Raw genomic sequence first — 72,089 nt, forward strand, 5'->3', positions numbered from 1 at the left:
GACACAGAGAAATACAGAAAGCAGAATGCAGCATGTGAACAGCTCATTCTTATGATAATATCTCAGACAAGACATACAAGCCTCACATCTGTGAATGTAAAAGAGTACCACATCCGTGTTTTCATTCCTGAAAACATGAATATCTTTTACCTGCATCATGAAGTCAGACAACAGATGTCAGAGAATAGACTGATACAGATCTATCATTCTGAAGAAATTTATCAGAGCAGATGTTCTCATAATATTGAACTTTACAGTTGTAAAAAGTTTCTTGATATCTGTGAATATCATGACTTCATACACAGTAAAACTCATAATGATTTCCTCTAAGAACAGAAAAATCAGTGTTAGAAAGAAAAGATGAAAAAGAAAAAGACTTATGATCTTGACACTGTTGAAGAGAAGAATAATTCTCTGAAATGAATGAATGATTGTCTCATCACAAATATTTAAAATGAATGTAATAATTGATGTTTATGACTGAACTTTAGATAGTCATATTGTACACTGTCTTTATATAATAAATTGTTCTAGAGATTAGTAAGAAGAGCAGAAGTATATGCACTGAAAAATGTGATTCACTGAGTCTATGCAACATCTTCTTGAAATGAGAAGAGCTAGTAACAAAGACAGAGATGGTAAAACAAGAAGTAGTGAGAGTAGGGATTGCGGGAACAGGGGTAGCAGGAGTGGGAGAACCAGACACAGAGACAAGTGTAGAAGATTGAGAAGTGACAGAGAAAGAGACAGAGAAAGAAGCAGCAGAGAAAGAAGCAGCAGAAGAGATAAGAGAAGACATAGAAGACTCAGTCACACATGATATGAACAATTTCTTCATTATCATATTCTTCAGATTCTTGATCAATGATTCAATATTGAGTTTACTATCATTGATAAATATGAATCTGTCAATATATGAAGATTCTATATGAATAAAAACAAACATCAGCATCTGCATTCATGCAAAATTGTGCCAGAAAACATGATCAGAAACCTGCTGAAGAAAATGATTGAGAGTATATAAGAAGATAAAGAAGATATGTCATTCATAATAATATGTTATTCTGATAATTGTTAGAAGATAAACAAGTTCTGATCATATTTCACAATGTGTTACACTTACTGCTGATGAACTGCTCAGTATGAGCACTATGATGATGCTTGTTGTAAGAACAGAGAGTCATTATCAGAAATGTGTATAATGTGATAGATGAATAGATAGAAAGAGTTGAACAGAAGAAGAAGTAGAAATCTGAGATGATGATGACATTCAATGATAATGATGATGAAGATGATGATTGAAGAATGAGAAAAGTTAGTGAATGAGTGATATAATATAGTGAAAGTTTTTTTATGAGAGTGTATACAGAATGCTAGCTGAATTAGAAATAGATCATATAATTGTGAAACACTAGTGATGAGCTAATCTGCATGAAGCTAGGATGTACAACATAGTCATGTGAGTGTGACTGAATCTGGTGAGAGAGAATGTGATTTAAAAGAATGTATGACTGTTGAATAATAACACAGCTGCTTCTGAACTACTAGTATACAGACTCAACAACCGCTCCACCACGAACTCGCTCGATTTTTCGAATAAGAACCCGCCGATAGATCCATCGAAAAGCCCTCGATCATACGAGCATTTTGACCCCATCGCCGACCGCATACCCCGTGTGGTGGTGGAGTTATCCAGCCAAATGTGAACCGGACGTTGTTCGAAGCTTCTGTGTGGGATTATCCCCCGTTCTCCCCTACCACACCACAACCCCGGGCCAGAGTGCCATACAAATTGTAAGGTGAAGTGACCTAGCCATATGCATCAATCTTCTCGATTTTGGAAGATCCCCGACCTGTAGTTGTGGAGATATCCGAGGAGCGACCTCCGCGAAAACCCTGTCCATCTTTGATGTTTCAAAACACCAACGCCAAGTCTCACCCTCGTATCGCCCTTCCCAATCTGGCCCATCCCCGGCAGAAAAATACAAAAAGATACCTCAGCGATAATATCAAGCACATAATCAACAGACTCTTCTGAAGTGCAATCTCCACAGTCCACCACCAGTGTATCTAGACTTTAACACCAAGTCTCACCCCTGTACTACCCCTCTCAATCTGGCTCATCCCCAGCAGAACAATACAAAAAGATACCTCAGCAACAGCATTCAATACATAATCAGTGAACAATGAGTCAACAGCACATCAACAACTATAAAATCAGTATACTTCAAGATCTGACTGAGCCTTTGATCCCTGCACAGTGAGATATATTAAATCTAGTTTTAATATCTCAATATTCAATAGATTCTGCAAGGAATTGAGAACAGCAACACTAGATTTCTATTGAATTTGAGAATTAACTCTATATTGATATAATCATTGACAAAGTCTTCTATTTTGAGATATAAATAACCAGTTCCTCTACATCTCACTGACAATATTTATATTATCATATAGAAACAGACTTATATTCTCTATAATATCAAGACTCTGAAGAGAGAAAGTCTTGATAGAAGGTATACAGTAGTGCATATCTTAGCAGTTTCTATCTCATTCTTCTGCAGCAGTTAATGCAAAAAAAAAGATCTTAGAAATAGTTTTTTACTTCTCTTGAAAAAGTAAGGTGTTTTTCTCTGGATTTTATACAATATTCTTACAAAGAATTAAAAACAGAGTTGTTTTCTGTCATAATTTCATATTCTTTTAAGTAAGAATTACTTTTTCAGTGGCTGAAGAGCTTTCATTAATACTTAATTCTTTTTTACACTCTTTATTAACTGATTTGAGTTGCACACTTGTTGTGTGAGAAGAATTGAATGATTTAGAATAAAATTGAATAGTTTTAATCAATTTCTCTACAAAAAATTGATTTATTTTTTGTCAGTTTTTCTCTTAAAAACTGTCATATCATCTGATTTATTATCAATTGATATCATACTTTTCCTCACTGTATCTCAAGAAAGAGATTGTAAAGATTTTATTGATTTATCTTAAAAATCAATTTTAGTTTATTAGATTCTCTTCAAAAATCTAATCTAGTTACTGAACTAGTGTGAAAAAAATCAGGTGTTTTATACACAAAAGTCTTTTATTCTTCTTTTGAAACAGTCTGACCAACTTTTCAATTGAAAACAGACTTAGAAATATCTCAATTGAAACAGTCTGATCAACTTTTCATTGAGTGAAAACAATGAGTTCAAAAATACACTCAGTTGATGTGGAAAAAGATGCTTTCTCAAATGCTATTTCTGAGATTGAAATTCTGAAGAGAAGAAAGAAAGAAGAAATAGAGAAACAACAAGTTCTTGAAATACAGAAACTTGAAAAAGTAAGCAAGATTCTTGGAAAGCAGTGTCTGAGTGAGATGAATGAAGAAGTTCTGTTAATTCTTCATACTCAGGCTAGACAACTACAGAAGATGATCAAGTTCAAACTTGGAATCTCAAACACAGTTCAAAAAATCTTGAAAATTCCTAGTACAATCACTGACTCTTTATCTTGCTCTTCTTCTTTCTTTCTTTCTACTTCTTCTTCTTCTTTGAATTAGAAGAAAACATATACTCAAGCAGCTGAATCTGCTATCTCTAAACCTGCTGTCTCAAAACCTGCTCAAAATCCTGAGAAAACTGAGAAGAATACTGCTCATGCCTCTATTCATAGAAAAGTGAAAAAGAAAATGCAAAAAGAGAAAAACTTTCAAATCTTCAGAAATAGAAGACTTATTCTCAAAGTCTCAAATCAGAACATTCTGCAAAGAAACAAGCTAAACTCAAATCTCATTTTCAGAATCAGAAATGAAATTAATCAGCAGTTCTTTTCTCAGTTGATGACTGATATTGAAGTTCAAAAATCAGTTATAGCTTCAATTGAGCTATCATTCTTTGAAAACTTCATCATTCTGACTACAATGCCTGAATTCAGTGCTGAATTCCTTATTCAGAATGAGAATCTCTGAAAGTCAGCAGTAGAATCTTTGCTAAATATAACAATTCTATCTGAAAGAGATGAAAAGTAAGACAAATTCATTCTTCATGATATTTCAGTTGAAATTTTTGACTGTGAAGAAGAAATGCTACTTCTTAAAAATGAATTGAAAGAATACAACTTCATTCAACTGAGAAAGAAGTCTGTATGACTAAATTCAATTAAGTTCAGACAAAGTAGGAGAAATGCCTCTGTTCTAATATATATAAAAACACTTGAACAGTCAAAGATCTCTGAAGTAAGAGTAGCAGGTTTGAAAATGAGAGTTCATGAATACAAAGACTTGAGAATGAATCTCAAAGCTCAAACACAGTGTTCAAACTGTCAAAGATATGAATACTTTGCAATCTCATGTTTTAGAGACTCAAAATGTGCATTCTGTACCAGAGATCATAAAACTAGTGAGCATAAATGTGAAACATGCTCAAAAAGAGGTGAAATTTGTCAATATACTCTGCTTAAGTGCTCTAATTGCAAAGAAAAACATGCATCTAGCTTAAAAGAATGTATGTTTGCTTCTAGAACTCAAAAGAACTGGAGAAAAGATGAAGCTCAAAGTCAATCTAGAACTGAAGAGAAGAGTCAAGCCAGTAAACTCACAACTGCAAGCTTAAAAAGAAGAAACTCTCAATTATCTAAGTCTTCAAACTTCAATTCTTCAGCAAAATGTAAACAGAATTTGAATTCTCAAACTTCTGTTAAGATTAGAGAATTGAGAAATGACTCTGATGATAAACTAGATATAATGTAAGCAGTTGAGATTCCTACTTTTCAGAACAGTTATAATCTACTATCTGATGATAGTGATTAGATTCTTCTCTACTCTCTTTTAGTATGAATATACAACAAAAACAACAAAAAAAGTTTAAAAACTCTTTAAAAATCACATTTATTCAAAATAATGTGAATAGAAACTCAAATTGCATTTATTCTTGTCTTCAAATTGCATTTGAATAAAAAGTTGATTTTGTACTGCTTCAGGAGCTGAATTTTGATGCTGAGCAAAAATATGTCATTTCTCATTCAAGCTACTACTGCTTTTTACCTCAAAAGTCTGAGATAAAGTCAAGAGTAGTGATCTATGAAAGAAAGAGATCAAGATATCAATTTAATCTAAGATTTGATATCATGTCTGACCCTGATATTCTGATGGGTGATATTATAGATAAAGAAAATGAGTTTAATACTATACAGCTCATAAATATCTATAATGAAAAGTCATTGAAGGAAAATAACAATATCTGGACAATTGATAGAGGATTTCTGAACATAACTCTATCAAGAAACTCTATAATTGCAGGAGATTTGAATGCACATCATCCCTGATAAAATTCAGAATGCAAGAGAGCAGTGAGAGCTGATAATCTGATTGAATGAACCTTTGAGCATTTAATAGATTTGGTTAATAAGTCTGATCAACAAACATTCTTTAGAAAAGGCATGAAACAGAAGTCTATTATAGATCTAATCTTCATGTCACAAAATCTAATGAAAAGAAGACTTGTAAACTGATTTATTGATTCAAATGAGACATCAGAATCAGATCATGAGATTATTCAATTTGATATTGAACTGAGTGAAAAACAAATGAGTGAAAATCCTCTTCTCTCTAATCAGTATAACTTTGAAAAAGCTGATTGAAAAGCAGTTGAAGAAAGCATAAAACTGTTAAAATCTGAAAGACAGAATAAGCTATATTGGAATTCTGGTCAAGATATCTCAAATGAAATGCTTGAGAATAGAGTGAAGCTTATTACATCTATTATTCTAACAAGTGTTAGAGATAATATTTCAAAAAGAAAATCTTCTGAGTATTCAAAATCTTGATGAAATGAGAATATCTCATCTAAAAGAAAAGAATTAGCTACTGCTAGAAGAGATTGAAAGAATGATGTAATATCTGATGAAGAGTTCAAAGCTGTCAGAAATGAGTATTTTTCAGATATTAAAAGAGCTAAAACAGAGTGCTGGAATAAATTTCTTGAAGAAGCACAAGAGAAGGAAGTTTTTAAAGCTTTTAACTATACTAAAACAAGAAGTGTAGCAAAACTTCCAGCTCTAGAATATGAGTTTCAGAATGAATCATATACAGCAAACTCTTTTGAGAAAAAATGTCAAGCTTTCATGAGAATTCTCTTTCAGAACTCACCAGATTCAGATTCAGATTCAGAGAAAGAGAATATATCACTTCTCAACTACATTGATGAAAATGACTGAGAATGGCCTGATCTTACACAAGATGAATTAGAGTCAGCTATCTTCTCAAGTTCTGTTAAAACTGCTGCAGGTCCTGATTCAATTAATCACTTGATTATTTAAAATACATATTCCTACATAATGAATGAATATTTTAAGCTCTTTTTCAATCTCTTGAAAAATGAATATCATTCTGAATGCTGAAGAGAAGCCACTGGAGTGATTCTTGCAAAACCTAATAGAAAAACTTCAATTCCTAAGTTATATAGAGTAATATCTCTATTGAACTGTCTAGGAAAGGTTTTAGAAAAGATAATAGCTACTTGACTATCTTTTATAAGCTCTATAGATGATTCTCTTTTATTCAGTGAACAAATGAGAGATAGAAAACAGTGTTCTGCAATTAATACTGTTCTCTCAGTTATTCATGATATTCAAAGAGCAAAGCATGAGAATCTGGTCTCAACTGCAGTTTTTATTGATATAAAAGAAGCATTTAATCATGTTTCAAAGTCAAAGTTAATTCAGACATTGAAGATATTAAAACTGCCACTTTCTCTAATAAAATGAGTTAACTGTTTTATGTCTAAAAGAATTATACAACTCTTCTTTGATGGAATGAAATAAGACAAGACTGAGATAAAAATAGGAGTATCACAGAGGTCTTCAATCTCACTCATTTTATTTGCAATATACACTGCATATCTATTCAAGAATAGAAATATAAGAATAGTGCAATCTCCAAGTTATGTGAATGATATTGGTCTAGTCTACAGCTCAAAAACTATCAAAGAGAATTTGAAAGTAATTGAAGAAGCTGCAAAGGAAATCTTTGTTAGAGCAGATATCAATCAAATTCAATTTGATATGAATAAAACTGAGTTAATTCATTTCTTTTCTAGATTCAATGAGAAAGAACTATCTCTAACTCTTTTAAATAGAGAGATTAAACCCAGTGTAAATGTCAAATGATTAGGAGTATGATTAAACTCTAAGTTGAATTTTAAATATCACATTCAACAAAGAACTGTCAAGGCAGAAAGACTATTGAACAACATAATCAGACTATCAAATACAGAGAGGGGTCTATTCTTCCAGGCTATGAGACAGTTATATATAGCCTGTATTACATCAGTAGCTCATTATAGAGTTCAAGTTTGATGAAATAATCAAGGGAATTTCACTGAACTCTTTCAAAGTCTGCAAAACAGAGCCTTGAGAAGAATTCTGAAAGCATTCAAATCATCTTCTATTAAAGTAATGAAAATTGAAGCTTCAATTCCTTCTCCTGCTATTAGATTTGAAAAGGCCTGTATGAACTATGCTCTGAGAGTTGTAAAGATGAGCTCAAATCATATAATCAGAGAAAGAGTCTCTTCTTCATTTCTATCAATTAACTCTGGAAATGAACTGGATTGAAATAGATTTCTTGATTGAAATGAAAATAATTCTTCAAAGAAAATGTCTTCTCAACTGTACAGACTATGCTCTCTGATTAAAAATCAATTTTCTTCTTTAAATGTTGAAAAAGTTGATCATGAGAAGTTATCTCTCTGAAGAAAAAAGCTTGAATCTCTTATAGACTTACAAATAAGTGAACTATCAAAAGAGAAAGAATATGAACAGCATTTGAAGAGAATTTCTACAATCAATATAAAAGACTCTATTCTGATTTATTCAGATGACTCAAAAAATGAGAACTTGAATAGATTAGGCGCAGGCATTGCTTATACTGAAGATAATATTAATTTTATCTCAGATTTCTGGAATCTAGGCTCTGAATGTGAAGTCTTTGATGCTGAACTATTTGTAATAGTGAAAGCTTTCAAACTTATTGAAATAAAATCTCATAAAAGAGGAAATTATTTGAAAGAGACATATATATTCTCTGATAGTCAAGCTGCTTTAAAAAGACTTAGAAATAGTCAGATTCATAATGATCAAATGAATCTTGAACTGATCTTAAACTCTGTTTTAAAAATTCAAAAGAGAAGAACATCAAAGCTGAGAATTCATCTGCACTGGGTTCCTGCTCATATGAATATTCATGGCAATGAATTGGCTGATTCAGCTGCAAAAAAGGGTGCAGAATTAAGCAGATCTATTTAAAAAATTATGTCCTGATCTTTTATAAAGAGAAGAATAAAAGAATCTTGTTTAGACAAGTGAAATGAAAGCTGGCAGAAATAAAAGAAGAGTATACATTATTCAAGATTTGAAACAAAACCCAAGTGGAAATCTTGTTCAATTAAATGTAAAAAGAAAATATTCTCATCTATAATACAGCTGAAACTAGGACATGGCTATTTCAAATCTTATATACAAAGATTTGATGATAGATTTGACTCAATAGAATGCTCATTCTGCAATACAAATGAGAACCCTGAGCATATTATAATGCACTGTGCATTATACAATAGTCTCAGAGTCAGATTGAAAGAGAAGTATGATCTAAATCAATTAAATATAAGATTCTTATTCTCAACTGAGACAGGAATTAAATACTTAATAGACTTTCTATCAGAAACTCAAGCAGCTACAAGAAAATGGCTAAATTCAGAATTATCTGAATATGAAGAGAAGGAAATCAATCAGATATAGTCTGTTAAAACAGCTATACACTCTCTTTTAATAATTTGTTTTGTTATAGTCTCTCTTTACTTTATCTTTTTCTGTATCTTTTCCTTTCAATTTCTTTCTATCTATCTATTTAATGTGTCTATCTTTGAGACTGTGTTCTTTCTCTCTTTTCTTTTGTCATGATATTGTCAAATGGTTTCAAAGTATCAAAAGATGTTAAAACACTGCAATTTGTAAACAGTTTTTGTATTCTGAGCTGGAATTTTCTGATTTTGTATATCTGAAATTGATGAATGTACAATAGTTAACTTTACAGACATAGAAAAAACCCTGAGAACTAAAGTTCTCAGGTAGATGTCATAGTCTCTGACTGCATACATCTATAATTGAAGAATAATAATAATAATAATGAACTACTAGCATACAAATGTAAAGAGGGGCCTAGCGGCCACTAATTAATTTAGCATACGAGATTTAATATATAAGAAGCCGGCGTACGCCTGTAATCGTACGCTGGCTTAAGCAACCTTTGAATCACAAATTTCAGATATGCAAAATCAGAAAATTCCAGCTCAGAATACAAAAACTGTTTACAAATTACAGTATTTTAACATCTTCTGATACTTTGAAACTATTTGACAATATCATGACAAAAGAAAAGAGAACACAGTCTTAAAGATAGACACATTAAATAGATAGATAGAAAAGAATAGAAAGGAAAAAGTAAAGTAAAATAAAGAGAGACTGTAATGAAACAAATTATCAAAAGATAGTATATAGCTGTTTTAACAGACTATATCTGATTAATTTTCTTCTCTTCATATTCAGATGTTTCTGAATTCAGTCATTTTCTTATAGCTGCTTGAGTTTCTGATAGAAAGTCTATTAAGTATTTAATTCCTGTCTCAGTTGAGAATAAGAATCTCATATTTAATTAATTTAGATTATACTTCTCTTTCAATCTGACTCTGAGACTATTGTATAATGCACAGTGTATTACAATATACTCAGAATTCTCATTTGCATTGCAGAATGAGTATTCTATTAAATCAAATCTATCATCAAATCTTTATATATAAGATTTGAAATAGCCATGTTCTAATTTCAGCTGTATTATAGATGAGAATATTTTCTTTTCACATTTAATTGAACAAGATTTTCACTTGGGTTTTGTTTCAAATCTTGAATAATATATACTCTTCTTTTGTTTCTACCAGCTTTTATTTCACTTGTCTAAACAAGATTCTTTTATTTTTCTCTTTATAAAAGGCCAGAACATAATTTTTTGAATAGATCTGCTTAATTCTGAACCTTTTTTTACAGCTGAATCAGTCAATTCATTGCCATGAATATTCATATAAGTAGGAACTTAGTGCAGATGAATTATCAGCTTTGATATTCTTCTCTTTTGAATTTTTAAAATGAAGTTTAAGATCAGTTCAAGATTCATTTGATCATGATAAATCTGACTATTTCTAAGTCCTTTTAAAGCAGCTTGACTATCAGAGAATATTCATACCTCTTTCAAACTATTTTCTCTTTTGTGATTCGGAAGAATGTACAACCGCCGGATAATAACGCGGCCGCTTCTGAACATGCCTCTCAACATGCTTACAAATGTAAAGGGGCTCTAGCAGCCACTAATTAATTTAGATAATATATATAAGAAGCTGGCGTACACCTGTAATCATACACTGACTCAAGCAACCTTTGAATCACATCTGATAGCATGTCTAAAAATCAGTGAGAAGTACAGACTTCTTCAGAGCATGATAATTTCATCTATGAAGTGATTTATAGTTATCATATCAGTGTGATTCTAAAAACATCTCAAAAGATAGTGTATGAAGAGCAGTGAGTGAAAGAACATTTGATTAATACTGCTTCACTTATTAAGAGAAAACTTCATACTCAGATGAATATCATGTATTGTATACAAATAAATAAGATATGAGAAAGAGAATGAGAGTGATGAACCAGATTCAAAGAAGTCTACTCTCTATCTAAAAGAAGAATAAAAAGAGAGATGATTATCACTGAAGTTGTGTAATAATAACAGAAATTATATAATAATATAGTAATATAATGATAGACATTGTATAATCAATAAGAAATCACAGAAATGAATATCTTTTCTAGTTAATATAAACACTATTCTCTGCTATCTGAACTGAAACATATGCAGAATCTCTCAGAGAGTTTACTTAAAGTAGTAAGAAAAGTAGCTAAGATCACTGAATCAGAATCAAAGCTCTATATATGTATGAGAATTCTAAATAAAATCAAGACCTTGTGTATGCAGTGACAGACTGAGACAGAAGTTAAATAACAATTGACATTCACTGTGAATTAAGCATTCACTATGAAGAGCTTCACTGATGCAATTACTATTATCAATAAGAATAGAGAAAATCAGATCTTAGACCTGCAGTGAGAGATTGAATGTTTACACAGATAGATAACTATATCAAATCTGAAGATCTTACTATAATTATTCACAATCTCTTCAGAAGTGTATATATTATCTGAGACTGCTACACAGAATGAGAATCTGAACATGAGATATATCAAGCTAAGATATCTGTCAGAGTCATTAAGTTTTAATAGTAACTGAACAAATAATGCTGCAATCAGCTGACTAAGTCAGATGTAATTATATTATCAGATTAAATATAGACTTACAGATAGACAGTTAATGGAATTTTAACAAGTCTTAAGATCTGTTATATTTCTATGTAGAAAAGTGAAGTTATTATAAGTAACTGATGAAAAGATAAATCTTACAGATCTGAAATAATACTCATTCTTATAAATATGAAATAAGTTTTTCAAATGAATCTTACACAACTTTGAGAAAGTGAATATATAAGATAAGTATTATAAATAGTTCACTGAGTGTAGATAAGTGAGTAATCTTATATTATACTTCACACTCTTCAGCTTATACTATCTCACATTGAATGAAGAGCTTTCAATATCTTTCTGTTTACAGATCTTCATTCATAATCTTACATCTGAGTTGAGAGTGAAATGAAAATACTTAATCTCATAGTCAGACATAGTGAAGAAAGTATATGATATTCTTATTATACAGAAACAAGTGAGTCAACTGCAACAGAAAATACTGTAATCAAGTATATGTCAATGAAGAATGAGTAATCAGACTTCTATAACATAAGTCACATATCTGAATGCAATGAATCTAGATCTGAATGTCATCACTAAAGTGCTGAATTCTCTGAAAAAGAGATTCTCTAAGTGAAAATGTTGATATTATGAGTATTGAGTGTGCTTCAACTATGAATGTCAGAATCATGATATAAAGAATTATACACAGCATGCACAGTCAAGAGAAGTAAGAGAGTTAAAAAACTAGCAGAATCAGTGAGCTCAGAGACACTTACTGATATTCTATAAAAAGTCTTCAAAGTGAAAGAGATATCTGTGTTAGATAACTCTCTGAATTCTGTAAATATCAAGAGAAAGCAGGCTTCTGAATGAGATGTAAGTGAGAATGAAGCAGATACTCATCTCAATATCTTGAGACCTGAAATATTAATGTATAAGAGACACTTGAGTAAGAATTGAGAGATGACTGTAAAAGTATTAGCAGACACAGAAGCTTCTACATAATATATTAATAATTATATAATTCAAAAACTGAAAGAGGTTCACTGAGTGAAGAATTTCTGATATATAAGATTATCTAATAATTAATATTTGATATCATCTGTAAGAGTAAGAGTTCTCTTACACTTCAGAGAATAATCTTACTATATTTAAGTATGAGAGCTGCAGAATGTGAAATACAATCTTATTCTTGAACTCAATTAATTTCAAAGATTCAATCTGTAGATTCAATAACATACATATTATATACAGTAAACTGATAAGAAGAAAACAGTTCATATGATTCTATCAACTGGTATGAGAAGAACATTTCACATCTCTGATATAGAAGAATTAAATATAGTTATATATCAATAAGTAAAGAGAATGATTCACAAGATCTCATCTGAAAGCATTCTGTATATCATACAGAACTTAGAAGTGAAGAAAACTAAGATAAAGAATATGTAGAAGAATAAGTATATAAAGAAGCTTCTAAAAAAGTATGAGAAGATCTTCTAAACAGATCTTTCATCAGAATTGCTGCTGAAATGAGGATTTATACATGAGATTGATATGAGAGACATGAAACCAGTCAATCAGAATATGGATTCTCTGTTATAAACACATCTCAAAGAACAGAAGCATCAGATCACAGACCTTCTAGAATATAGTCTCATACAATTCTTATCAAGTATGTGAGACTTTGCAGTTCTATTGATGAAAAAGACAAATGAAGAGTGATGAATGTGTATCAATTATCAAGCACTTAACAAGCTTATAATCAAGAATGAATATTCACTGTCATAGATTCAGTAACAGTTAAATATGATTGAAAACATCTGATATCTATCAAAGATTGATCTTCTTCCAGAATACTGACAGATCTGTATAGATGAACTGTCAGTTCTGTGAACTGTATTTAGTATATAATGAGAGAAGTTTGAATTCCTGATAATATTATTCAGTCTGATAAATGCACTCATTATCTTTCAAATAATAATGAATATAATTCTTCATAAATAGAATGAAATCTTATATCTTGTATATCTCAATGATATTCTAGTCCTTTCAAACTCATACAATGAATATCTGAAGTATCTTGATAAAGTGTTTACAACTCTGACAGAGTATAAGCTCTATATTAAATCAACAAAGTATGTGTTTGAAATGAAAGAGTTAGAGTTCATAGAACATGTAGTGAGTGATGACTGTATATATCTCATTCTGAAGAAATTGAATGTCATAGTGAACTGACTGTAGCTGAGAAACATATATTAAGTATAACAGTTTCTTGAATTAATCTCATATTACTGTAGATTTATCAAGGATTTTATATGAATATCTGCATCACTCTCAGATCTCTTAAGAGAAATAGATATAAATCTGTGAAAGAAGAAGTTTTAATCAATTATCTGAAATACTGTGTGTGAAGAGGCTTTTGTCACACTGAGAGTGTAATTTAAAGATTGCTTAAGCCAGCGTACAATTACAGACATACGCCGGCTTCTTATATATTGTAATATTGTACACTAACTTAATTAGTGACCGCTATGGCTCTCTTTACATTTGTATGCTAGCAGTTCAGAAGCAGCTGTGTTATTATTCAATGATTATACATTCTTTCAAATCACATTCTCTCTCACCAGATTCAGTCATGCTCATATAACTATGTCATATACTCTAGCTTCATACAGATTAGCTCATCACTAGTGTTTCATAATCATGTAATCTATTTCTGATTTGACTAGTGTTCTGTGTACACTCTCACAAAGAAACTTTCACTATATTACATCACTCATTCACTAACTTTTCTCATTCTTCAATTATCATCTTCATCATCATCATCATTGAATGTTATCATCTTATTCAAGATTTCTATTTCTTCTTCTGTTCAACTCTTTTCATCTGTCTCTCTATCATATTATATGTGTTTCTGGCAATGACTCTCTATTCTCACAACAAGTGTCATTGTAGTGCTTATACTGAGCAGTTCATTAGCAGTAAGTGTAACACATTGTGAAACATGATCAGAACTTGTTTATCTTCTAACAATCACCAGAATGTATTATCATGAATGACATACCTTTTTTATCTTCTCATACATCTCTGACTGTTTCCTTCCACGGGTTTCTGATCATGTTTTCTGACACGATTTTATATGAACACAGATGCTGATATGTTTGTTTTTATTCATGTAGAATCTTCACACATTGACAGATCTGCATCTGCTGATGATAGTGAACCTGATGTTAAATCATTGATTGAGAACTTGAAGAATGTGATAATGAAGAAATTGTCTGTGTTATGTATAACTGAGTCTCTCATATCTCTTCTTATCTCTTCTGCTGCTTCTTTCTCTACTGCTTCTCTCTCTGTCTCTTTCTCTGCTACTTCTCAATCTTCTATACTTGTCTCTATGTCTGGTTCTCCTGCTTCTGCTATCTCTGTTCCTGTGACTCTCACTTCTGTTACTTCTGATTTTGTCATCTCTGCTTTCATTACCAGCTCTCCTCATTTTCAGGAGATATTGTGTAGACTTAATGAACTATGTTTATCAGTATGTACACTTCTGTCTTTCTTACTGACTTCTAGAATAATTTATTGTACAAAGACTGTGTATGACATGACTATCTAAAGCTCAGTCACAGACACTGATTATTATATTTATTTTAAATATTTATGATGAGAAAATCATTCATTTATATCAGAGAATTGTTCTTCTTCTTAACAGTGTTAAAATCATAAGTCTTTTTCTTTTCATCTTTTCTTTCTGACACTGATTTTCCTGTTCTTAGAGAAAATTGTTATGAGTTTTACTGTGTATGAAGTCATGATATTCACAGATATCAAGAAACTTTTCATGACTGTTAAATTCAATATTGCAGATACACCTGCTCTGATAAATATCTTTGAAATGATTAATCTGTATCAGTCTATTCTCTGACATTTATCATCTGACTTTGTGATGCAGGTGAAGAATATTCATATTTTTGAGAACAGAAATGCAGATGTCATACTCTTTTACATCTGTGAGTGTGAGGCTCATACATCTTATCTGAGATATTGTTATGAGAATGAGCTGTTCACACACTGCATTCTGCTTTCTGTATTTCTATGTGTCTCTCTCTCTCTTTCTGAGAAGCCTTGTACATGTTGTAATTACACATACAATTCTAAGACCAGTGAGTGTTCATTCAGTAATTGTTATCCCTACTTTTACAATTTTCATATATTAACAATGATTCTTAGTTGCTCTGATGTCAGAGATTATTCTTATCAAAGATAATAACATTACTGAGACTATTTCCTTCTACTCTTAAGCTTCTTCTGTCACTTTCTCTTTCTTCTCTGCAGAGAAGATTGTATACACACTGAGTTATAAGCATTCAGCACTGAGTGACTCTCACTGTTGTTTATTCAGTTCTGTTTCTCTCTCTTCTGTTTCTTCTGCCTCTGCTTCTTCTGCTCTGACTTCTGGTTCTATGAGTTCTGCACTCTTCTTCAATTTCTCTATGTGTACACGTACACATTTCTATATTAGCATTTCAGCAAATCTTGTGATAAATGACATTAATGTTATACACAGAGCAGTAGAGGAATCAGAGACATGTGTGACATTATTATAAGAGCAGCTTATAGCTCTCAAATCTCTTGCAGACCTTGAGTTTTGAGATTTCCTTTGTTTTGATATTTTTCAGATGATATGATATTGAAAATAGATTAAATATATGATGTATGAAAATAAATGAGATATGTATAATAATATTTGTCTTTTACAGCTGACTTTTACAGTTGATGATCAATTCATTATCTCTTTTCTTATACTTTTTCTTTATCTGCTAGTCACTACTCTTATACAACCTCTATATAATACAGTATTCAGTGACTAGATTCAGCAGCTTTCATCTTTTATAATTCTATCTCATACATTATACTGTCTCTCTTCACCTGCTTAGATCACTACTGTGAACAGTTCATCAAAACTAATCTCATCTGATCTCTGAGCATTCTCAGAGGTTGAGATGACTTAATCTCACACATCTGCAGATGTTTCAGATAGTTCATCCTCTGTAATCTTCATAATTAAACTGATATAAATAGTCAAATTTAACTCTGAATTTCTTTTTCTTTTGTGATCTGACTCATGTGCAAGTCTGCTGCTCTGAGACTGCTCTTTATCACATTGTGTCTGCTGTCTGCAGTGTGTTATCATACAACTGGCTACAGTTTTATTACTTATTAAAGTATGATATTTATCTGATTTCTTCATTGCTTCTCATTCTTTTCTTATAATTATGAAAAGATCAGAATAAGTGAGATTATCTGATTTGTAAGCATCTATGATTTCTCTTACTTCATGAGACTTTTTAATTATAAGTCTCTTCTTTTTCAATGCTGATGATAGTGCTGTGAATAATCATAATCTGCTTAAGTCTTACATCTTTGCTTTCATAAGTTATAAATCATTGATTAAGTTGTATAAGATCTGTTTCTCTGATTCTTTCAATGCATACATTCTCAGAGAATGTGATTTAAGTATTTTATATGACTTAAATCATCTAGATTGAAACTTCTCAGAACTCTTATTATGTATAAGAACTCACATTTCTATCTTAAGACTTGATTTCTTAACTAGTGAGTCTCATATTCTTTTTGATTGAATTGCTTGATTCAGAAGTAACTTGTTAGCTTTTGCATGTGTGTGGCTGATCTCTTTCAATCTTAGTTCTGTGTCTGTGACTGTTGCATCTGCAACTGCTGTTCCTGCTGTGTCTGTAACTGCTGTTCCTGCTGTGTCCGCAACTGCTCTCTTTCTCACCTTTTTCAAAGCATTCTTCAGAATGCGCGGATGCAATTCATACAACAGGTAGAATGGTGAATACTTGAAGACTGCATGCTGTTGAATTCATGTGACTAATAGCACCTGCCTGAGATATTCATCTCATAGTCTCATAGGCTTGCTCACTAGATATTTTATCAGCATGTTGCCTAAGATTTTATTCAAGTGTTTCATCTTCTCATTTGTCTGTGAATGATATGGCATTGTTCTACAATGTCTTGTCTGTAACTGGCTCACAAAATGCCTCATCACTTCTTCTATGAGGTTCACACTGTTATCAGTTAGAATCTCATGCAGTATTTCATAGTTGATATAGATCTCATCATGTAGAAACTTCATCATTATCTTCTCTGTTATCTCTGAAACTGCTTTTATAACTGGTCAGTCAGTAGTGTAATCAATAGCAGTGATTATTCATTAATTTTCATTTAACATTTACAGTAATATGTCTATGAGGTTCATCTCTCATCATTTAAATGATTGTATTATATACTTCACCTGATGTTACACTTTCTTGTGTTCTAATTCTTTCTTAGATTCTTTTACAACCTGATAATTCAGGCACTTGTGAGTATATATCTGAATGTTCTCAGTCATGCTTAGTCAGTATACTCTTGATTTGAGTACACTCATGAGTTCAGAACTTTCTAAGTGACTGAATTCTTTGTGCATGTGTGTTATTAAGTCATATCTAAATAAAGATTCTAGATAGAGAGATTCTGCATATTCTAGATCATGATAAAGCATAATATTGTTTTTCAATTTTCTCAGTTTAAAGTTTAGAAGTATCTCTTCTACTACTCTTATGAGATGCTTGTTATCTGACATCTTGCTATTTTTCAAGTTAGAGATTATAGTGTTTACTCATTCTGATTTCTTGCATTCTCTCAGCATGTTTAATATAAATGTCTCTTTTATCTGATTCACAGAACCCTTACTTATGAAATTGAGTCTGTGACTGATTGTATCAGATATCACAGTGTTCAATCTCTTTCAGTATTTAATATAAAGATTGTATACTTGAAACTTCAAGATTCAATATACTAAGTATTTAGAAGATTTTATCATCAATTGTAGATAGATAAGACTTTCATGATCTGTGATCACTGTTATCATATATCTGTTATCAATATATCTATTTCATAACACTAGCACATGCTTGATCACTAGCAATTTCTTCTTATATACTGAATAATTGAGCTTAGCATCTGATAGTTTTCTATCATCATACATCATCAGATGCAGCTTGCTGTTCTTACTCATCTGTAGAAGAGTGTCTTCAATAGCTCATTTAAATGCATCTGTCTCAATGTAGAAAGGTTTATCATGATATGATTAAATAAGCACTGAGAATGTTGTTACACATTCTCTCAGTATGAGAAAAGCCTCTTTATATACAGTATTTCAGATAATTGAATGAAACTTCTTCTTTCACAGATTTACATCTGTTTCTTCTAAGAGATCTGAGAGTGATGCAGATATTTGTGTGAAATCCTTGATAAACCTGCAGTAGTATGAGATCAACTCAAGAAACTGTTGTATATAATGTACATTTCTCAGCTGCAGTTAATTCACTATGACATTCAATTTCTCTGAGATGAGATGTATACAGTCATCACTTACTATATGTTCTATAAACTTCAACTCTTCTATTTTAAACACACACTTGATTGATTTAATGTAGAGCTTATGCTCTGTCAGAGTTATAAGTACTTTATCAAGATACTTCAGATGTTCATTATATGAGTTTGAAAAGACTAGAATATTATCAAGATATACAAGACATGAGATTTCATTCTGTTTATGAAGAATTGTATTCATCATTGTTTGAAAGATAATAGACACATTTATCAGACTGAATAATATTATCAGGAATTCAAACTTCTCTCATTATATATTAAACACAGTTCACAGAACTAATAGTTCATCTATATAAATCTGTCAGTATTCTGAGAGAAGATAAATCTTTGATAGATATCAGATGTCTTCAACTGTATTCAACTGTTATTGAATCTGTGACAGTGAATATTCATTCTTGATTATAAGCTTATTGAGTGCTCAATAATTAATACACATTTATCACTTCTCACTTATCTTTTTCATGAATAGAACTGAAAAGCCTCACACACTTGATGAGAGTTATATAAGACCATGTTCTAGAAGATCAGTGATCTGATGCTTCTGTTCTTTGAAATGTGTTTGTGACAGAGAGTATACATTCTGATTGACTGGTTTTATATTCTCTGTGTCAATCTCATGTACAAATCCTCATTTCAGCAGTAATTTCAGTGAAAGATCTGTTTAAAAGATGTTCTCATACTTCTTCAGAAGCTTCTTCATACACTTATTCTTCTGTATATTCTTTATCTTAGTTTTCTTCACTTCTGAGTTCTGTATGACATACAGAATACTTTCAGATGAGGTCTTGTGAATCATTCTCTTTACTTGTTAATATGTAAGCTGATTTAATTCTTCTATATCAGAGATGTGAAATGTCCTTCTCATATCAGTTGATAGAATTATATGAATCATTTTCTTCCTATCAGTCAATTATATATAACATGTACATCATTGAATCTGTGAATTGAACCTTTAAAATCAATTAAGTCTGAGAATAAGGTTGTATTTCATGTTCTGCAGCTCTCATACTCAAATATAGCAAGATCATTCTCTGAAGTGTAAGAAAACTCTTACTTTTGCAGATAATATCAAATATCAGTTATCAGATAATATTATATATCAGAGATTCTTTACTCAGCAGACCTCTTTCAATGTTCAGATTATATAATTATTAATATATTGTGTAGAAGCTTCTGTGTCTGCTAATACTTTTACAGTCATCTTTTAATTCTTACTCAAGTGCTCTCTATACATTAACATTTCAGGCCTCAAGGTATTGAGATGAGTGTTTACTTTATCATTCTCACTCACACTTCATCTGAGAGTCTGCTTCTTCTTTACATTTGCATGATTCAGAGAATCATCTAACACAGACATCTCTTTCACTTTGAAGACTTTTCATAGAATATCAGTGAGTGTCTCTGAGCTCACTGATTCTGCTAGTTTTTTAACTCTCTTGCTTCTCTTGACTATGCATGCTGAGTGTAATCTTTCACATTATGATTTTAACATCTGCAGTTGAAGCAAGCTCAATGCTCATGATATCAAGATTTTCATTCAGAGAATCACTTTTTCAGAGAATTCAGTACTTTAGTAATAGCATTCAGATCTAGATTCATTACATTCAGATATATGACTTATGCTATAGAAGTCTGATTACTCATTCTCTGCTGAGGCATACTTAATTGCAGTATTTTCTATTGCAATTGACTCACTTATTTCTATATAATAAGAATATTGTATACTTCCTTCACTGTATCTGACTGTGAGATTAAGCATTTTCATTTCACTCTTAACTCAGATGTAAGATTATGAATAAAGATCTATAAATAGAAAGATGTTAAAAGCTCTTCATTTAATGTGAGATAGTGTAAGCTGAAGTGTGTGAAGTATAATGTAAGATCACTCACTTATCTACACTCAGTGAAGTATTTGTAACACTTGTCTCATATATTCACTTTCTCAAAGTTGTGTAAGATTCATTTGAAAAACTCATTTCATGTTTATAAGAATGAATATCACTCTGAGTCTGTGAGATTCATCTTTTCATCAGTCATTTATAATGACTTTGCTTTTCTGTGTAGAAACATGACAGATCTTAAGACTTGTTAAAATTCTGTTAACTGTCTGTCTGTGAGTTTATATTCAATCTGATAATATAATTGCATCTGACTTAGCCAGCTGATTACAGCATCATTTTTCAGTCATTATTAAAGCTTGATGACTCTGACAGATCTCTTAGCTTGATATATTTCATGTTTGAATTCTTATTCTGTACAGTGATCTTTGATGATGTATACACTTCTGAAGAGATTGTGAACAATTGTGATAAAATCTTCAAATTCAGTGTAGTTATCTATCTGTGTAAACATGTCACGCTCCCGGCCGCGCCAAGGCCCCGTTGCAGTTCCACACAGCCCATCACTTCCATGCGGATGATTCCATCCTGTCTGAACCAGTTTCCAACCACTCTATGACATCATTCAGATATATCATAGAAAGATCTGATTGATGAATATGAGAACCTCACTTCTATACAAGGTCAGCAGATTACTCTTTCTTGACAATGAGACGCTGCTGAGGTATTGCTCCAGCTATTCTCACTCATGGAATGAGAGGAGGGTATTCACCCATTGTCTATATAGAATAGCTAGATGCTGACTCCTCATAAAAGAAGTCAGTGATTCATTTTGCTGCTACTGAAATATACACAAGAGTTACTGTGTGTCTCATACAATCTTCTTAGTATACTAAGTATCATATCTGTGATATCCTTGCAATAACCCTGTAGCCTACAAGCTTGCTATTCAAGCAAGATAGTCAAGCTCACTCATACAGCTTCTCAAACAACTATCTCTACATATTGCTGCTGACTAGTCACTGCTTCAGTTCTATCATGTTACAATTCAAATTGCTTGATCTGATTACACATTTGAATCAGTCAAGCTCTAACAGACTGATATGATCTCATACACTCATACTGGGACTGATCTAATCCCACTCTCTGAAGAAAATACTACATCATTCTCTAGAGTGTGTACACCTCTACCTCAGCAGAAATCCGAGATTCCTGAAATCACTGCACATTTTGGCATGGGCCCTTCAACCACCCTGTCACCGCCGCGGCCTCTACACACCTACATCTATTATGAAGATAGAGAGATTAAGGTTGAAGATTCACTGAGATATAAGGAAAACACCTTGTCTGAATTCCACAGCTTTATCTGTATTCTTGAACAGAAATTCCACCTTAACCTGAGCCAGTATAATACTCATGAGGTATGAGTAATATATGTCATCAACCTCCTTGAAGGCATCTCTGCAACTACTTGAGTCATCAAGGAGAGAGAGCTTGAGCATATCAATGCTGTCATGACTTGAGAAGAATTCAAGAACTTTCTACTGAACTAAATCAAAGATCACTGTAATCACAGCTTCACAACAGCACAGCAGTTCAACTCATTATATCAATAAGATGATGAGAATCCTTTCAATTTCAATGTAAGATTTGAAGAATATTGAGAGAAATTGACTGATAATTTGAATCAATTAAAAATACAGCTTTATCTCACAAAGCTGACTCACAAGGTGTGAACAACAATATCACAATATCAGAGTTCATCAATCAATCACACTGAGCTTGTCAATCTGGCTTCCCAGATCTATTTGAATAATCAATTCTTTGAGAAAAAGATCAACAAGATCTCTTCTAAGCAATCAATAACAGAATCTAAACAGCATTATAATAACTCCAGTGTGAAGAAAGTAAAGAAGAATTCCAAGTATTCTGATTCTTCACTCACTGTGAAGAAACACTAAAAAAGATTTGACAAAGATCTCTGTTTCAACTGTGAAGCTGGTGATCACTATGTCAGTGATTGCAAGAAGCTGAAGAAGAGAAGGAACTGAGAAGACATCTTCTCAAAGTTGACTCCTCTTCTGACAAACATATCCGCGGAAGATAAAGAAGAGAAAGAAAAGGATTGACAATTCTCATGTCTTCAAGTTCATGTTACAATCACAATGCATACCCCGAATAGAGAGATATCAGTGAGATGCCTACTCAACTTCAGAGTGAATATCAACTTCATATCCTATTTCTTTTCTTTGATGAAGAATTGAAAGAAGATAGGTTCATCAGATCATGTGAAATTTACTGATGAAATGAAATGTCACCATTTTAACATAATTCAGACAAAGTGTGTGATCACAGACTCAGAAGAAATCTTCAAGAAGAGCAGTCTGCTCCTTCATACAGTCAACATCATAGATGAGAACATCATTCTAGGTCTTCTGTGATTGAGAGAAAACAATCCTCTCATTGACTGGGTCATCCAGGCATGGCAGTATCACCTCACTGATGAAGAGACAGTGATAGAGGAATCTGAAGAGTTTCATTGAAGAAATCTTGAAGAAAGAATTGAGTCAATATACTGTGTAGCAGATGATTGAGACTTGGAGACAGATGAAGAAGCCATCATCCTTGCTGCAAGATTAGCAGCAGTATCTGTCATTGAAGGCAGATATATACAATGTCTCTTTACAGATTTTAAGAATGTCTTTTCAGAAAGAGAAGCAGCGAAGTTTCCTGATATCAAGATGTGATATAAGATTTATCTTGAAGATGATGCAACAGTGCTGTACAGGCCTCTTTACAACTTATCTGTAAAGAAGTTGAATGTTCTGTACAAATATCTTGAAGAAGCATAATCAAAGAACTGAATATATTCATCAAAGAGTCCGGCAGGGGCGCCTATACTCTTTGTGCTCAAGAAGAATGATAGACTACACCTATGTGTAGACTACAGAGGCCTCAATAAGATGACAGTTAAGAATTGCTATTCATTACTATTAATCAATGAGATGATCAATTGATTATCTGAAGCAAAGATGTTCTCAAAGATTGATATACAGAATGCCTATCATAGAATCAGAGTTAATGAAGATGATGTTTAAAAAACAGCTTTTTATATCAAGTATAACAATTTTGAATATCTTGTTTTGTCTTTTAATCTTTGTAACACTTCAGTCATCTTTCAGGCCTATATAAATGAGACACTGCAGGGCCTTGTTGATGTCTCCTGCATAGTATATCTGAATGACATTTTAATCTTCTCAAAAATGAAGAAAGAACATGATATTCATGTTCAAGAAGTGTTGAATCACTTGAGACAGTATTAACTCTATACAAACACTGAAAAATGCTTGTTCTACATGCAGGAGATTGATTTCTTAGGTTATATTGTTGAGATGAATGGCATTTCAATGAACAGGAGCTGAGTCTCTGTCATTGAGAACTGACCAGCACCGCAGATGTACCGCGAGGTGCAGGTGTTCCTAGGATTTGCAAATTTCTATAGATGATTCATCTATGTATATTCACAGATTACTGTCTCTCTTACAGATCTGTTGAAGGGAAGTGTGAAAGACAGAAAAATGAAACTATTTATTCTCACTCAAGACACTGTGCAGGTGTTTGCAGAATTGAAACAAGCTTTCACAGATATCACAATGCTGAATCACTTTAACCCTGACTTATTCAGTCAGTGTGAGACTGACATATCTGAGAATGAGATCTGTGGAATCTTTTCACAGTTGACACTGAAGACCTTTCAACATTGAAAGAATCAGAGAATAATTACTTCTGAGAAAACAGACAATGAATTGTCTGTGAGAGAAGACTTTTTCACAGAGTCTACAAGACACTGTGAATGAAGATTAGTAATCTTCTTCTTCAAGAAGTTATCACTCACATAGAGAAGATATGATACTCATGATCAGAAGATGTTAGTAATTATCAAATCCTTTAAGATCTGATAACATTATCTTCAGAGTAGTAAGTACTCAGTGCAAGTTCTCACTGATCATACAAATCTGTGTTACTTCTTGACAACAAAGAGCTTAACAGAATGTCAAGTCAGATGAGCAGAGCTGCTTTCAGAGTATGATTTCTATATTCAATATTATTCAGGTCAGCTTAACCTCACTGACATGCTGTCTAGACAGCCTGATTATAATATTATTAATGCAGAGAAGGATTCTACAAAAGAACCTCTGTTATCACTGCAGAAGAAGCTGGCTGCAGGGGATTGAGATTCTCTAAAGCTCAGGAACAGCGCCGGAGAGGCAGCTGCGCGACTTAGTATAGAAGGTGGAAGAGAATCTGAGTTCTCACAGAGGACTGACACTGAAGATCATGAGCTTCTCATGTCATATCTTGCAATCATTGAATTGACAAAGAACAAAACAGTCTACAATCTTTCAATCTGACTACTTTTGAAATTCATTGATAAGTTACAGAAGAGGGACATCTCTACTATAGCTTGAATTCAGAAGTTGAAGAAGAAAGAGTCTGATTTGAACTTGAAAGAGACAGACTCTGAGTGAGATGATGCTGCTAAGAAATCAAGTCACTGATAACTAGAAGAATGTGAACTTCTACTGCTGAATGATTCAGTCTTCATCTCTTATAGTAGAGTGATGTGCCAGGAGTTATTGAGAATTCATCATAATGATTCCCATGCAGAGCACTTCAGATTAGAGAAGACTGAGAAGCTTCTAAAATGTAAATACACTTAAGACAAGCTCTGAGCAGATATCAAAGAGTATGTTGAAACTTGCAATATCTGTTAAAGAATAAAGATCCTGCAGCATAAGTAATACAGTGAGTTGATATCACTGTCTGTTTCAAAGAACTCATGATAGAATCTATTGATGAATTTCATAGTTGACCTGCTGAAGTTAACAAGAGTCAAAGAATATGACTTAATTTTAGTCATTATTGATCACTTCATGAAGATGACCAGATATATCTCTACTCACAAAAAGATTAAAGCCTCTGAATTGACTGATCTGTTTTTAGATATCATCATTTGTAATCACAATGCTCTGAAATCATTGATAACAGATTGAGAATCCCTCTTCATCAGCAAATACTGATTGACTTTTTACTATCATCTTATAATAAGATGTCTTCTCAGTACTGCATTTCATTCACAGACTGATGATCAGACTGAATATCAGAATCAGACACTAGAACAGCATCTTTAAGCATTCTATTTATATTATCAGAATAATTAGCTCAAACATCTTCTGATCACTGAATTCACATATAACAATGTAAAGAATACAATCTTAAAGATATCTTCTTTCTATGCTTGTTATGAATATAATTCTTCATTATTCAGTGACATCACAGATGACATTTCAAAGAGAGGAATAGACAGTCAAAATGTCAGACAGATACAGAGAATGAAGTATTCCTCAGTATCAGAAGTAAAAGTGAGATTGAAACTTTTAAACAAAATTCATGAGAAGATGATGAAAAGCATTCATCACACTCAGAAGTGATAGATGAAATACTACAATTGAAAACATCTTTCAATGAAGTTCTTGATAGAGAATCAAGTGCTACTTTCAGCAAAGAATATCAAGACAATAAGATTATATAAGAAGCTCAGTGAGCAGTGACTAGAATCTTTCCTAATAATAAGAGTGATGAATAAGCAGATATATGAGTTGAAATTACTCACAGAATTGAAATCAATTCATTCTGTTTTTCACATTTTCTATTTGAAGCTCTATAAGCAACATCTCAGAGTGAAGCTGCCTCAGCTGAATAATATTGAGATTGAGAGTGATACTGAATATCTTATAAAGAAAATATTGAATAAGTGAATACATTACAGCAAGCTTCAATATCTTGTTAAATAAGAAGATTATTCATTATCAGAGAATTTATGAGAATCACTTGAGCATTTGAAAAATGCTGAGAAAGAGATTACAATCTATAAGACAGCTAATAGAGACTGTCTCATTACACATCAGAGACATTGAGCAAGAAATACTGCTTGAGACTTCTCATTTTTCTTAAAGGATTTTTTTAGAGATGATCTTGCAGTGATGAGCCAACATCTTGTAGACTCTGTAGCACTCTTCTCCTATTTTCTCTCAAAGAGTTTTTAGAAGTTTAATGAGACTACACAAGTGTAACATTTCTGAAGCAGTTAAAAGAAAAGAAATATTTGAAATCAATAAAAAGATTAATATTATCAACTCACAGATCACTGCTATTCTAATGAGGCTGCAGCCTGCTGAAAAAGTAAAAAGAGGGATCAGAATCTACTTATTAATAATCATATCTTTATCAAACTCATTCTTCATTATTGAAGTCTCTGACACTGATATCTTTGTCTGCTGAGAAGTTAGTGCTGTGATGCTGCAGAGAAGCATGCTGCAGAAGAGTATAAGAAATGCATAAAATATCAACTTATCAACTTACAAAGCATCTCAGTTATCTGCTTCAATTGAAGTGAGATTCTCTTCAATCAGTGATTGATCTCTGCAGTGCTTTCAACAGTGACATCAGCTGATTCCTTCTTAGAGTCAGTTATTCTGAGATGTTTTTTTATCTTGAAGATTCATGCTTTCATCTTCTTTTGCAGATAAGCAAGAAGGATCTCCTCAGTCTTAACAGAATTCATCAATACTTAAAGCTCTGAGATTCTCACTCTGTACTGCTTGAGCATATAGGCTTCTTGTCAGAACTGATATAATGTCTTTCTGTGAGATAATACTTACAGAGAGGCAGGAGTCATTGTTGCAGATACAACAGAAATAATGAGAGTGAGAGAAGAGACAGATGTATAAAATCCCTCTCTTCTTCAGCTGCTTGATACAGTGCAGACAAGTAGCAGTGTCAGCCAGAGGCCACATCAGAGCCTTCTCACAGAGAGAAGATGAAGGAACCGCGGGACTCTGCAGACCCAATCCAGCAGTATTCTGAGCAGGGCTCGGGCATGCTGCAGGAGAGGAACTACAGATTGAGCTTCTCAGAGTCACTGTCTCTGGAATCAAGCTCTTCCCAGGTTTCTCTCTGAATGATCACACAGGGTCATACACCACTGTATTGGCTGAGGGAGGGGGCGGCGTTGCAATGGCGGTGAGGGGGGCAGAGAACAGACCAGACACAGATGCACTGACTGACAGAACCACTGTGGTCACAAGAGAAGCAGAAGAAGATGTGATAATGAGAGCAGTGCTCCTGCAGCTCATTGACACTGCTGTCTCCAACCTGGCTTTCTTGACAGCCACAGAGGCTGCTGCTGCATCACAAAGACATTTACTCACTAGAAAATATCAGAATAAGTTCTTGATTGTTCTTCAAGAATGATACTCTCATACACTCACTGTTATAATTGAGAGAGGAGAAGAAAAATGTTTCACAGAGAGAGAGATCTTTTCAAAAAATCCTGTCACTACTGTCAGCTTTGTCTCTAAAATACACCACTTTTGCAGAGAATTTCATATATAGAACAGAATATGATGAGAGATCTGCAAGTCACTTATTAACTACATTTTCTTCATCTCAAATTAATATATAAGAAACTCACTTATCACACATTTAGTTTGAATGAAGATGAAAAAAGAAAGACCTACACAGTCAGCAGAATAACTCATCTATTTCTTTATATCACACACAGCACATGTGCTGTCAATCAGTTGATAATCATTGCTATACAACAAAGATAATTTCTAATCTGATAATCTTGAGAGCATAGAGACTATACTCTTAAGAAGAAGAGCATTATCACACTCTCAGCTGTGCCAAGGCTCTGTTATGATTTCACACAGCTCATCACTTTCATGCAGATGATTTCATCTCATCTGAACTGGTTTTCAATCACTCTATGACATTATTCAGATATATCATAGAAAGATCTGATTGATGAATATGAGAATCTTACTTCTATACAAGATCAGCAGATTACTCTTCCTTGACAATGAGACACTGCTGAGGTATCACTCCAGCTATTCTCACTTGTGAAATGAGAGAAGAGTATTCACTCATTGTCTATATAGAATAGCTAGATACTGGCTCCTTATAAAAGAAGTCAGCAATTTGTTTTACTGCTACTGAAATATACACAAGAGTTACTGCATGCCTCATACAATCTTCTTAGTATACTAAGTATCATATCTGTGATATCCTTGTAATAACCCTGTAGCCTATGAGCTCACTATTCAAGCAAGATAGTCAAGCCCACTTATACAGCTTCTCAAACAACTACCTCTACATGTCACTGCTGACTAGCCACCGCTTCGGTTCCACCATGTTACAAAACATTCAATCTTCTGCTGCAGATCTAAGATCTGATTTTCTGTATTCTTATTAATGATAATAATTGTGTCAGTTAAGCTCTTCATAGTGAATGCCTGATCTGCAGTGAATACTAATTGTTTAACTTTCATCTCAGTCTGTCACTGCATATGCAAGGCCTTGATCTTATTTAGAATTCTTATACATGTACAGAGCTTCAATTCTGATTTGACAGTTTCAGCTGCTTTTCTTACTGCTTTCAGTAAACTCTCTGAGAGATTCTGCATATCTTTCAGTTCAGATAGCAGAGAAGAGTGTTATTTATATTAACTAGAGAAGGTATTCATTTCAGTGATTTCTCATTGATTGTATAATATCTATTGTTATATCACTGTATCATTATATCACTATATCATTATATTATTATATGATTTCTGTTATCATTGTATGACTCCGGTGGTAGCCATCTCTTTCTTTTTATCCTTCTTTTGAGTAGGGAGTGAACTTCTTTGAATCTAGTTTACTACTCTCATTTCCTTTCTCACATCTCATCTGTTCATGTCTCATTTGTGGCATTTGTCCGGATGTGAAGTTTTCCCTCAATAAGTGAAGCAGCATCAATTGAATGCTCTTTCACTCACTGCTCTTTATATGCTATCTTTTGAGACATTCTAGAATCACACTGACATGATAACTATGAATCACTTCATAGATGAAATTATCATGCTCTGAAGAAGTCTGCACTTCTTACCAGTTTTTAGACATGCTATCAGATGTAATTCAAAGATTGCTTAAGTCAGTGTATGATTACAGGTGTACGCTGGCTTCTTATATATTGTAATATCATACACTAAATTAATTAGTGGCCGCTATGGCCCCCTTTACATTCGTATGCTAGCAGTTCGGAAGCGGCCGCGTTATTATCCCACAGTCGTACGTTCTTCCGAACCACAAGAGAATGTGTAATAATATTCTCAGTGCTTATTCAATTAGATCATGATAAACCTTTCTATATTAAAGTAGGTATATTTGAATGAGCTATCAGAGATACTCTTCTACAGATGAGCAAGAATGACAAGCTACACTCAGTAATATATAATAATAGAAAACTATCAGATGCTGAGCTCAATTACTCAGTATATAAAAAGAAATTGCTAGTAATCAAGCATATGCTGATGTTGTGAGATAGATATATTGATAACAGATATATAATAACAGTGATCACAGATTATAAGAGTCTTATCTATCTACAATCAATGATAAAATCTTTCAAATACTTAGTATGTTAAATCTCAGAGTTTTAAGTATACAATCTTAATATTAAATACTAAAAGAGATTGAATACTGTAATATCTAATACAATCAGTCACAGATCTGATTTCATGAATAAGAGTTCTATAAATCAGATATAAGAGAAGTTTGCATTACACACACTCAGAGAATATAAGAAATTAGAATGAGTAAATATACTAATCTCTTACTTAAAGAATGATAAGCTGTCAGATGATAAGTATCATATAAAAGTGATAGAAGAGACACTTCTAAACTTTAAGCTGAGAAAATTGAAAAACAATATTATACTTTACTGTAATTTAGAATATGTAAAAGCTCTCTATCTAGAATATTTATTTAGACATAACTTATTGACTTATATGTATAAGAAATTCAGTCACTTAGAAAGCTCTGAACTCATGAGTGTACTCAAATCAAGAGTATATTAATCAAGTATAGACTGACCGTGTGACCGTGTCTGAGACCAGAATCAAACTTTACAGTTATCACATTGCCTAAAAGTATTACTTCTGGTCATGATTTGTATTCATTACATTGATTTCAAATCATGTTATTTCAAATATTAAAGATCTCAGATTCACTTTTCAAATAAAAATCTAGTCTCAGATAAATAATATGTTTGAATTCTTAGTTACATTTTCATTCTAATCTCATTATTGAAAATGATATTAAATGAGATTATGAAATCATTTCTCACTTATATAATATTATAACATAGTGCTCATTTATTGAAAATTTAATAGAGAGTGTTATCAAATATCATTACTTTTCTGAACACAGATCATAATTGATTTTATTTTAATTAAAAAAAAATATATAAAATATAAAAAATAACAAAAAAATAAAAAATAAAATAATAAGAAAAAATCACAACAAAAAAAAAAAGAGAAAGAAAAAAAGAAGAGAAAGAAAGAAAGAGAAAGAAAGAGAAAGAAAAAAAAAATAAAAGAAAAAGAAAAAAATAAAAAATAAAAATAAAAAAAAAATCAAGATTGCAGAGTTATAGTATTCTCAAAATACTTACTTCTCAGAGTCTTTATAATGTTTATCATCAACTGTGTATTTCTTACAGTGAGAGTAACACAGCTGTAATAAGTCATTATCTTAATATTATCTAATAAATAATCAGTATATATCTATATAAATGTGAATAATTAGAAAATATATACTTAAAAAGTGTAGTCAGAGTGAACTCTGCTGTCACTTGAATGATATCAAGAACAGAATACTGAAATCAATGATTTCTCTCATTGATTTCACAGACAAGGCGTGTGAAGATGATCTTGAGAAATATAAGATTCTCTGACTTCTGATAGAAACAGATCTCACAGAGAGACTCTATTTTCATCATATCAGAGACTGAGTATTATTAAAAAGTATTACTTCAATGCATATGCACTTACTGCAGTAATTCATTCTCTATACACATGACTGAGAGTTACAGCTTTTTCATATCATACAGCTCTTTCTGAGATGCTGCTGCTGATTTGTAACTCACACAGTCTCTCAGTTCAGCATGTACTATGTATATACAGCTCTGTATGCTGAGGCCGTGTTGATCATTATAATCTGACATAGTACTCACTTTTCACAGGCCATGTTTCATTTGATTGAGAGAAGAGAGAGATACAACTGCTGTTTTACTTAAAGAGAAATGAATAATTGAATCTGTAGAAGATAATTTAGTTTTTTCTGCATTTGAAATTTGATTAGTCTATACTCTTCAATTTGAGAGTTTCTGAGAGTGTTTTAATAGTTTTCATATCAGCTTGAAATTAGTGATTAATTGAAGAAGAGAAAAGAAAGAAGAAAGAAATAAGAATAACTTATCTTTATAATATGAAAACAGAGAATTACTGTAATCATTTATTCTAGTAATAAAGATCTGTTCTCTGTATATATTTCTGATATAGATTATATAATAACTGTATACAAAGAATATCAACAGTGCATGTATTAAATGAAGATGATATTGCTATACAACACTGTAGCTGTTTCTGTATATCACTGAAAGCTGTTAATATTTTCTTTAAGTCTCTTTATATTTGATAAGTTAGTAATATATTTCAATACACTCTCTCTTTCATTATTATCATTATTATTATCATTATTATCATTATCATCACTATCACTATTATTATTACTATTATTATCATCATCATTATCACTATTATTATATTATTTCTAGTCATCTCTTCTGTCTTTATCTATCTTTAATACACACTGAAATTAATTATGTTATCTCTCTTCAAATATTCTGCAGTTCTGCAGATGATCAAGGCATATGAGTGCTGTCACAGATTGAACAGAGAGAAGAAGAAGACATTCAAGTAAGAAGAGACAGATTGTAAGACATGTTATAATGTCTTAAAGAGACTCTGTAAGAGAGTAGAATAATAATGATTTTAAATAACACTTCTGATAGATTTAGACTGAACTAAGTATAGAAATAATACAGATAACACTGCTTATAAGAGATTGAAGAAGAAGACAGTGAAGAGTCTTATACAGCAGTGATAAAATCAGAAGAAGTTCTGAGAATAATTTAAGACTAAGATGAAGAGAGAAAGAGAGAAGAAGAGTATTACTATAAATAAGTAATAACAGAAGAAGATTGAGAGAGTGTTAAAGTGAGAGATAAAGAAGTTAAAAATAATAAGTTTTTTATTTATTGAGAGATAATGATTTTTAATAATACTTCTGTTCTCTAATTGATTAGCAGAAGCTGATAGAGAAGAAGAGAATTAAGGTCTTATTCAGGTCTTGAATACACTTCATGATTCAGAATATTAAGAAGACAGCTCTACTCTCTGAGTATATCAATCTACTTACTACTGAGATGAAACCTGAGACAGTAGATCAGAAAATGCAAGATTTTGAGGTATATATTGATCTGACTGAGAGAGAGCAGCAGAAACTCTTTTCTGAGAAGACAGTAAAGAGAGATTTTGAGATGATTATTATCTCAGATAAGAAGAAGAAGAAGAAGAAGAAGAAGAAGAAGAAAATTATAAAGAATAATAAGAAGAATGAGAAAGAGCAGAAAAATAATAAGTAGAAAAAGTTTTTTTCTTTTTATATTAGTTAGTGATAAGTTCATAATTATTAATAATTGAAATTAATTTTGAGTTTTTAAAAATTATTGTACAAGTTGTAATCAAGTCAGGAATAATATATATATATATATATATTTATGTGGAAGGTGTAAAGCTTGTGTGATTGAAAGGTTGCTAGCTTGTGAAAAGTTATATGATGGAAGGATTAGTAAGCCAGATCATGTGACCTGACACCCCCACTCACCAGAGTAACTATACACGATGCTATATACAAAATTCGCCTTCAAATCAAGTACAGGTACAAAAAATGACTGGAAAATGTGAAGTAATGAAAAATCAGTCATGATATACATCATTTTTTATCCCTCTATTCCTTCATCTTCATAATCTTCTTCCAACGTGTATATTTCAAACAGTTGACCTCTTTAACACAGGCCTTGTAATAATACTTCCATTTCATGGAAGCTTTGATGTGTGTGAGGTTTTTCGGGATCAGAAGTGCAGCAATCTCGGAATCAGTGAGTAGGTCTTCAAGACTGTTCCTCATTGAAGATTCCCCCACTGTTGATTCCCCCACTATAGTGATATCTCTTGTAGATGTCAGAGGGTCATCAGATTCAACTGTGAGTTCTGAGAAGTTCAGTGTATTCTGCACTAAAAAGGTAGGTATTCTCGCGGAGATTTCATAGTCAATCCACCCATTATTAGTGAGTATGAGAAATAATGAACACTCAGGTTGGATTTCCTCATCAATGAATAGATCAGGAATCACTGCAGTCTCTTGACAGACTGCAGTGGGTAGGCCTGGTGTCACCGAAGAAATCATCACAGCCACTTTACAGGCTGCATTGGGTAGGACCTTCGGGTTGTGCATTGTAGTCAGTATCAATGGATTGGCAAGATGAAGGTCCTCGCGGAAGACGATGTCTTTTGATATGTATAAACACCTGTTGAAGGGGTCCACCAATCTATAATTGATAAAACCATCATATCTCACAAAAATCAACTCTTTGAAACAGAAAGCCATCTTATTGATGAGCTTGAAAACTATCTTCAAGAATGCTTTACAACCCCATCAATGAATGCTGTGTGCAGAAGATAGAGCTTCAAGCCAGATCTCATACAGTGTAATCAGCTTTGTATTTTCAGAGCTCTCATACAATATTGTTGAGATTGATATAAGGTTAAGCAGCTCTGTGACTGCAATAACTATCTCATCTCACATCTTTTCTAAAGCTGAAGAGTCTATTAATAGTGATCAGAACTTCTCAATGATCAAGCTGATCAATTATTCAAATACTTCATCTTACTATGAAGTATGAGAGAGAGTTAACTCTCATTTTATATCTTCACTGAGCATGTATGCTGTGACTGCATTTGAATTCAATTCTTCATAATCTGAGTGAATGATTGCAATATCACATCTCAGCAGATTCTTGATAAATTTATTGAAGATTCATAGATATCTCAACATCTCACTCTTGTATTTCAATAGAAATATTCATCTCATACAGATGACATCATCTGTTATCATTATTACAAGCTTCTTGCCAGTGTAAGATGATATATCATTCTCAGTTTCAAGAGTCTCATCATCACTGAATATATTCATTCAAATCTTCAAGGCCTTGTGAGTGACATGATGTGATGTGAAATCCTTGTAGAAAGTGTGTTTCTGTTTAGTCTTAACACATGTGACACAGAATGATAATTTCTTCAAGCTGATAATGATAATATCAAATTACAGGTCTCTGGTCATTTTTAATATACTATTTTCACTGATATGACTAAGTTAGTGATATCACTCATCTATCAGAAGCTGTTTTAGAAGAACTGCAGATAATTAAGATGAAAATGAGATAATAAAGAAATCAGTATCTGAATTCTTAAGATTGATTAACTGTTCAACCTTCTCACAGCTGAAAGATCTTAAAGACTCAGCACTCAGATTGTAATCTGTTGAGATTGTCTTTGATTTCAGAACAGCCACATATGTCACTGCTTTATACATTGAGTTATTCATTACTTCATGAAATGTCAGTGAGCTGTTGAATAGAATGTAAATATTATTGTGAGACAGATTGATATAGAAGATATTACTGTTGATAGATAACAGAAACTCAAAGTAGTTCCCAGCATCAACTTGTATATTATGATGAATATAACTCTGACATTTCATAAGTTCAGCAGAGATCAGATTTATAGATAGCTCTGATATGTAGTATACATAATTGAATTCTATCAATCTTTCACTCACTGAGATGAATACAGTGCTGACACTCTGAATCTTTATAATAATCTTATTAGTCACTTGAACTGTTGAATCATTGATTGCTATAAGTTCTGAAAATTGTGATCTATCACTCACTATGTGGCATCCGGCGTCACTATTTCATATAGTGAGAGAATTCTTGTGAGATTTCACAAAACAGGCTGATACATTGATAATCTCTGCAAGATTTGTCATCTGATAGGTCTCTGATTCATCTGTAATAAATAGTTGAGTTCTATTCTCACTATTGTTCTTTTTCTTCTTTTTCTTGAATTTCTTTATCCTTGCAGCATTATTTATTCTTCAATTATTCAGAGCACTGTCTGAATTGATCAATCAACAGGTGTCAAAGTGAGATCTCTCACATTCAGAACAGATAGATGAGTTTTTCAATCTCTGATGATTTCAGAAGCTCTCTTGAGTACTATCACAACCATGTTCAGTACAGTCTCCACGGGCTGAATTCAATGTATTGTTGTTTGAATTAGTAGATGTAGTGATTGTTGTATCTGTTGTAGCTGTTGTAGCTGTGTTAGCCGCAGAATCTATATTCTGCAGATTCTTTTTATCTTTTGAAGAATCAAGCCACGAACAGATTTCCTTCATGAGAAGATCAACATTTAATATCACAGCTGTGGATTTGAAATCCTGTATCGTCTCTATCTTCTTCTGAACATAATTCCTTCAATTATTGAGTAGAACTGAGTAGAAGATATCAAATATTCATGCATCTGAGAGAGAAGTATTCACCATCTTTAATTTCATAATGATGAACTGAAACTTATCAAAGAATGTGTGTAGATTGGTGATCTATGTGTCATCAAGAGACATGAATTCCAGAACTGTCTCACAGTGTAACTGTGTTTTAAGAACAGAGTATTTCTGTTCAATCACATTTCATAGAGTATAATTAATCTGATTTTCATCATATTTGAAGAAATATGATCTGACACCTGCACTCAGAGAGTTCGAGATGAATGTGTAGAGTCATCAGTTTCTGATGTCTCAGAATGATACTCATTTATCATCTCTTTATAGAGGGTTCTGAGTCTGTTGTTTCTCTATCATATATTAACACTGTGCATCAACCAGTTTTGATTTCATGAAGATGCTTCATGTGATGTAATTTGATGTATCAGTCAGACTGTTTGATCTCACAGTATTCTTGACATCTTTCTTGAATTAGGAGATTGTCTTGCTAACACAGCTATTCAGTTCATAAAGGTTGAATTTCAACCTTTCACTGAGATTAGAATTTCATGTGGCTGTATGAGCTGTTGATGTGATGACAGGATGATTGTTGACATTCTGTGATTTATCTGTAGAAAATCTCTGTATATGGAGTTTTTCCAGTTGTAGTTCGAGTTCTAGGACTCTTTGCTTCCCCTTGTTCATCTCAAGTATCATCTTGAGATGCTCCATCTGTTGGTCTGATATTGCCTCGCCCGAACTGTTGATTTCATGAGAACCAGCTTCATCAAGCTGTCGAGTAGATCGGAGGGCCGGCCTGACCGTGTCAGGGGCTGTATTCAAACCAGCTTCGAATTGAGAGAGTGTTTCGGGGTGTTCATCAATGAAGCTTTCAAAGGCTTCAGAAGGATGTCCACTGGCAGAGCGTGACTGCGTGAGTGTGAAGAATCATCATCATCAACTGCAACTGACCCAGTGGAAAGGACGCGAGATCGCGAACATGTGTGTGGGCGAGATTGTATTGAATCTGCCATCTTGATATTCATTTATCCTTGCTAATATCATTCTTTTTTCTTGCTTTTTTGCAAATGTGGTGCATTTTCTGCAAGCCTGTTTTTTTTAAGTGAGCAGTAGTATTATTGATCATCAAGATCTCAAACACATCAATACTGATAGAATAAGACAATTTTAACTCCTGATGAATGTATTGAATGAAGCAGTAGTTCAAATAATGAGTATATTGACAAGGAATCCTGAATTGGCAGTGATTTTGCACAAAACAGGTCTCATAACCTGTGAAAGGTGTAAAGCTTGTGTGATTGAAAGGTTGCTAGCTTGTGAAAAGTTATATGATGGAAGGATTAGTAAGCCAGATCACGTGACCTGACAATTTAACTATCATGATTCATAAATCACTATAATGTATAACTATTAACATTTTTTCAATATTAATATTTATAATATTAATATATTTTTAATAATATTATCTGATAACATAATTTAGTAACACTCTCTTTCACAATATTAATATATTTCAAGGAATATGATAGAGATTAATCAAGATTGTTTATTTACTTTTATATATTGATAATATTCAATCTGAGTTAGTACTAAAATTATAACTAAGCTAAGAAACAAGATTATTTTCTCTTATATTAATTCTTCTTACACATATCAGTGATTAGATATTGAAAATAAATTGTTATCTTTCTTAAATTATTATCATATCTTCTGAATTCACTTCTTTCATTTCTTTTACTTCTATTGAAGATTTATAAACTCTTTAAGAAATCACTGTGAATTACAAAGTTCATGTTATTTATAATTCAACACAGAATGCTCTCTTTTAATTATAATGAATAATTACTTCATTCTTCACATCTGATTCCAGGTCATGAAATTTATGAAAAACTCAATATAAACACTGAGATGAACTATGAAATAATTATCAACAGATTGTATTACAGATTACTGAAGAGTTATCTCTCTACTACAATTACTACAACTTTATTCAGAAACATTCATTATGAACTGATTATAACTCTGAAGAAATTTCTCAACATCTGAAGTCATTAGAATACAGACAATAAAAGAAAAATAATTAGAAAATTACTACTAGACTGATAAGTTACTCTATCAAATAATGATTTTTAGTAACACTAACTTTCTAATTTGAAGAAAATTATGTAAAAATAATCATATATCAGTACTCTGATTTCATAACTCTTATTTACTAACTTCTATGAATAATTACTTTATATATATATATCTCTGAATCTTTTTCTTCAATCAATTGAAAACTTCAAATTCTGAACACTTCTGCAGATGCTTAATTCAAATCTTTATATTTTATATCAATTCTGTCTTCAGTTCAATCTCAAGACACATTACAAAGTTAATATACAATATCTAGAATCAGAGTTGAAGAATCATTGAAGAGTGTCTCTCACAGTGAATGCATGAACTAGTATAAACAATCTTGCATTTATAGAACTTATATGTTATTACATTGATAAGAACTGAACTTATTAAGAGACATTAATTGAATTTGAATCATTAATCAGAATTCAGTAGTCATACTGAGAATTATATAATAGAGATATTAATAACTGTGATTAAAAATGACTATTGAGATATTAGTCTCAGTCTTCTTATAATTACAACTGATAATGCTGTGAATAACTATACTATGATAAAGAGCTTGAAGTAAAAATTGACTTTGTATTTCTGAAATGATAAACAAGATCATATCTTCTGTATTACTCATATGATTCAATTTATAATACAAACACTGATAAAGAATCTTAACATTGAGATGAAGAATAATGAGATAGCTGATTCTTGAAATGAGAATGAGATGAAAGTGATTACTCAAGTAACTTTTATATTCACTTTATAAAAGATAATGTTTTTTGACAACACTTTTTAATATTGCTTTTTAATAATACTTTTTGATAACAGTACTATTAATTTTGAATAGATTGACTAATAATTTAAATATCACAGATTTAAAATATTATTAATGTGATTTGTATCTTCTCTAAATAATAACAATGATTTCATAATATTTAATAAATAAACAAATCAGTTACATCACTGAATATGATACAGAATGTTAGAATATGATGAAGTTTAATATATAACATAGCTGTTCAGACTCTTCAATTGTATCAGATAATTGATCATTGAGTGTAACACTCTGATTAGAAAAAGATTCAGATATTGAAACTTTCTGATATAAAGTGAACTCAGTTGAAATATATAATTGATTTACTGTTTCAGTTTTATAAGATAATAAAGACAGTCTCAATCACTTGTACATCAATGCTGCAGTCAGCCTGATGAGTGTATAACAGTTTATTTACTCATCTTAAGAAGCAGTTGAATCACTTAAAAAGAAATTCAGTCTGAAATAATGTTATAGTGCAGGCTATTGTTGCTGTAAGAGATAAACTGGCATATTACTACAGCAAAACTGAACAATCTTTTGCAGAGTACTATGCTGTAGCAGCTCTACTAGATCTCTCTTATCAAGTTAATATCTACACTTCTCAAGATTGAATAGAGAAGAAATGAGACTCATATATTAAATTAGTCTGAGACTACTATAATATCAACTATCAGAGATTTGAATGAGCAGATATTCAAGATATAAAGACAGTGAAATACAATTCTCTAGTAAGTAATGATCTTTGATAACACTTTATATTATATAGAACTATAATACTAACTTTGAAACAGAACTTGTATACATTGATTACAACTGAAAATCAGATAAAACTATATACTTATAAAACTGAATTTAACTGTTATCTTCAAGATAATCTGATGAATTTACACATTAAATCAATTCTAGAGTTATGAAAAATTGTTAAGAGTACATATTCAACTGTTATACTAATAATATATAATATTCTGATAATTTCATTAACAGAAGTGAGAATGAAGTGAAAGTTGTAAGAATAAGTACTCACAGGCGATTATTCAGGTGTTTGCAGCTTAGTGTGATATGTACTGTTAACTACTAGAAGTATTCATGATAGAAAGATAAAATGTAGAAGTCAAATGTATAATAGTATTATTCAAGCTGAGTTATGAATAGTATTTGTGAACTTCAGTCTATATAGTTGTGTGTAGTCAAGAGCCGCTAGCTCTATTGATTATATAAGAGATAGAAATAGAGATAAAGAATCTGTGAGAAGTAAGATTTCTTACATATCTTTCTCTCTCTAAGACTTCATCTGTGAAGTCTTTCACTGAGTGACTTCATAGAATCAGCTCAGCACTGCAGTGATACTCACTAAAAACCCTTTATATCTATAAAAAATCTCAGTGAGGAAAAATCCCTTGTTACTATAAAGAAAAAAGAGTCTGTCACTTAGTTTCTTATTTCATAAGGTTCTTTGTAATCTACAGATTCTTCTCTGATTATCATGCAGATTCATCTCATATCTTTTATACAGAAGAGTTTCAGTTGACTCTCAATCATTTTCATGAGATTCTTGTGTGATCATCACACAGATTCATCTCACAGATGAATCACTCTCTGTGAGATCACTCTCATCAAAGAGAAGTATTTATAAGTTAATCTTTCACTCATTCTTACAAATCATTATTCTTTAATACTGTAGAATTGTGAGAAATTTTTCATTCTTTTATTAACTCTGTAGAATTGTAGAATCAAGATATCTGTGATCTGCAATCACTCTTTATAGTCATATAGAAAGATTCAGATCTGCAATTCATAATTACTCTTATTTACTAGAGTGATCTGACTATTTCACAGAATCACTTACAGTGTAAGTAAATCTCTCTAAAGTAGTATAAATATCTCAGATCTGTCTATGAAATCTTATCTTCTTTTCTCTTTTTCTGTAACAGCTTTCATTCTTCTAAACTATGAGTATTCTCATTCATTCACAAAGTGTTTTCACTCAGATAACAGAGAGAGAGTGTTTCTGATAATATCTGTATATTAATTCAAGAACTTCTTAAGAATAAATTTTTTTTTTCAAATTTCAACATCTTCACAAATGATGTCTGACTGCTGCTGAGCTTCTCATGAGTATTCTCATAACTTCTCTGATCACTTTTTACTGGCTGATGAAGCAGAAGTGCTGCTGCTCATGACTGTGTCTTCACTCTCTTCAGTCCTGCCACTGCACCTGATCTTCAGGCCAGCGGCTCATTCCATCTCTTCTTCAGGCCAGTTTCTGGCTTCAAGCAGTGCAGTCCCTCTCTTTGCTGTAAGTCTTCTTATAAGTAATTTCTTATAGATTCTAGCTGACAGTTCTTATAAAGCTCTCAGTGTTATCAGTGTCTTCTGCAGCCCTGTGAATCTACAATCACTCTCTTCCTGTTCACACAATCTCTGACCAGATATATGTGAATATGTCTAGGTTTTCTATCAATGATCCTCGCGCCGCGGTGCATTTTCACAATCTCATTGTCAATGAGAGATGAGTCTCTGAGTATTCATAAAATCTGGGTAATCAAGACAATACAAATGTCATGAATTTGTAATGAGAGTTAATCTGAACAGATGAGTCTTCTCTCTGTGTCTTAATTATTTTCAGACTGAATACTTCAGTATAACTGAGAAAGCAGACACAGCTTTGTAAGAAGTATCTGATTACACACACAGACAGCTAGTTCTTAAGATTCTGCTATAACTGTATGTATTCTGATGTCTGACTTTTCTGAAGTCTGTACATTTCTGACAGTCTTCATGTCAAATGCAACAATTGTCTGTATCACAGATATAATACTCTCTGCTTCTTTGAAGAAGAAAATTGATAGTTATAAGAGAATTAGATGTCACAGATATTGAGAATATGAATGTGAATTTTCTTTATTTTTTCTTTGTTAATCTCTAAATTGTGTTCATAGCTCTGTTTATTTTCTGTTTTTTTTTTTTAGCTTTAATGAGAATATGATTTCTTCTTCTCTTGCATACACTGCAGACTGTTCATCTCAGTAGAAACTCATTATCTTATAGACTAGAGTTTATAAATAATAGTGTTAATATCTTTATTATAATCAGGTTCTTAGTAAAGATCACATCATTCTGACTTATCAGAATTTACAGTATAAAAGTTATGTCTCAGCTTCTGCAGATATCTTATCTGTCTGAATAATTCTTAAGTGAACTTATTCACTTTGTCAGAATATTCTTATCACTGAATCTTGAATCAGAGCTCATAATCTCACTTCTCAGAGTTAATAATCTCTTTAATCTGATATTCTCTTTCACTCTCTAGTACTTTATAAATAGAGTGATAAGTCACAGAATTCTCTTCTGAGAATTTCTTATATTCACAGAGTAAAGAGACATGAAAAACATTGTATATCTACAACTTAGATAACAGTTTCAATCTGTAGAACTGTGAGCTAATTTTCTTCATAATCTTATAAGACTCTGTCTGTAAGAGATTCAGCTTCTTACTAGATCTTTATATAATGATATTTTCTAGACTTAGTCACACTCTATTATCTTTCTTAAAACTCTTTATAATATGCTTGAAGTCATAGTATCTCTTCTGATACTCTTGAGTCTTTCTTAAGAATTCACAGACTTTCTCTCAGATCTTCTGAATTCTCTCAGCCTGTTCACAGATATTATCACACTCTATAGTATACTCTCACAGGTTTATCAAGATCATTCATGAATGAGTCTCAGTGAGTATTTCAAAGAGAGTTTTATCTATACTGACATACTTTGAGTTGTTGTATACAAACTCTGTGAGTAATAATCAATACACTCAGTCATTCTGATTATAATTGACAAAGCACTGCAGATACTGTTTCAATATACTTATCAGATATTCTATCTAATCATCTGTCTGTTGATGAAAAGCTGTGTTTAGATCTTATGAGATCTTCAGTATAGTTATCAGATTAGATTAGAACTCTTCTATGAAGATTAATTCTCTATCTGAGATAATATTTGTAGATAATTCATACAACTGAATCATATTGTAGATAAAGATATAAGTTAAATTCTTTAACTTCAAGTTCTTATGAGTGAGTATAAAGTGTGTTATCTTGATAAAGTAATTCACTATCATCAGTACACTGTCAAAGCAGGTATTATATATGTTCTTGCTTTCTGAGAGACTTATAAGAATATTCATATCTAGCTATTCTCAGAATTTCTACAGAATGAGTAGAGAAGTAAGTTCTTTATATAATCTGAACTGCACTATTCACAAACTCTGATAAACAGTATAAGAATTCACTATCTTCTTCATAAGTTCTCATATCTTCAGTCAGAAGTATTTTCTTATAAGTAACTTATGAGTTCTAGTATCTGTAAAATAACTCACTAGAGAAGAGTTATAATATCTTTTAATAAGTTCTATATATAGAAACTTATTCACAGATACATAAATTCAGTTCTCTCTTTATAAGAGATTATTTAAATCTCTTTAATTCTTTATTTCTGCAGAGTTGATCTCTGTTATAAGCAGTTTTTAAATATACTGAGTATATTCATTCTTTAGTTGCAGTTCAGACAATCTGAATAGAAGATCTTACAAAGACTTATACTCTGTTTTCTCTTACATCAGATCTTTCACAGTGCTTCTCAAAGTCTGAAAACTCTTCAGATTATAGATACTCTCTTCAAGAATTCTCACAGAGATTCTCAGAGTGTTAACTCTCAGTGTCATAGAGAGTAGTTATCTAGACTTCTTTTCTCTCTTTCTCTTCTTCTCTTATAAGAAATTAAGAGACTCTTCAGTCAATCTCTTCACAACACTCAGTCTGAGTATTCTGTGAAGCTTTTCTGTCTTCTCTAGTCTCTCTGTATCTGTCACTCTGATCTTCTTAATATAGTCTGATCTGTAAGAGAGTCTGTTCACTGAGTTCTTAGTTCTCTTGATATATTCTATCTTGAATCAGAACTCACTCAGTCTCTGAGCTCAGTGAATCTATCACTGTAAGAGTTTCTTGATTGAAGTAAACTATTATAAGCTGTTATTATCAGTTCTAACAGTAATCACTGTTACAAGGCTCTCAAAGTAGTGATATCAGTGATGAAAGAATTTCACTATTATAAGAAGCTTCTGATTATAAATGTTATAGTTGATCTTCATAGATTGCATCTTTCATGAGAAAAAGATCACTGAAACTCAGTTCTCATTTAACTGTAGTTATAAGACTATTTCTGAAATTACAAAGAAGAAGATATCTGTCTTCAATCTGATTAAAAGCAAGGAATTAAAGTAGAACAGTATCACTGTATTCATGAATATTTGTTTCAATCTTACAAAGATCTTGTAAGCTTCTGAGATAAGAAAGTTATCACAGTTCTTTCTTCTTAATAATCTTTTCATTCTTCATTCATAGAATGACTTCTTCTTATTTTCATTCTTCAGCATATCTGTAAGAGTCAAGAAGATTGTTATAAATACAAAGATAAATCATCTATAGAAATTCACAAAGCTCAGAAAGATCTGAATCTCATAAATACTAGTTAGCTTTAGCTATGATAGAATAGTCTCAATCTGTGAAAATTTCATCTGAATACTATCTACAGTAATTACATATTCTAGAAAATTAATCTGACAGATACTGAAGTTATACTTTATAAGCTTAATATATAGTTCTATCTCATCTAAGATCTTTAATATACTTTATACATACTCAGTGTGTTCTTTCTTCTTCATAAAGTATATCATCACATCATTCAGATATATTACTATGAAGACATTCAGATATACATAAAGTGTCTTATTAATGAAAGACTGAAATACTGCAGAGATATTAGTCAGATTAAAAGACATCACTAGATATTCAAATAATTTCAGTGCAGTTCTAAAGACAGTCTTTCATTCATTTTCAGACTGTATTCACAGCTGTGTATATACATTGATTATATTCAGTTATGTGAATATGACAGCTTCTGTGAGACAGTTAATTACATTCTCAATCAGAGATAGAGAGTAGTGACTCTTTATTATCTTGAAGTTCAGATTACAGTAATCTACATATAATCTGAGACCTTCATTCTTCTTCTTTATAAACATTACAGAGGCTTCTACAGAGATCTGTGAAGATTGAATAAAGTCATTCTTCAGATTCTTCTTCATATAGATTCACAAGATCTCTGTCTTATAATAAGAGAGCTTATAGATTGATTCTTAGAAGAGTTTCTATTCTTCTATCAAATCTATTATCAGATTCTTCTCACAGTGAGAAAGAAGCTCAGCTGTTTTTACTGAGCTGAATATCTCTGTAAGATCTCAGTATTTCTCTGCTATCTGAAGCTCAGTTTTCATGACTGTGAGATTCTCAGATACTTACAAAGTCATTATATAGATGAGCTTATCTTCTCTAATCAACTCTGCAGTATCAACTAATTCTATCTCTGTAAGTGAGTCTGTCAACACTGATCAGAAGTATAAACCTGACTCACAGACAGCTATGTGTGAATTATGTCTTTAAAGTTATATAAGTCTTAAGTACATATCATCTACAATATCTGTGATAATCACAGTTTCTGCAAATCTTCTTCAGATTTCAGAGAGATTTTGTAATTTAAAGATGACTCTTGTAAGTCTCTCAGTTCTCAGATCTGAGTTCTTATATCCTGCTTGTTATAAGAGCAGATTCTCAGTCTTTCTCTTTCAGCTCATTCACTTCACAAGCTTTAGAGACATCACAGTGATCTGAGATTCTGAGTTTAACAATACTTCTCATACTTGCAGAGCAGCAGTACTGCAGCACAGTCTCTTTCTGTAAACAAGTATTTTCATCAGAGAAGCAACAGATTCAGGTATCAGCTTTAAGACTCTTAAGAAGACTGTTGCTAACTCTGTCTGTAACTTCTTAAATTTCTATTTTAATTTATTCAGACAGTTTGTATGAAGATCTTCTGATTTAAAACAGATGAAGCAGAGTCTCTTTTTCTTAATCTCTCTATTATACACTCTGTTTACAGAAGCTTATGAAGCTCTTTCTTTCTGCTCAGTAGTCAGATATGAATCTCTCTATATCTTGTCATCTTTTTCTGACAAATCTATTCTTTGTTATTCTGACTCTTATGAGACTGATTAATGATTGACTCTCTACAGATCTATAACTCTCACAGTGATTTATAAGTAATGAATAAGAGTCATCAGTTTCTTCAGAGTCAAGAGATTAAAGCCTTGCTTAATGAGCTTGTTCTGCATGTCTTTATTCAGTCTCTTTGCAAACATCATTATTCAGATCTTATTTCAGAGCCCTGTTTTCACAGATCTCAATTCACATCATAATTTTATAAAGTGCTGTGAGTAGTCTTCATCAGATTTCTTGTCTCTTTTTCAAATATTAATGATTACAGCTCAGATATTCTCTGTTCAGCTCACAGAGTTTCTTAACTTATTCTCTAGTTTTGTCTTGAGAACAGATTAGTGAGATCTCTTATAATTATTCTCTAGATAATTCAGCCAGTTCTTGACTTCAGTGTAATAGAGATCTGTTATTATGTAGATAACAGCTTCTTCATCTTTCATGTCACACAGTCAGGCTTATGAGTCAATTTCAAATACAAACTTGTAAAAGCTTTTATAGATTGTGATTTGATAAGTGATCTTAAGTGATTGTAACTTAAGAAAGTTTCTTTTCAGTTTACAGATGTCTCTGAAGATCATGTCTAGAGACTCAGTTTAAGAGTGTTTGTGAGCAGTAAGCATTTCTTGTAGAAAAATAGCTTAATTCTGTAGAAGATGCTCAAGAATGTTCTTCACTGAGATTGATTTATTTATGAATTCAGAGAGTTTCTCTGTTACAGATGCAGAGAATGATATTCTGTGAGTAATTGATAAGTTCTCTGAGACTTCTTTTACAGAGATTATTCATGATTCAGATGACTGCTTCTGAGTGTCTGCAGTAGAGTTCACAGAGATTGAAGTATCTAAGTTTCTAGTTCTTTCAGTCATAATAGGCAGTTACTGACTGACTGAGCTTGAAATGTAAGAATAAGTGCTCACAGATGATTATTCAGGTGTTTGCAGCTTGACATGATATGTACTGTTAACTACTAGAAGTATTCACAGTAGAAAGATAAAATATAGAGATCAAATATATAATAGTATTCAAGCTGAGTTATGAATAGTATTCACAAACTTCAGTCTATATAGTTGTGTATAGCCAAGGGCCGCTAGCCCTATTGGTTACACAAGAGATAGAAATAGAGGTAAAGGATCCGCGAGAAGCGGGATTTCTTACAAAAGTTCAACTCAAGTCAAGATATTTATCACTATCACTGAGAACAATTATAAGAAGAAATAATCAAGAAACTCATGATTGTAAAACATAGAATTATCAGACAGTTTAATACCTCTGATCACAGTATATCAGAGAAGTGTAGTTTTTATAAGAAAGTAAAGAATAAACTTATACAAGAATGTATTTAGTTATTTCATGAGTGTTGTTAATAATCATTATCAAATTCTGATTATATAAGCAATCACTGAATGAACTAAATGAGACTGATTTTAATCTTCAGTCTCAGTCTTATTCTGATTTTAAAAGAATGATTATCTTTCACAGTTTATTCTGAAAAATTACTCTCATTTCACTGTTCTTGAATTAAATCTGGTCATTTTTCACACCATTTCTCTCAGAAATAATCCATTTTCAGATTTTTTTAAGGCTTGGTCCTGGTGGGACTCACGTCAAGAAATATATGAGACCAGATCAAATGAGATCAAATGTGAAATTCATGGTCCCGCCGGCCAGTCTAATCAATCATGACTGAGAATATTCAGATGTATGCTCACAAGTGCCTGAATTATCAGGTTATGAAAGAATCTAAGAAAGAATTAGAATGTGAGAAAGTACAATATCAGATGAAGTGTATAATATAACTATTTAAACAATGAGAGATGAATCTCATAGACATACTACTGTGAATGTCAAATGAAAATTAATGAATAATCACTGCTATTGATTACACTACTGACTGATCAGTTGTTAAAGCAGTTTCAGAGATAATAGAGAAGATGATAATGAAGTTTCTATATAATAAGATCTATATCAACTATAAAATACTGCATGAGATTCTAACTAATAACAGTGTGAATCTTATAGAAGAAGTAGTGAGGCATTTCATGAGTCAGTTACAGACAAAACATTGTAAAATAATATCATATCATCTGTGAATAAACAGAAAGATGAAACACTTAAATGAAATCTTGAGTAACATGCTGATGAAATATCTAGTGAGTAAGTTAATATGATTATAAGATGAATATCTTGGTCAGGCACTATTAGTTATGCGAATTCAGCAGCATGCAGTCTTCAAGTATTCATCATTCTACCTGCTGTATGCATTGCATCCGCGCATCCCAGAGAATGCTTTGAAAAAGATGAGAGAGAGAACAGCAGTTACAGACACATCAGTTGCAGACACAGTAGGAAGAATAGTTGCAGATATAACAGTCACAGACACAGCAGTCACAGACACAGCAGTCACAGACACAGCAGTCACAGACATAGCAGTCACAGATACAGAACCAAGATTGAAAGAGATCAGTCATGCACGTGTAAAAGCTAACAAGTTACTTCTAAATTAAGCAATTCAATCAAAAAGAATATAAGACTCACTAGTTAAGAAATTGAGTCTTAAGATAAGAACATGAGTTCTTGTATACAATGAAAATTCTGAGAAGTTTCAATCTAGATGATTTAAGCTCTATAAAATACTTAAATCATATTCTCTGAGAACATACACATTGAAAGAATTAGAGAGACAAGTCTTATATAACTTAATAAATAATTCATATGTTATGAAGATGAAGATGTAAGACCTGAGCAGATTATGATTATTCACAGCACTATTATCAGTATTGAAAAAGAAGAGACTTATAATTGAAAAGTTTTATGAAGTAAGAGAAATTATAGACACTTATGAATCAGATGATCTCACTTATTTCAATCTTTTCACAGTTATAAGAAAAGAATGAGAAGAAATGAAGAAATCAGATAAATATCACACTTTAATAAGTGATGACACTGTAACTGATTGTAAAATAACACACTGTAGATAGTGAGTGCAACATAATAAAGAGTAGTCTCAAAGTGACAGACTTGCACATGAGTTGAATTGCAGAAGAAAAAGGAATTCAGAGTTGAATTTAACTGTTTATATCAGTTCAATTACAGAGACTACAGAGAACAAATCATCTGAAACATCTGTAGATATGTGAGACTAAGTTATCTCAATCTCTGAGAATACTCAGAGATTGAATAAAATTAGTTTCAATGAGCTGTTCACTGTAGTGATCTGAGCAGGTGAAGAGAGATAGTATAATATATAAGACAGAATTATAAAAGATAAAAGCTGCTGAATCTAGTTACTGAATGCTGTATTATATAGAGATTGTGTAAGAGTAGTAACTAGTAGATAAAGAAAAAGTGTAAGAACAGACAAGAAATAATGAATTAATTATCAACTGTAAGAGTTAGCTGTAAAAGACAAATGTTATTATACACATGTTATTTTTTTTCATATATCACACATTTAATCTATTTTCAATGCCATGTTACCTGAAAAATGTCAAAAACAAAGAAAATCTCAAAAATCAAGATTTACAAGAGATTTAAGAACTGTAAGTTACTCTCTCAATAACACTGTACATGTCTTCAATTTCTCTATCACTCTGTGTATGACATTAATGTCATTTATCACAAGATTGACTGAAATGCTAATATAGAAATGTGTACACATATGTGTAGAGAAATTGAAGAAGAGCACAGAACTTATAGACTCAGAAGTCAAGATAGAGAAGATGAAGATAGAAGAAATAAAAGAAGAAGAGAATGCAGAACTGAATGAATAACAGCAGAAGTCACTCAGAGTTAAATACTTATAATCTGATATGTGCACAACCTTTCTCACAGAGAAGAAAGAGAAAGTGACAGAAGAAGCTTAACAATAAGAGAGAGTAGTCTCAGCAGCATAATTATCTTTCATTAGAATGATCTCTGATGCTAAAGCAACTAAGAATCATTATTAGTATATAAAAACTATAAAATCAGAGATGAGAACAGTTACTGAACAAATATCTGCTGATCTTAGAGTTATACACACAATTACAATATGTATAAGACTTCTCAGAAAGAGAGAGAGAGACACAGAAAAATACAGAAAGCAGAACACAGTGCATGAACAGCTCATTCTCACAATAACATCTTAGACAAGATATACAAGTCTTATACTTATAAGTGTAAAAGAGTACAACATCTGTATTCTTATTCTCAAAAATATGAATATCTTTTATCTGCATCATGAAGTCAGACAACAGATATCAGAGAATAGATTAATATGAATCTATCATCTCAAAGAAATTTGTTAGAGTAGATGTACCTGTAATATTGAACTTTACAGTTGTAAAAAGTTTCATGATATCTGTGAATATTATAACTTTATATACAACAAAACCTATAATAATTTCATCTAAGAACAGAAAAATCAGTATCAGAAAGAAAAGATGAAAAAGAAAAAGACTTATAATCTTGACACTGTTAAGAGAGAAAGTGATTCTCTGATATGAATGAATAATTATCTTATTATAAATATTTAAAATGAATATAATAATCAGTATCTATAACTAAGCTTCAGATAGTTATATTATATACAGTCTTTATATAATAAATTATTCTAGAAGTCAGTAAGAAGAGCAGAAGTATATACACTGAGAAATATAATTCATTAAGTCTATACAATATCTTCTTGAAATGAGAAGAGCTGATCATGAAAGCAGAGACAGTAGAATCAGAGGGAGCAGAAGTAGCAGAAGTAGAGATTATAAGAACAGAGATAGTAAGAGCAGGAGAACTAGACACAGGAGCAAGTGTAGAAGATTGAGAAGAAGTGACAGAGAAAGAAACAGAGAAGAGAGCAGCAGAGAAAGAAGTAGCAGAAGAGATAGAAGAGAATATAGAAGACTCAGTCATACATAACATAAATAATTGATTCATTATCACATTTCTCAAGTTCTCAATCAATGATTCAATATTGAGATCATAATTATTGATGAATGTGAATCTGTCAATGTATAAAGATTCTATGCAAATTAAAACAGAAATATCAGCATCTGCAGTTATATAAAATAATTAGAAAAACATGATCAGATATCTGCTGAAGAAAAGAGAGTCAGAGATGTATAAGAAGGTGAAGAAGATGTGTCATTCATAGTAGTATATTCTGATAATTATTAGAAGATAAACAAGTTCTGATTATATTTCATAATATATTATACTTACTACTAATGAACTGCCTGATATGAGCACTATGAGAATACTTATTATGAAAATGAAGAGTTATTATCAGAAACACATATAATGTAATAGATGAATAGATAGAAAGTGTTGAATAGAAGAAGAAATAGAAATCTTAAATAAGATGATAATATTTGATGATGATAATGATGAAGAAGATGATTGAAGAATAAAAAAGTTAGTGAATAAATGATATAATATAGTGAAAGTTTCTTTATAAGAGTGTATACAGAACACTAGCTGAATCAGAAATAGATTATATAATTGTGAATGCTAGTAGCACGCTAATCCGCATGAAACTAGAGCATACATTATAGTCATGTGAGTGTGACTGAATCTGATGAGAGAGAATGTGATTCAGAAGAACATATAACTGCTGAATAATACTACAACTGCTTCTGAACATGCTTCTGAATATGCTTACAAATGTAAAGAGACTCTAGAGGCCACTAATTAATTTAGATAATGTATATAAGAAGCCGGTGTACGCCTGTAATCGTACGCCGACTTAAGCAACCTTTGAATCACACTTTTATGAGATTTTATTTCAACAAGTTTGAAAGCTTTCACTATTGCAAATAGTTCAGTGTCAAAGACTTCAGATTCACAGTCACTTATCAGTCATTCTGACCCTGTAATAAGATCTTACAAGAGAATATTAGTGAAAAACCTAAGAGTTCTGACACTCAGATGTATGAGATATTGATACAATTACACTTCTTCAGATTTCACAGATATTACATATTCAATAAACAACATATCTAACAATAATATAAGAGAACTCTCAAATACAAGCATAGAAGTGATATCACAGTGACTTTAAGCAATGTTGAAATTATAATAGTAATAGATAGCAGACATGCATGTGACTCAACAACTTCAATATAAAGAGATTCAATAATTAACTTAATAAAGAACTCATGTGATTTCAACATCTACAGAATTAAATACAAAAGCACTGAAAGAATGCTTAGATACTCTCATATATTTCAATACTTTTAATCTCACTCTCTACTCATCATGAAGAATGGAAATGCTTGTAAAACTGAGTATAGATGAAGATGCTATTAGTTCATTAATTAATTAAGATTGATATATCAATGAATAATTGAAGAATTGCATGAAACAGAAGTTTTATTCATGAATGAAAGTATGTGAATCAGTGTTACAAACATCTGACAATATCATGAAATATTTTGATATTCTGTTTCAAGACACTGTTATACAATAGAAATCATTAGATTGATTACAGAGTATCTGTCAGAAAAACACTTCTCTTATAACATTGATTCCTGACTTCAACACTAAGATTCTAGAAGCAGGTGATCAATCTTAAGAGAATTAAATAAAGATTAGCATACTCAAGAAGATATTGACTTTCAAACTCTTACAGACTCTTGTAAGCATAGACAAAGACCAGACTTATAAAGATTTCTATACACAACTTCAGACAGTGAATGACTGTCTTATCAAGCTCAAGAATATACAGAACAGTGACAGAAGATATTATATCTCAGTTACTTATACACTGACATTGACATCTGCACTGAAGAATAATAACAATGACACAGATATTATGAACTGAGTAGACTTGAATATCTACACTCAAGCAAGAGTCTTCACTATTTGAATAAGCTTCTGAGTTTCTGAGATCACTTCTGAAGAAGTTGTCAATTAATATCAATGTGAAATATGCATCAACTGTAATTAATCAGAACACATCACTTTCAACTACTAATTGATCTATATATCTTCACACTTAAGAGAAAGATCAGCATCTTCTCACTTGTGTGATTCAAAGGTTGCTTAAGCCAGCGTACGATTACAGGCGTACGCCGGCTTCTTATATATTGTAATATCGTATGCTAAATTAATTAGTGGCCGCTATGACCCCCCCTCTTTACACTCGTACACGTACACTAGTAGTTCGGAAGTGGCCGTGATATTATCTGACAGTCATATGTTCTTTCAAACCACATTCTCTCTCACCAGATTCAGTCACACTCACATAACCATGTCATACATTCTAGCTTTATGTGGATTAGCTCATCACTAGTGTTTCATGATCATATAATCTATCTCTGATTCAGCTAGCATTCTGCATACACTCTTACAAAGAAACTTTCACTATATTACATCACTCATTCACTAACTTTTTCTATTCTTCAATCATCTTCTTCATTATCATTGAATGTCATCATTATTCAAGATTTCTACTTCTTCTTCTGTTCAACTCTTTCTATCTGTTCATCTATCACATTGTACATATTTCTGGCAATGATCTCTCATTTTTATAATAAGCATTATTATAGTGCTCATACCAGGCAGTTCATTAGCAGTAAGTATAATATATTGTGAAATATGATTAAGACTTGTTTATCTTCTAATGATCATCAGAATATATTACTATGAATGATACATCTTCTTCATCTTCTTATACACCTCTGATTATTTCCTTTTCAGTGAGTTTCTGATTGTGTTTTCTGACACAATTTTGCATGAATGCAGATGCTGATATGTTTGTTTTTATTCATGTAGAATCTTCATGTGTTGACAGATCTGCATCTGCTAATGATAGTGAACTCAATGTTAAATCATTGATTGAGAACCTGAAGAATGTCATAATAAAGAAATTATCTGTGTCATGTGTGACTGAGTCTTTCATGTTTCTCTCTGCCTCTTCTGCTGCTGCCTTTCAATCTTCTACACCTGTCTCTGTGTCTGGTTCTCCCACTTCTGCTACTTCTGTTCCTGTGACTCTCACTTCTGCTACTTCTGCTCCCTCTGATTTTACTGTCTCTGCTTTTGTTATCTGCTCTCCCTGTTTCCAGGAGATGTTATGTAGACTTAATGAATCATGTTTATCAGTGTGTATACTCTCACTCTTTCTGTCAACTTCTAGAATAATTTATTGTATAAAGACTGTGTATGACATGACTATCTGAAGCTCAGTTACAGACACTGATTATTATATTTATTTTAAATATTTATGATGAGAGAATTATTTATTCATATCAGAGAATCACTTCTCTTCTCAACAGTGTTGAGATTGTAAGTCTTTTTCTTTTCATCTTTTCTTTCTAACACTGATTTTTCTGTTCTTAGAGAAAATCATTATAAGTTTTGCTGTGTATAAAGTTATAATATTCACAGATATCAAGAAACTTTTCATGACTGTTAAATTCAATATTGTGAGTATATCTGCTCTAATGAATATCTTTGAAATGATCAATCTGTATCAGTCTATTCTTTGATGTTTATTATCTGACTTCATGATGCAGATGAAGAATATTTATGTTTTCAGAAGTGAGAACACAGATGTTGTACTCTTTTACACCTGCGGGCATGAGACTTGTATGTCTTATCTGAAATGTTATCATGGAAATGAGCTGTTTACATGCTGTGTTCTACTTCCTGCATTTCTCTGTGTTTCTCTCTCTCTTTCTGAGGTGTCTCATGTATGTTGTAATTATATGTACAATTCTGAGGCTGGCAGATGTTTATTCAGTAATTGTTATCTCTGCTTTTGTAATTTTTATATACTAATAATGATTCTTAGTTGCTCTGATGTCAGAGATCATTCTAATCAAAGATGATAACACTGCTGAGACTATTCTCTTCTACTCTTAAGCTTCTCTTATTACTTTCTCTCTCTCTTCTGCAGAGAAGATTATGCACATATCAGATTATAAGTGTTCAGCTCTGAGTGACTTCTGCTGTTATTTATTCAGTTCTGTGTCTTCTTCTTCTTCTATTTCTTTCATCTTCACTCTCTCTGTTCTGGCTTCTGATTCTGCAGATTCTGCGCTCTTCTTCAATTTTTCTACATATACATGTATGCATTTCTATATTAGCATTTCAGTCAATCTTGTGATAAATGATATTAATGTTGTATGCAGAGTGATAGAGAAATCAGAGATGTATATAATGTTGTTGTGAGAGTGACTTACAGCTCTCAAATTTCTTACAGATCTTGAGTTTTGATATTTCCTTTGTTTTTGATGTTTTTCAGATGACATGGCATTGAAAATAGATTAAATATGTGATATATAAAAATAAATGAGATATGTATGATAACATTTATCTTTTACAGTCAACTCTTACAGTTAATGATTAATTCATTTTCCTTTTCTTATACTTTTACTTTGTCTGCTAGTCACTACTCTTATACAATCTCTATATAATACAGTGTTCAGTGACTATATTTGACAGCTTTCATCTTTTATAATTCTGTCTTGTGTATTATACTGTCTCTCTTCACCTGCTCAGATTACTACAGTGAACAGCTCATTAAAACTAATCTCACTCAATCTCTGCATGTTCTCAGAGATTGAGATGACTTGATCTCATGCATCTGCAGATGTTTCAGATAGTTTGTTCTCTGTGATCTCTGCAATTGAACTGATATAAACAGTTAAATTCAACTCTGAATTTCTTTTTCTTCTGTGATCTGACTCATGTGCAAGTCTGCTGCTTTAAGACTGCTCTTTATCACATTATACTCACTGTCTATAATGTGTTATTATACAACTGACTACAGTCTTATCACTTATTAAAGTATGATGTTCATCTGATTTCTTCATTACTTCTTATTCTTTTCTTATAATTATGAAAAGATTGAAATAAGTGAGATCATCTGATTTGTAAGTATCTATGATTTCTCTTACTTTGTAAGACTTTTCAATTATAAGTCTCTTCTTTTTCAACACTGATAATAGTACTGTGAATGATTATAATTCACTTAAGTCTTACATCTTTGCTTTCATAAGTCATAAATTATTAATTAAGTTGTATAAGATCTGTCTCTCTGATTCTTTCAATGCATATATTCTCAGAAAATGTGATTTGAGTATTTTATATGACTCAAATCATCTAGATTGAAACTTCTCAGAACTTTCATTGTATATGAGAACTCATTTTCTTATCTTGAGACTTAATTTCTTAACTAGTGAGTCTTGTATTCTTTTCAATTGAATTGCTCAGTTCAGGAGTAACTTACTAGCTTTTGTGTGTGCATGGCTGATCTCTTTCAATCTTGATTCTGTGTCTGTGACTGTTGTATCTGTGACTATTGCATCTGCAGCTGCTGTTTCCTTCTTCATCTTTTCTGAAGCATTCTTCGGGATGCGTAGATGCCATTCATACAACAGGTAGAATGATGAACACTTGAAGACTGCATACTGCTGAATTCGTGTGGCTAATAGCACCTGACTGAGATATTCATCTCATAATCTCATAGACTTGCTCACTAGATATTTTGTCAGCATGTTACTCAAGATTTCATTCAAGTGTTTTATCTTCTTATTTATCTATGAATGATATGATGTTGTTCTATGATGTCTTGTCTGTAACTAGCTCATGAAATGCCTCACTACTTCTTCTATGAGATTTGCACTGTTATTAGTTAGAATCTCACATGGCATTTGATAGTTGATATAGATCTCATTATGTAGAATCTTCATCATCATCTTCTCTATCACTTCTGAAACTGCTTTCATAACTGACCAGCCAGTAGTGTAATCAATAGCAGTGATTATTCATTGATTTTCATTTGACATTCACAGTAATATATCTATGAGATTCATCTCTTATTATTTGAACAGTTGTATTATACACTTTATCTAATGTTACACTTTCTCACATTCTAACTCTTTCTTAGATTCTTTCACAATCTGATAATTCAGGCACTTGTGAGCATACATCTGAATGTTCTCAGCCATGCTTGACCAGTATACTCTTGATTTGAGTATACTCATGAGTTCAGAACTTTCTAAGTGACTGAATTTCTTATGCATGTGAGCTATCAAGTTGTATTGAAATGAAGATTCTAGATAGAGAGCTTCTATGTATTCTAGATTGTAATAAAGCACAATGTCATTTTTCAATTTCCTCAGCTTGAAGTTTGAAAGCATCTCTTCTACTACTTTTATAAGATACTTGTTATTCAATATCTTGTCATTCTTCAAGTAAGAGATCATGATGTTCACTCATTCTGATTCCTTGCATCTTCTCAGTGTGTTTAATATGAACATCTCTTATATCTGATTTACAGAACTCTCACTCATGAAATCAGGTCTGTAACTGATTGTATTAGATATCACAGTGTCTGATCTCTTTCAGTATTTGATATGAAGATTATACACTTAGAACTCTGAGATTCAACATGCTAAGTGTTTGAAAGGTTTTATCATCAATTATAGATAGACAAGGCTTTTGTGATCTGTGATCACTGTTATTGTATATCTGTTGTCAATATATCTATCTCATAATACCAGTACATACTTGATTGTTAGTAATTTCTTTTCATACACTGAGTAATTGAGCTCAGTGCCTGATAGTTTTCTATCATTATATGTCACTGAGTGCAGCTTGCTGTTCTTGTTCATCTGTAGAAGAGTGTCTTCAATAGCTCATTTGAATGCATCTGTCTTGATGTAGAAAGATTTATCATGATCTGATTAAATAAGCACTGAGAATGTTATTATACATTTTCTCAGTGTGAGAAAAGTCTCTTCACATATAATATTTCAGATAATTGAATGAAACTTCTTCTTTCACAGATTTGTATTTATTTCTCTTAAGAGATCTGAGAGTGATGCAGATATTCATGTAAAATCCTTGATAAATCTGTGATAGTATGAGACTAATTCAAGAAACTGTCATACATGATGTATATTTCTCAGCCATGATCAATTTACTATGATATTCAATTTCTCTGAGATGAGATGTATACAGTCATCACTCACTATATATTCTATGAACTTCAACTCTTCTGTTTCAAACACATACTTGATTGATTTAATGTAGAGCTTATACTCTGTCAGAGTTGTAAGTACTTTATCAAGACACTTCAGATAATTAATGTATGAGTTTGAAAAGACTAGAATGTCATCAAGATATATGAGATATGAGGTTTTATTCTATTTATAAAGAATTATATTCATTATTATTTGAAAGATGACAGATGCATTTATCAGACTGAATGATATTATCAGAAATTCAAACTTCTCTCATTGTATATTAAACACAGTTCATGAGACTGACAGTTTGTCTACACAGATCTGTCAGTATTCTGAGAGAAGATTGATCTTTGATAGATATCAGGCATTTTCAACTGTATTCAACTGTTATTGAATCTGTGATAGTGAATATTCATTCTTGATGATAAGCTTGTTAAGTACTTGATAATTAATATACATTCATCACTTCTCATCTGTCTTTTTCACAAATAGAACTGAAAAGTCTCACATACTTGATGAGAATTATATAAGATCATATTCTAGAAGATCTGTGATCTGATGCTTCTGTTCTTTGAAATGTGTTTGTGACAGAGGATATGCATTCTGATTGACTGGTTTTGTGTCCTCAGTGTTAATCTCATGTAAAAATTCTCATTTCAGCAGCAATTTCAGTGAAAGATCTGTTCAGAAGATCTTCTCATACTTCTTCAGAAGCTTCTTTATATGCTTGTTCTTCTGCATATTCTTTATCTTGATTTTCTTCACTTCTGGGTCCTGTATGACATACAGAATGCTTTCAGATAAGATCTTGCAAATCATTCTCTTTGCTTATTGATATATAAGCAGATTTAACTCTTTTATATCAGAGATATGGAATATTCTTCTCATATCAGTTGATAGAATTGTATAAACTGTTTTCTTTCTATCAGTCAACTGTATATAATATGTATGTCATTGAATCTGCAGATTGAACATTTGAAATCAATTAAGTCTGAGAATAAGATTATATTCCATGTTCTGCAGCTCTCACACTCAAATATAGCAAGATCATTCTCTAAAGTGCAAGAGAACTCTTACTCTTGTGAGTGATATTAAATATCAGTTATCAGATAATCTTATATATCAGAGATTCTTCACTCAGTGAACCTCTTTCAATCTTCAGATTATATAATTATTAATATATTATGTAGAAGCTTCTGTATCTGCTAACACTTTTGCAGTCATCTCTTAATTCTTATTTAAGTGTCTCTTATACATTAACATTTCAGGCCTCAAGACATTGAGATGAGTGTTCACTTCATTCTCACTCATATCTCAGTCAGAAGCCTGCTTTCTCTTAATGTTTATAGAATTCAGAGAATCATCTAACATGAGCATCTCTTTCACTTTAAAGACTTTTCATAGAATATCAGTGAGTGTCTCTGAGCTCACTGATTCTGCTAGTTTTTTAACTCTCTTACTTCTCTTGACTGTGTACACTGAGTGCAATCTTTTACATCATGATTTTAACATTTACAGTTGAAGCAAGTTTGATGCTTATAATATCAAGGTTTTCACTCAGAGAATTTCTTTTTTGAGAGATTCAGTGCTTTAGCAATAGTATTCAGATCTAGATTCATCATATTCAGATATGTAACTTATGGTATAGAAGTCTGATTATTCATTCTTCACTGAGATATACTCAATTGCAGTATTTTCTATTATAATTAACTCACTTGTTTCTGTATAATGAGAATATTATATACTTTCTTCACTGTGTCTGACTGTGAGATTAAGCATTTTCATTTCACTCTCAACTTGAGTGTAAGATTATGAATGAAGATCTGTAAATAGAAAGATGTTGAAAGCTCTTCATTTAATATAAGATAGTGTAAGCTGAAGTGTGTGAAGTATGATATAAGATTACTTACTTATCTACACTCAGTGAAGTGTTTGTAATACTTATCTTATATATTCACTTTCTCAAAGTTGTACAAGATTCATTTGAAAAACTCATTTTATATTTATGAGAATGAATATCACTTCAGATCTGTAAGATTTATCTTTTCATTAGTTATTTACAATGACTTTGTTTTTCTGTGTAGAAATATAACAGATCTTAAGACTTGTTAAAATTCTGTTGACTGTCTGTCTGTGAGTTCATACTTAATCTGATAATATAATCATATCTGACTTAGTCAGCTGATTGCAGCATCATTTTTTCAGTTATTATTAAAACTTAATAACTTCAGCAGATCTTCTGACTTGATATATTTCATGCTTAGATTCTTATTCTGCACAGTGATCTCTGATAATGTATATGCTTCTGAAGAGATCATGAACAATTGTGATGAAATCTTCAGATTCATTGTAGTTATCTATCTATGTAAACATTTAATCTTCTGCTGCAGGCCTAAGATCTGGTTTTCTCTATTCTTATTAATGATGATGATTGCATTGACAAAGCTCTTCATAGTGAATACTTAATTCACAGTGAATGTCAATTGTTGTTTGACTTCTATCTCACATTATATAACTTCAGTGATGGCCACGCCTCTCTTTTATTTCTTTGAGTGAAGAGTGATCTTCTTTGAATCTGATTCACTGCTCTCATTCTTTTTCTCATACCTCATCTGTTCACATATGTGGCATTTGCCTGAGTGTGGAGTTTTCCCTTAATAAGCAAAGCAGTATTAATCAGATGCTCTTTCACTCATCACTCTTCATACAGTATCTTTTGAGACATTTCAGTACCACACTGACATGATAACTATGAATCACTTCATAGATGGAATTATCACACCCTGAAGAAGTCTGCACTTCTCACTGATTTTTAGACATACTATTAGATGTGATTCAAAGGTTGCTTAAGCCAGCATATGATTACAGGTGTACGCCGGCTTCTTATATATTGTAATATTGTACACTAAATTAATTAGTGGCCGCTATGACCCCCTCTCTTTACACTCGTACGCGTACGCTAGTAGTTCGGAAGCGGCCGCGTTATTATCCGACGGTCGTACGTTCTTCCGAACCACACTTGAGAGAAAGATCAGTATCTTCTCATTCAAAGAATGAATCAGTGTCTGTTCATGTCAATCACATTGCAGTGAAGAATAGACTGACCGTGTGACCGTGTCTGAGACCAGGATCAAACTTTACAGTTGTCACATTGCCTAAAAGCATTACTTCTGGTCATGGTTTGTGTTCATTACATTGATTTCAAATCCTGTTATTTCAAATATTAAAGATTTCAGATTCACTTTTCAAATAAAAATCTAGTCTCAGATAAAGAATATGTTTGAATTCTTAGTCACATTTTCATTCTGATCTCATTATTGAAAATGACATTAAATGAGACTATGAAATTATTTCTCACTTACATAATATCATAATATAGTACTCATTTGTTGAAAATTCAACAGAGAGTGTTATCAAATATTATTACTTTTCTGAACACAGATTATAATCAATATCATTTTAATTAAAAAAAAAAAATGTACAATATAAAAAATAACAAAAAAACAAATAATAAAACAACAAGAAAAAATCACAATAAAAAAAAAAAAAAAAAAAAAAAAAAAGAGAAAGAAAAAAAGAAGAGAAAGAAAAAAAGAGACAGAAAGAGAAAGAAAAATAAAAAAAAAAAAAGAAAAGAAAAAGAAAAAAATAAAAAATAAAAACAAAAAAAAATCAAGATTACAGAGCTGCAGCACTTTTAAAATACTCACTTCTCAGAGTCTTTGTAATATTCATCATTAACTGTGTATTTCTCACAGTGAGAGTAACATGACTGTGATGAGTCATTGTCTTAACATCATCTAATAAATAATCAGTATATATCTATATAAATGTGAATAATTAGAAAATATACACTTAAAAAGTGTGGCCAGGGTGAACTCTGCTGCCACTTGAATGATATCAAGAACAGAATGCTGAAATCAATGATTTCTCTCATCAATTTCACAGACAAGGCATGTGAAGATGATCTTGAGAAATATAAGATTCTCAGACTTCTGATAGAAACAGATCTCATAGAGAGACTCTATTTTCATCATATCAGAGACTGAGTATTATCAAAAAGCATTACTTCAATGCATATGCACTTACTGCAGCAATTCACTCTCTGTGCATATGACTGAGAGTTGCAGCTTTCTCACGCTGCACAGCTCTCTCTGGGATGCTGCTGCTGGTTTGCAACTCATGCAGTCTCTCAGTCCAGCACATGCTGCGCATATGCAGCCCTGCATGCTGGGGCTGTGTTGGCCATTATGGCCTGGTGTGGTACTCGCTTTTCGCGGGCCATGTTTCATTTGATTGAAGGGGGAGAGGGGGACATAACTGCTGTTTTATTTGAGAGAAGATGAGTAATTGAATCTGTAGAAGATAATTTGATTTCTTCTGTATTTGAAATTTGATTAGTCTATACTCTTCAATTTGAGGATTTCTGAGAGTGTTTTAATAGTTTTCATATCAGCTTGAAATTAGTGATTGATTGAAGAAGAGAAAAGAGAGAAGAAAGAAATGAGAATAACTTATCTTTATAATATGAAAACAGAGAATTGCTGTAATTATTTGTTCTAGTAATAAAGATCTGTTTTCTGCATGTATCTCTGATACAGATTATATAATAACTGCATACAAAGAATATCAACAGTGCATGCATTGAATGAAGATAATATTGCTATACAACACTGTAGCTGTTTCTGTACATCACTGAAAGCTGTTAATATTTTCTTTGAGTCTCTTTATATTTGATAAGTCAGTAATATATTTCAATGCACTCTCTCTTTCATCATCATCATTATCATCATCATCATCATTATCATTACTATTATCATTATTACTATCATCATCATCATTATCATCATCATCATCATTATCATTATCATCATTATCATCACTATCATCATATCATTTCTGGCCGCCTCTTCTGTCTTCACCTCTCTTCAATGCTCACCGAAACCAATCATGTCATTCCTCTTCAAATATTCTGCGGTCCTGCGGACCACCAAGGCGTGTGAGCACTGTCACAGATTGAAGAGAGAGAAGAAGAAGACATTTAAGCAAGAGGAGACAGATTGTAAGACATGTTATAATGTCTTGAAGAGACTCTGTAAGAGAGTAGAATGATAACAATTTTAAGTAATACTTCTGATAGATTTAGACTGAACTAAGTATAGAAATAATGTGGATGATGCTGCCTGTGAGAGATTGAAGAAGAAGATAGTAAAGAGTCTCATACAGTAGTGATGAGATCAGAAGAAGTTCTGAGAATGATTTAAGACTAAGATAAAGAGAGAAAGAGAGAAGAAGAGTATTACTGTAAATAAGTAATGATAGAAGAAGATTGAGAGAATGTTGAAGTAGAAGATAAAGAAGTCAAAACTGATAAGTTTTTTATTTATTGAGAGATAACAATTTTTGATAACACTTCTGTTCTCTAATTGATTAGCAGAAGCTGACAGAGAAGAAGAGAATTGAGGTCTTGTTCAGGTCTTGAATGTGCTTCATGATTCAGAATATTGAGAAGACAGCCCTGCTCTCTGAGCATGCCAATCTGCTTATTACTGAGATGAAACCCGAGACAGCAGATCAGAAAATGCGGGATTTTGAGGCACAGGTTGACCTGGCTGAGAAGGAGCAGCAGAAACCCTTCTCTGAGAAGATAGCAGAGAGAGATTTTGAGATGATTATCATCTCAGATGAGGAGGAGAAGAAGAAGAAGAAGAATGAGAAGTGAATTATAAAGAATGATAAGAAGAATAAGAAAGAGAAGAAAGATGATGAGTAGAAAAAGTTTTTTTCTTTTTATATTAGTTAGTTGTAAGTTCATAATTATTAATAATTGAAATTAATTTTGAGTTTTTAAAAATTATTGTACAAGTTGTAATCAAGTCAGGAACAATATATATATATATATATATATTTAACTATCATGATTCACAAATCACTATAATGTATAAGTATCAACATTTTTTCAACATTGATATTCACAATATTAATATATTTTTAATGATATTATCTGATAACACAATTTAGTAATGCTCTCTTTCACAATATTAATATATTTCAAGAAATATAACAGAGATTAATCAAGATTATTTGTTTACTTTTATACATTGATGATATTCAATCTGAGTTAGTACTAAAATTATAACTAAGCTAAGAAACAAGATTATTTTCTCTTATATTAATTCTTCTTACACACATCAGTGATCAGTTATTGAAAATAAATTATTATCTTTCTCAAATTATTATTATATCTTCTGAATTCACTTCTTTCACTTCTTTTACTTCTATTGAAGATTCACAAACTCTTCAAGAAATCACTGTGAATCACAAAGTCTATGTTATTTACAATTCAATACAGAATGCTCTCTTTCAATTATAATGAATGATCACTTCATTCTTCATATCTGATTTCAGGTCACAAAATTTATGAAAAACTCAACACAAATATTGAGATGAACTATGAAATAATTATCAACAGATTGCATTGCAGATTACTGAAGAGTTATCTCTCTACTACAATCACTGCAACTTCATTCAGAAACATTCATTATAAACTGATCATGACTTTGAAGAAATTTCCTAACATCTGAAGTCATCAGAATGCAGATAATAAAAGAAAAATAATCAGAAAATTACTACTGAGCTGGTAAGTTGCTCTATCAGATAACAATTTTTGATAATACTAACTTTCTAATTTGAAGAAAATCATGTGAAAATGACTCTGTATCAGTACTCTGATTTCACAACTCTCATCTGATAACTTCTGTGAACAATTACTTTGTATATGTATATCTCTGAATCTTTCTCTTCAATCAATTGAAAACCCCGAATTCTGAACACTTCTTCAAATGCTTAATTCAAATCTTCATATTTCACATTGATTCTGTCTTCAGTTCAATCTCAAGACACACTATAAAGTCAATATACAATATCTAGAATCAGAGTTGAAGAATCATTGAAGAGTGTCTCTCACAGTGAATGCATGAACTAGTACAAACAATCTTGCATTTATAAGAGTTATATGTTATTATATTGATGAGAACTGAACTTATTGAGAGACATTAATTGAATTTGAATCATTGATCAGTAGTCATACTGAGGATTATATGACAGAGATATTAATGACTGTGATTAAAAATGACTATTGAGATATTAGTCCCAGTCTTCTTATAATTACAACTGACAATGCTGTGAATAACTACACTATGATGAAGAGCTTGAAGCAAAAATTGACTTTGCATTTATAAAATGATAAACAAGGTCATATTCCCTGCATTACTCATGTGATTCAACTTATGATATAAACACTGATAAAGAATCTTAACATCAAGATGAAAAATAATGAGATGGCTGATTCTTGAGATGAGAATGAGATGAAAGTGATTACTCAAGTAACTTTTGCATTCACTTTGTAAAAGATAATATTTTTTGATAACACTTTTTAATATTGCTTTTTAATAATACTTTTTAATAACACTACTGTTAATTTTGAATAGATTGACTAATAATTTAAATATCATAAATTTGAAACATTGCTAATGTGATTTGTATCTCTTCTAAATAATAACAACAATTTCATGATATTTAATAAATAAATAAATCAGTCACATCACTGAATATGATACAGAATGTTAGAATATGATGAAGTTCAATATATAAGATAACTGTTCAGACTCTTTGATTGCATCAGACAATTAATCATTGAGTGCAACACTCTGATCAGAAAAAGATTCAGATATTGAAACTTTCTGATATGAAGTGAACTCAGTTGAAATATGTGATTGATTTACTGTTTTAGTTTTATAAGACAACAAAGACAGTCTTAATCACTTGTACACCAATGCTGCAGTCAGTCTGATGAGTGTATAACAGTTTATTTACTCATCTTGAGAAGCAGTTGAATCACTCAAAAAGAAATTCAGTCTGAAATGATGCTATAGCACAGGCTATTATTGCTGTAAGAGATAAACTGACATATTACTACAGTAAAACAGAACAATCTTTTGCAGAGTACTATGCTGTAGCAGCTCTACTAGATTTCTTCTGTCAAGTTAATATCTACACTTCTCAAGATTGAACAGAGGAGGAATGAGACTCATATATTAAATTAGCCTGAGACTACTACAATGCTAACTATCAGAGATTTGAACAAGCAGATGTTTGAGATGTGAAGACAGTGAAATACAATTCTCTAGTAAGTAACAATCTTTGATAATACTTCATATCACATAGAACTATAATACTAACTTTGAAACAGAACTTACATACATTGATTGCAACCAAAAATCAGGTAAAACTACATACTTGTAAAACTGAATTTGACTGCTATCTTCAAGATAATCTGACAAATTTACACATCAAATCAATTCTAGAGTTATGAAAAATTGTTGAGAGTACATATTCAACTGTTGCACTGATGACACATGATATTCTGACAATTCCATTGACAGGGGTGAGAATGAAGTGAAAGTTCAACTCAAGTTCAGATATTTATCACTATTATCAGGGACAATTACAAGGAGAAATAATCAAGAAACTCATGATTATAAAACATGGAATTATCAGACAGTTTAATACCTCTGATCACAGTATATCAGAGAAGTGTAGTTTTCATGAGAAAGTGAAGAATAAACTTGTACAAGAATGTATTTAGTTGTTTCATGAGCATTATCAATAATTGTTACCAAATTCTGATTATATAAGCAATCACTGAATGAACTGAATGAGACTGATTTTAATCTTCAGTCTCAGTCTCATTCTGATTTTGAAAGAATGATCATCTTTCACAGTTTATCCTGGAAAATTACTCTCATTTCACTGTTCTTGAATTAAATCTGGTCATTTTTCACACCATTTCTCTCAGAAATGGTTCATTTTCAGATTTTTTTGAGGCTTGGTCCTGGTGGGACTCACGCCAAGAAATGTATGGGACCAGACCAAATGGGACCAAATGTGAAATTCATGGTCCCGGCGGCCAGTCTAGTGAAGAAAGATTCAGAAGATAACTATAAGAATGCTCTGATTAAACAGAGAAAAGATTAACTTCTGTTCAAATTTGTAAACAGAAGCTTGAAGAGATTGAATAATAACAATTTAAAGAGAAAATAACAATGAATGTGATTCTTGTATCTACTGTAATTGATAATATGGATAATATGAAAGTCATAATAGACAGTAATCTATGTCACTATACAATGATAAAATCTTCAGTTGTAAGATGTTATAATCTTCAGTATATTTTCTTATTAAAACTCTGACTTCTTGCAGAATTTGATGATTCAAAAGATGTTTGCATCTGTTATATAGTGAAACTAAACATAGATGTTGAAGAATATTAACATGAAGATGTCTATATATATGAAGTCAATAATCTCAATTATAATCTTATATTAGAACTTACCTGACTATCTGAACAAGGTATCTTATTAAATGCTTAAGACAGAAGCTTGATATTTTCTAATAATAATAGAATTCATGAACATAATATTCACAAGACTATGAATCTTACACAGATCTCTGTCAATGCTTACAAAATACTTTAAAAAAGAAGTTATTATCAAAACTGCTGATAAAATCATTAACAGCAGAATCATGTGTCAATCTATTTCATCAGTCTGATCAATATTAAAAAGACTGTAGAAAAGTGATTCTGTATTATAATAACAGATTCTTGTATAAAACTATCTTAATAATATCATGAATATCTAGATAACTTTCAATAAGATAATAATGTTACAAATCTATCTCTCTTACAAGATTCAGAAGTGAATCACAGTATCAAGTTGAAAAAGAAGAATGATAAGAACTCTGAATCATTATGAGACTCTCTTTATAATATGTTCTGAGATGAACTTCTTCTTCTTCAAAAGACACTCAATGATCTGTTAAATAAAGAATTCATATATATTAGCAACTCTTTCATCACAGTCTCTATTCTCTTTGCAAAGAAACTGAGTGAAAAACTTCAATTCTGCATAAATTATCAAGAATTGAATAGATTAATGAAGAAGAACTGTTATCCTTTATCTCTTATCAATGAAACTCTAGCTCATACTGAACAAGTTCAATGATTTACAAAGTTAGATATTATCACTGTGTTTCATAAGATCTGTATCACTGAAGAAGATAAGTGGCTTACACATTCTGAACATAATATGATCTCTTTGAATTAAGTAGTCACACTCTTTAAACTGGCTAATGCTCTCAGTACATTTCAGAATTATATTAACTGAGCACTCTGAGATATTCTTGATAAATTTATATCTGTATATCTTGATGATATTCTCATCTTCACTGATGAGTTTAGCAAAGAATATCAAGAATATGTATAAAAGATATTACAATGACTAGACTGACTGTGTGACCGTGTCTGAGATCAGAATCAAACTTTACAGTTATTATATTCTCTAAAAGCATTACTTCTGATCATGATTTGTGTTCATCACATTGATTTCAAATCATGTTATTTCTAGACTGGCCGCCGAGATCATGAATTTCATGTTTGATCTCATTTGATCTGGTCTCATACATTTCTTGGCGTGAATCCCACTGGGACTGGCTATCAAAAAAACATGTAAAGTGACTATATATCAGATCTTAAAATGGAATCATGACTTGAAAAAAATAAGAAAGTGATCTCATTTGATTTCATTTAGTTCTATTCTTGGCATAAAGTTACTATTTTTAGACATTTTAAGGTTTTTTTTAGACTATTTTTAATTTTTTAAAAAGTAATGCTTTTTGATAATGCTCAAATGAGATTTAAAGTCATTTAAAGCAATAAAAATAATTTAAATTGAGAAGTGAAAATCATAGTCTCATTTGAAAAATGTAACAAGAGTAGACAGTAAGTTTCACTAAAACAGTATGAAACTACTATCTAATGTTAAAACCATGTAATGAGAGCAGTTGAATTGATAATGAGACTATCAAAAAATCTGGTCCCGGGCTCAGACACGGTCACACGGTCAGTCTAGTTATTTCAAATATTAAAGATTTCAGATTCACTTTTCAAATAAAAATCTAATCTCAGATAAAGAATATATTTAAATTATTAGTCTCATTTTCATTCTGATTTCATTATTGAAAATGATATTAAATAAGATCATGAAATCATTTCTCACTTACATAATATTATAACATAGTACTCATTTATTGAAAATTCAACAGAGAATATTATCAAATATTATTACTTTTCTGAACACAGATTATAATGAATATCATTTTAATTAAAAAAAAATATAAAATACAAAAAAAAATAAAAAAGCAAAAAATAAAATAATAATAAGAAAAAATTACAACAAAAAAAAAGAGAAAGAAAAAAAGAAGACAAAGAAAAAAAGAGAAAGAAAGAGAAAGAAAAAAAAAAGAAAAGAAAAAGAAAAAAATAAAAAATAAAAATAAAAAAAATCAAGATCACAGAACTGCAATACTCTGAAAATACTCACTTCTCAGAGTCTTTACAATATCTATTATTAATTATGTATCTGTCACAGTGAGAGTAACACAGCTGTAATAAGTTATTATCTTAATATTATTCAATAAATAATCAGTATATATCTGTATAAATATGAATAATTAGAAAACATACACTTAAAAAGTGTGATCAGAGTGAACTCTGCTATCACTTAAATGATATCAAGAACAGAATAATGAAATCAATGATTCTCTTCATTGATTTCACAGACAAGATATGTGAAGATAATCTTGAAAAATATAAGATTTTCTGACTTCTAATAAATATGAATCTCATGAAGAGACTTTATTTTCATCATATCAGAGACTGAGTATTATCAAAAAGTATTACTTCAATGTATATATACTTACTGCAGTGATTCACTCTCTGTGCATGTAGTTGAGAGTTATAGCTTTTTCACACTGCACAGCTCTCTCTGAGATGCTGTCACTGATTTATAACTTACACAGTCTCTCAGTTCAGTACACACTGCATATATACAGCTCTGCATGCTGGAACTGTGTTGATCATTATAACCTGATGTGATACTTACTTTTCACAGGTCATATTTCATTTAATTGAGAGAGAAGAGAAGATATAACTGCTGTTTTATTTAAAAGAGAGTGAATAATTGAATCTATAGAAGATAATTTGATTTCTTCTGTATTTGAAATTTGATTAGTCTAGACTCTTTAATTTGAGAGTTTCTGAGAGTGTTTTAATAGTTTTCATATCAGCTTGAAATTAGTGATTGATTGAAGATGAGAAAAGAGAGAAGAAAGAAATAAGAATAACTTATCTTTATAATATGAAAATAGAGAATTACTGCAATTATTTATTCTAGTAATAAAGATCTGTTTTCTATATATATCTCTGATATAGATTATATAATAACTGCATATAAAAAATATCAATAGTATATGTATTGAATGAAGATAATATTGCTATACAACACTGTAGCTGTTTCTGTACATCTCTGAAAGCTGTTAATATTTTCTTTAAGTCTCTTTATATTTGATAAGTCAGTAATATATTTCAATGTACTCTTTCTTTCATTATCATCATTATTATCATTATTATCATCATCATTATAACTATCATTACTACTATTATCATTATTATCATCACTATTATTATTATGATCATATTATTTCTGACTGTCTCTTCTGCCTTCATCTCTCTTCAACACTCACTGATATTAATCATCTTATTCTTCTTCAAAAATTCTGTGATTCTATGAAGTATCAAGGCATATGAGTACTGTTACAGATTAAAGAAAGAGAAGAAGAAGATGTTCAAGTAAGAGAAGACAGATTGTAAGACATATTAAAATGTCTTAAAGAGACTTTATATGAAAGTAGAATAATAATGATTTTAAGTAATACTTCTGATAGATTTAGACTGAACTAAGTATAGAAATAATACAGATAACACTACTCATAAGAGATTGAAGAAGAAGATAGTGAAGAGTCTTATACAGCAGTGATAGAATCAGAAGAAGTTTTAAGAATGATTTAAGACTAAGATAAAGAGAGAGAGAGAGAAGAAGAGTATTACTGTAAATAAACAGTAACAGAAGAAAATTAAGAAGATATTAAAATAGAAGATAAAGAAGTTAAAACTGATCAGTTTTTTATTTATTAAGAGATAATAATATTTAATAATACTTCTATTCTCTTATTAATTAGCACAAGCTGATAGAGAAGAAGAGTATTAAGATCTTATTCAGATCTTGAATATACTTCATAATTCAGAATATTGAGAAGACAGCTCTACTCTCTAAGCATGTTAATCTACTTATCACTGAGATGAAACCTGAGACAGTAGACTAGAAAATGTGAGATTTTGAGATGCAGATTGACCTGACTGAGAGAAAGCAGCAGAAACCCTTCTTTGAGAAGATAGTAAAGAGAGATTTTAAGATAATTATTATCTCAGATGAGAAGAAGAAGAAAAAGAAGAATAAGAAGTGAATTATAAAGAATGATAAGAAGAATGAGAAAGAGAAGAAAGATAATGAGTAGAAAAAGTTTTTTTCTTTTTATATTAGTTAGTTATAAGTTCATAATTATTAATAATTAAAATTAATTTTGAGTTTTTAAAAATTATTATACAAGTTGTAATCAAGTCAGAAATAATATATATATATATATATATTTAACTATCATGATTCACAAATCACTATAATATATAAGTATCAACATTTTTTCAACATTAATATTCATAATATTAATATATTTTTAATGATATTATCTGATAATATAATTTGATAATACTCTCTTTCATATTATTAATATATTTCAAGAAATATGACAAAGATTAATCAAGATTATTTATTTACTTTTATTCATTGATGATATTCAATCTGAGTTAGTACTAAAATTATAA

At 31.3% G+C, this 72,089-nt stretch overlaps 6 protein-coding genes across 6 annotated transcripts; 5 read left to right on the forward strand and 1 right to left on the reverse strand.

Moving 5' to 3' along the window:
• Positions 1–377: 377 nt before the first annotated feature.
• BDCG_16993 (uncharacterized protein) lies at positions 378–924 on the reverse strand (the record flags this gene model as incomplete). Its single annotated transcript, XM_045426165.1, has 2 exons — positions 378–414; positions 566–924. Coding segments are annotated over 2 exons (395 nt in total), but the record flags the coding sequence as incomplete, so codon positions are not given.
• Positions 925–14,570: 13,646 nt separating this feature from the next.
• BDCG_16994 (uncharacterized protein) lies at positions 14,571–15,117 on the forward strand (the record flags this gene model as incomplete). Its single annotated transcript, XM_045426166.1, has 2 exons — positions 14,571–14,929; positions 15,081–15,117. Coding segments are annotated over 2 exons (395 nt in total), but the record flags the coding sequence as incomplete, so codon positions are not given.
• A 6,676-nt stretch (positions 15,118–21,793) lies between these two features.
• Positions 21,794–22,117, forward strand: BDCG_16995 (uncharacterized protein; the record flags this gene model as incomplete). The annotated part of the gene is made up of 1 exon (XM_045426167.1): positions 21,794–22,117. One exon carries the CDS (start codon positions 21,794–21,796, stop codon positions 22,115–22,117), a length of 324 nt encoding a protein of 107 aa, XP_045280970.1.
• A 10,883-nt stretch (positions 22,118–33,000) lies between these two features.
• On the forward strand, positions 33,001–33,282 carry BDCG_16996 (uncharacterized protein; the record flags this gene model as incomplete). The annotated part of the gene is made up of 1 exon (XM_045426168.1): positions 33,001–33,282. One exon carries the CDS (start codon positions 33,001–33,003, stop codon positions 33,280–33,282), a length of 282 nt encoding a protein of 93 aa, XP_045280971.1.
• A 20,507-nt stretch (positions 33,283–53,789) lies between these two features.
• Positions 53,790–55,142, forward strand: BDCG_16997 (uncharacterized protein; the record flags this gene model as incomplete). Its single annotated transcript, XM_045426169.1, has 6 exons — positions 53,790–53,850; positions 54,051–54,379; positions 54,531–54,567; positions 54,618–54,703; positions 54,794–54,866; positions 55,072–55,142. The coding sequence occupies 6 exons, from the start codon at positions 53,790–53,792 to the stop codon at positions 55,140–55,142; spliced, it is 657 nt and encodes a 218-aa protein (XP_045280972.1).
• Positions 55,143–63,743: 8,601 nt separating this feature from the next.
• On the forward strand, positions 63,744–63,974 carry BDCG_04668 (uncharacterized protein; the record flags this gene model as incomplete). The annotated part of the gene is made up of 1 exon (XM_045420314.1): positions 63,744–63,974. The coding sequence occupies one exon, from the start codon at positions 63,744–63,746 to the stop codon at positions 63,972–63,974; it is 231 nt and encodes a 76-aa protein (XP_045276446.1).
• Positions 63,975–72,089: the final 8,115 nt, after the last annotated feature.

The sequence above is a fragment of the Blastomyces dermatitidis genome (assembly GCF_000003525.1).
Source record: "Blastomyces dermatitidis ER-3 genomic scaffold supercont1.4, whole genome shotgun sequence".
Classification (NCBI taxonomy): domain Eukaryota; kingdom Fungi; phylum Ascomycota; class Eurotiomycetes; order Onygenales; family Ajellomycetaceae; genus Blastomyces; species Blastomyces dermatitidis.